Genomic DNA, 65937 nt, shown 5'->3' with positions numbered 1-65937 from the left:
GCCTAAAGCAGGTAGGGGGGTGTAATGATGCTGGTTCTGGCGGGACCCAACTGAGAGTGCTAATTCAGGACAAATTGCTTCAAGGAGGGCAGTTACAGCCCAAAAGGCTGGGGTTTTTCCACCTCTAAGGTAAACCAAACCAGCCAAAGAGAGTAGACTTTGGTCTCACCCCGCTGGCTAACCCACAAGTCACACAAGCAATTCCCTTAGACACTCCAGTTTCCCAGTATCACCACCAGTGCCATGCCTTAAGGGGATAAATGGTTATGAAAACCCATACCCCAGTAAAAAAAAAAAAAAAAAAAAAAAAAAAAAAGATTCTCTCGATCCCAAAGGACCAAGCCTCAGACCCAGGTCAATATACAAATCAGATCTTACCCACAAATCACGCTGTTGCCAATCCTTTAGAATCTAAAGGTTTATTCTTAAAAGGGAAAAAGATGCAAGTGAGAGCTAGAATTGGTTAAATGGAATCAATAACATACAGTAATGGCAAAGTTCTTGGTTCAGGCTTGTAGCAGAGATGGAATAAACTGCAAGTTCAAATCAAGTCTCTGGAGTACATCCACAGCTGGGATGGGTCATCCATCCTTTGTTCAATGCTTCAATGTAGTAAAGTTCCTCCAGAGGTAAGAAGCAGGATTGAAGACAAGATGGGGGAGCTGCAGCAGCTTTTTATATTCTCTTGCCATGTGGTCTTTCTTTTTTTGTTCCAAAGACAAGCTGTCCATCACATGGCATGGAAAAACTCATAGATATTAAGGTCAGAAGGGACCATTATGATCATCTAGTCTGACCTCCTGCATAATGCAGGCTACAGAATCTCACCCACACACTCCTGCAATAAACCTCTCACTTACGTCTGAGCTATTGAAGTCCTCAAATCATGGTTTAAAGACTTCAGGTGCAGAGAATCCTCCAGCAAGTGACCCGTGCCCCATACTACAGGGGAAGGCAAAAAACCCCTAGGGCCTCTTCCAATCTGCCCTAGAGGAAAATTCCTTCCTGACCCCAAATATGGTGATCAGCTGAACCCTAAGCATGTGGGCAAGATTCAGCAGCCAGATACCCAGGAAAGAATTCTCTGTAGTAACTCAGATCCCACCCCATCTAACATCCCATCACAGGCCACTGGCTATTTACCATGAATATTTAAAGATCAATTAATTGCCAAAATCATGTTATCCCATCATACTATCTCCTACATACACTTATCGAGTTTAATCTTGAAGCCAGATAGGTCTTTTGCCCCCACTGCTTCCCTTGGAAGGCTGTTCCAGATCTTCACTCCTCTGATGATTAGAAACCTTTGTCTAATTTCAAGTCTAAACTTCCCGATGGCCAGTTTATATCCATTTGTTCTTGTGTCCACATTGGTACTGAGCTTAAATAATTCCTCTCCCTCTCCGGTATTTATCCCTCTGATATATTTATAGAGAGTAATCATATCTCCCCTCAGCCTTCTTTTGGTTAGGCTAAACAAGCCAAGCTCCTTGAGTCTCCTTTCATAAGACAGGCTTTCATTCCTTGGATCATCCTAGTAGCCCTTCTCTGTACCTGTTCCAGTTTGAATTCATCCTTCTTAAACATGGGAGACCAAAACTGCACACACTATTCCAGATGAGGTCTCACCAGTGCCTTGTATAATGATACTAACACCTTCTTATCTCTACTGGAAATACCTCACCTGATGCATCCCGAGACCACATTAGCTTTTTTCACGGCCATATCACATTGGCGGCTCATAGTCATCCTGTGATCAACCAATACTCCAAGGTCCTTCCCCTCCTCCATTACTTCTAATTGATGCGTCCCCAGCTTATAACTAAAATTCTTATTATTAATCCTCAAATGCATGACCTTACACTTCTCACTATTGAATTTCATCCTATTACTATTACTCCAGTTTACAAGGTCATCCAGATCCTTCTGTATGATATCCCGGTCCTTCTCTAAATTGGCAATACCTCCCAGCTTTGTATCATCTGCAAACTTTAGTAGCACACTCCCACTTTTTGTGCCAAGGTCAGTAATAAAAAGATTAAATAAGATTGGTCCCAAAACCGATCCCTGAGGAACTCCACTGGTAACCTCCAGCCTGACAGTTCACCTTTCAGTATGACCTCAGAGTTCTGTCCATAGCCATGTCCCTGTATGCCTTGCTGAGTTGCAAGGCGTGCCTGCCTTCTCTCAATGGGTCAGTTGTATGGCTGATGGTCCTTAATGGGCCATCAAGCAGGCTAGGCAGAGCTGACACCAACTTGTCTGGGGTGTCACCCAGAAGAATAGCATAAGTTTAAAATACAGACAGTATAAAGCCAATATTCATAACTTCAACTACAAAAATGATACACACATATAGACAGCATAATCATAACCCGCAAACCATAACCTTGTCTTAGACACCTCATGTGACCCCTTTTACACAAGATTTGATGCCACTACAGGACCTTGGTTGCAACCATGTTCTATATGGTCCCAATTCAAGTCAATAATGTGACAGAGGGTTGCAGAGGGGCAGCCCAAGGTTAGGTAAAGGCAGCAGGTCCAAACCCTCCTTGCCGATGATGAGTGGTACAGTCTGCCCCGGTGTGCGAGGGCTAGATGAGGACTGGCAGTAGCCGCTGGGGCAAGGTGGGGATAAAGAGTGGGGATTCCCTGGGGCAGGGAGACTGTAGAGGGCAGAACCCCAAGGAAGAGGCACAGGGGTCCGGGAGGGACACGGGGGCCTGAGACAAGCAGGACACTGGCCTGCAGAGGGCGCTCTGGAGGCTGGAGAGCTAATTCCCAGGATAACCAGCTGGAGGCACTGCACCAGTGAGTCTCGCATCACTACAGGGTCCATCAGCTATTGGTGCCAGTTCCTCGCTTCAGATCTGTAGTTCTCAAACTGTGGTCCGTGAGCTCCATGCAGATGGTCCGCGGATAGTTCCCTCTAAGGTGCATGCCTGGGTGGCCGCATTCAAGAGAATGAAGGGCCACTCACCTAATTAGTGGAGCCATGCAGATGTGGCTCCACTAATTAGGTGCCTGGACCCTGGAGAATGCACATGTAAGGTGAAGTGGTGGCCTTGCAGGGGAATGGGGGTAGGTGGGAACAGGCAGTGCAGTGAGAAAAGGGGGTGGGGGGAATTTGGGATGCGCAGGGCTGCGGTTGCCAGAGAAAGAGGCAACTTTCCCCAGCTCAAGGGCTGCGGCTGCGGGGGAGAGACAGCCCTCCTTCCCAGCCCCAGCTCAGGGTCTGCAGCGGTGGGGGAGAGAGGGCACATCCGTCTCATTAGAAAGGTATTAAAATATGAGTTGTGTGCTTTTATTTGTAGAACAAAAAATGTTAATTATTATTACTTTTTTTTATATAGCGCTTTTATATAAAGCGCTTTACAATAGTTAGCTAATGGTACAAACAACATTTGGAAGGATCATTAAGTGGTCCGCCGAGACCCTCAGCAATTTTCAAGTGGTCCACAAAAACAATAGATCCACTGCTTTAGATAGTTCTATCTCTAGTTGGATGTTTCCTGCCCCCTTTTTAGAAAATGCTTCTCACTTATCTTACAGATACAGTTCTTTTAATTATAGGTACAGGAGCCATATAATACCTTTTAAGAACTTTCACTCCCTCTGGGCCAGAAATCTGATTTAGAAAGAAAGAAAATCAAAAAAGAAAATGGATGTGTTGAATGAAATGAGGAGTAAGCAAATATTATAAATGGTGGAAAGTACATTTTTATATATATATTTCAGTTTTGGTCAAAATTGCTATAAGAAACAGGTTTATAAAAAATACTTTTAACCCAACACTGTTCCTTTTCTGTTTTGAGACTTACAGTGTATTTACACTGGAAATCTCTTCATTTTTAAACTTTCCTCAGAAACATCACAATTTCTTAATGTGAAAATTTTTTGACATGACAAACTAAAATGGAAACGTCAAACTTGGAAGAAAAAGATGAACTCTCTGATCACCACAAGATGGTGCTGTGCAGTGTTGTTTGAATCACGTTTACCATACCATCCATCTGATTATTATAGCTTTATAAAGTAAGATCTTAGAAGGCTAAGATTGGTGGAACAGATCAGCAAGCTCTTTTCTTCTAAGTTTAACAGTTTAATTTAGGCAGCACCACTAGGAGCTTTGTAATAGGGCTAGTTCTCAGTAGCTGGCTCTATGCCTCCCCCCACAGCCAATACCATAGAACAGGGGTGGCCAACCTGTGGCTCCAGAGCCACAGGCGGCTCTTCAGAAGTTAATATGTGGCTCTTCGTATAGGCACCAATTCCGGGGCTGGAGCTACAGGTGCCAACTTTCCAATGGGCCACGGGGTGCTCACTGCTCAACCCCTGGCTCTGCCACAGGATGCCCCCACTCCACCCCTTCCTGCCCCCTCCCCTGAGACTGCCATGCCCTCGCTCCTCCACCTCTCCCCCACTGAGCCTCCTGCGCCACAAAACAGCTGATCGGGAGGTGCGGGGAGGGAGGGAGAGAGAGGTGCTGATCAGCAGAGCTGCTGGGGCGGGGGTTGGGCAACTGATTGGGGGGGGCTGCTGATGTATTACTGTGGCTCTTTGGCAATGTATGTTGGTAAGTTCTGGCTCCTTCTCAGGCTCAGGTTGGCCACCCCTGCCATAGGGCTATCCGAGGCGGGAAGGGAGGAGGAAAGGCTATAGCACTTTTGTGCTCCAGCATTCCCTGGCTGATAAAATAACTCTTCGGGGCCATCAGCTGCTGATGCAAATTAAAGCACTCCTTAGGGAAGTTATACTAGTCTTTAGTAGCCTCAGGGACCAAGGGAACATAAAGGTGACGCACTGCCACCTTTGCCCTGTTCCTCGGGCAGATCCAAAGATCAGATCCATCGTTTCTTATTGCACTGATTCTTTATGTGCCCAAGTGCATGCATACTTCCCCACCACAGACCTTTCTCACTTTCTCTTTGACCTTTTCTACACCAAGCTTTTCCTTATAATCTCACACTGTTGCTGCAAGCTCCAATGCAGGCCTACAGCTACCAACGTAACAGCTACCCTCTTGGCCCTCCATATGTGTATACAACTGGGGAACCTATAGAGCTAAAAGCATGAATTGCCACAGTTTTAGCTAAAGCTGTGTAGCAACTCTTCTTCTGTGGATCAGCGCAGAGGGGGACCTTTAACTCTCCCTCCCCCCTTGTGGGTTACAATAGGTGGGAGCAGTGGTGTAGACAAGGTGTGAGTGGCCCTTGATATTTTAACTATCATGTTAACTTGATATGGTGATTAAAAAGTTCGCAAGCTGATTTATACTAGTGCTCCCATCCCGCTGCTGCTAACACTGGTGGACTTGCACTGGAGCTACTGCAATGGCAGGAAATTTTTTTTTAAAGCCTTAGTGTAGACACAGCAATAAACTATTATTTGTTTTGCAGTAGAACTGGAAGCCCTTAAGGCTTATCAGATGCTGAGGGCCCATTGTGCTAGGCACTGTACACACATTACAAAAAGATAATCCCTGCTCTGAAGAGCTTAAGATCTAAGTGGCATAGGCACACTTTTCCTCTGATCTAGCATCATCTAGTCATTAGCATTTAGTCTGACTGCACAGTCACCAGGAAGAAGTGATGCATCCGATGAAGTGAGCTGTAGCTCACGAAAGCTTATGCTCAGATAAATTTGTTAGTCTCTAAGGTGCCACAAGTACTCCTTTTCTTTTTGCAAATACAGACTAACACAGCTGCTACTCTGAAAACAGTCACCAGGGTAATAGGTTCCTGGCTACCCTATGTTAGAAAAGCCAGGTAGTGATAAGGCTGTAGAATATCTCATACATGACAACTACCCCTGCTCTTTAGCAAAATGGTTATGTCAAGTTTTTTTAAAAAACCCAGGTGCCTAAAATTTAGGCACATAAATAAGTGACCTGATTTTAAAAAACAACTTCAGTGGGAATTATTGGATGCTCAAGCCACTTATGGTGCAAATCAGGCCACTTAGGCCCTCATTCAACACACATTTACATGCAGGCTTAACTTTACTATTGTGAGTACTATGCATGTTTGCAGTATCTGGGCCTTATTCTTGCAAAGAGTCCTGCATAGTTGGGCTCCGCTCCTGCACCCATATGGACCACCACTGAAGTAAATGGGGTTTTGTATCACTGTAAAGAGCGGCCTACATGGATATAGTTTTGGGTTTGAGGCCTTAGATGCCTAAATATGAGTTTAGGAGCCTAGCTTTATTCCCCTGTTTTGAGAATCTTGGTGTTGGCATATTCCCACTCTTGCCTTGCCAGAAGGCTCTCCTATCTGAGAGTAGCTTATTTAAGTTCAAAAGCCCATCCATATTTTCCTATTTCTGGCTGGCAGATATGTGTACATCATGCAAAATGCAGAAAGAAAACATAAGCTACTCCCCCTCCATTTTTGGTAAGTGGTGGGTAGCAGGGCCAGCTGCACATCATGTTGCTATGGGAGCAGCACAGTATTTGCTGGAAGGGAACCCAGTTTGCACGCAAGTCCCCGAGTGATCTGGGGGAAAAGCCACCCTAGGGTGGGTCAATGTTGCTCTCAACTATTTTGCTGCGTGTATATGGACGGATTGCACGGTCCTCCCTTCAGGTCTCTATCTCAGCAGTAAATTCCCAGCCAGCCGATGCAGCAAGGAGGTGCAGGAGGTGGGGTGAAGCTCCAGACGCCAGGCCTGGAAAACCACGTGCTGCCTGGATCCCAGCCAGCTCAGCGAAGCGGAGGCAGCCAGAGGAGGGAGGCAAGAGGCTGCTGATTGTGCTCAGACCTTGTCTCCCCCACTTGGCAGGCTGAAGTTGATCAGGAGCAGGACCCGGCTGCCCCGGAGGTGGGAGCCAGAGCCCCGGGCGGGAAGAGGCGGCGCCATGGTAAAACAGCCCAGCTGAGCGGCCCCGGCCAGCTTCCCGTTGCTGCACCCGCCTTCCTGGGAGCGGCCGGCAGCAGTGGGGAGTGTGGCGGTCCCGTCCCAACTTCCAACACTGAGTCTCCCCTGGCCCAGGGCAGCACTGAACTGGGCCTGTGAAGTTGGACAACGCCCCCATGGCAAGGCTCCACTCTGCCAAACTCAGGCTCCGAAGTCAGCCGCAGCACCCTTGTCCTTTGTAAGAGGAGGGCGGCTCCAAAGTACCACCTGGGCTTGGGGCAACTTGGTTTTGGATCCAGATCTGAACTGCATGGCCCAGAGCCTTTCTCTGTTTATAGTCTGTGTTTTAGTTGTATGGCAAGCATTCAAAAATCATGTCAGGCTTCTAAAATTATGAGATTGGCTTAAAATCACACACACACACTATTTTTTTCTCTCTCTCTCTCACTTCTTTTTAGTTGTCACCTGGTTTCTGAACCTTTAGGGTACTCTTGGCTTACAGTTTCTTTCAAGCCTTTCTCTGCAACTGTGTACGAGGGCTAGCCTAGAAATTATTTCACCGGAGGCAGAGATTCTCACATAATCACTTGATTCCAGGAGCTGGGTCTTTAGAAGAACACCACATATTGCAAGACTCATGATAAAATTAGCAAAAATTGGCAACATGGACATCAGCTGCAAAGCTGGATCTGTGTTCTGCTGTGTCACTGACTTGCTGTTGGGCAAAATCGCGTAACCCTGCTGTGCTTTAGTTCCCCATCTGCAAAATGAGGACAATAATACTCCCCTGCCTCACCGGGCTTTGTGAGCTTTAAGGCTCTAGTCCTGGAAATGCTTAAGCCTGTTTATAATTTTTGAGATCCTTGGATGGAAGGCACTATAGATATGCAAAATATTGTTAACTGGTAGTCTGTGTAAGCCTAAAATTATTAGTGTGTGTAAATTGTATGTTTTGTATGTGAACAAATGTTCTATAACTGATTCAGTTTTATTTTCAGTGGGGAAAAATATGAGCATGCTACATAAACAAAATACTCCTAGTTCCTCTGTGCAGTTGGTTATTTCAATTCCTGCTGTGGAGGCAGATTTTATTCCCAGCATCTTTTTGAGCAATTCTGGTCCAGGGGAAATCTAGACTTAGAATGAGAGGTGGGATGGTCAGAAATAAAGTCCTGTATATGTATACTGAAAGGGTATGTCTACGTTGCAGTGGGGAGTGAGTCTCCCAGCCCAGGTAGCCAGACTCCTGCAAGTGGGGCTCCAGCTAGCGTGTTAAAAATAGCAGTATGGGAGTTGTGACTTGGCTCTCTGGCCTGGAGGTTGGGTGGGCTTGAACGACTCCACTGGCAGTGTACAGACTGCTATTTTTAGCTCTCTTGTTCCAGCCCCACTAGCTCTAGTCTGCTTACCTGGACGGGGAGGTTCGCTTCCACCTGCAGTGTAGACATACCCTGAAGGCAGCGTTTCCCAAACTTGGAATGCCCTTGTTCAGGGAAAGCCCCTGGCGGGCCTGGCAGGTTTGTTTACCTGCCCCATCCGCAGGTTCAGCCTATTGCGGTTCGCTGGGCCCGGCCAATGGGGGCTGCGGGAAGCAGCGCGGGCTGAGGGACGTCCCTCTGCCTGCACCGCTTCCCGCAGCCCCCATTGGCCGGGCCCAGCGAACCGCAGCCAGTGGGAGCCGCAATCGGCCAAACCTGTGGACGTGGCAGGTAAACAAACCGGCCTGGCCCGCCAGGGGCTTTCCCTGAACAAGCAGTGTCCTAAGTTTGGGAAACACTGCCTTAGGGTTTGCTCTAAATGCTAGGTAAAACAGTTTACAATATACAAACACAATGAAAACAAGTGAATGGCAGAAGTTGTCTGCTTTATAAAAGTAGTGCTGGCGGTTTTACCTAGTTACAAAGGTTTAGGGGGCGTTATTAATATGCTAGCATTCATATTTATATAAAAGCTCAGGCCCAGATCCTGGAAGCTGATCCATGCGGGCAGACCCTGGCACCTGCATGGAACCCTATTGAATTCATGAAGGTGCATGGGTCTATCAGATTGGATTAGCTTGCAGGAGTAAGGCTTTAATTTGTATAGATTAATAGACTTTTGATTGTTTTCTATAACATGAAAATCTGCATTCTTACCTGCCCAGACCTGGTGCTTCTCCAGGTTAGTCATTAACTTCTAATAGGGTTCACAAAACACTGCAGATCTGTCAGTGACAGTCACCAATACTAACTAAAAGTATTATTGCTATAGTATGGGACATCAATTTTGTTTTTGGATGTGTCTCCATCATGACACAAACGCTGTTGGCCAGAGTGCTTAGGAAAGGACACAATAATAATGACTGACACTTGTTCAGGTGTAAAGCCTTCCATTGAAAGGGCTCAAAGCATGCCATAACATTTACAGTATGGCTTGCAAGTTGGCCACATCTGAGGGCAGACCTTGGATTGGAGAGAGAGAGAGATCTATATCTATCCATCTAGATGTAAAATCAATACACCTGACACTGAAATCAGCCTCCTGTGTTATGGAAGGTGGCAGCTGTCTAACTACATACAGTACTTCACAACTAAAAGAGAAGGCCACCTACCCAGTAGAATAAAAGCTTTAGACATCTATTCATTCTAACAGATATTTAAATACTAATCCTTCTATGGTAGGTAATGAAACGTTTGAAATGTATTGGTTCAAGGTGAAGTCACGGATGGTAACTTCTTTAACCCACTGTCCCTCCTCCAACATTTTGTACCTAGCCTGGATAGTATTTCAGTAGTGTGTAATTCAATTTATTCACCTAAATTTGGGTTATTTCTGATTATGCACTGTATGTATCTTATGAGTTTAAAAACAAACTTTGTATTTGTGGATAATCTAAGCACTATACCCAGATGTGCAGACACTCATTTCTTAACCTCTGTTACATAATTTTTTTTAACATTGGCTTTAATAAAAAATTTAAATCTGATGCCAATGAAGTGTGAATAAGCTTGTAAAAGGTCCTTGAGACAACCTGGCACACTCCTCATTCTCACCTGCACTGAAAGGCAAATCATTTCACTTTTATGGCATAGTCCAGGTTTTAATAGCTTGAGTAATTGCACTGAGTTTGCTGCTAAACTGACGATGTGTGCATGCCTATTGAAATATGTAATGGCTTCTCAAATAACCCACAAGATTTCATTCCTCTTTGTGAAAAGAAGATGCTGAGGTGAAAATGTATGCAGCATTGGTTGCTTAGTTACCAAATAACTGTCTTTTTTTTAAAGTATATGGGTTAAAGAAGAAGACCAGAAATGAAAACATGAGCAAGAGTGAAAGCATGAGAATGAGAAAAGAAAATATTTTCTTATGTTTCTGTTTCAGGGCATGAAAATGTCTTCCACCAAAGTGGGCTTTCGTCTGGCTGCCTGTTTACTAAACATTTCAGAAGCCAGAAAAAAAAAGATATTGTTGAGAAAATAGCTAAAGTTGCTCTTTATGATGATAATCATAAGAGCAACAAATAGAATAAGTTGGAATGGGAACATTTCAATATGATGTTTATTAAATTGTATGCTCTGTTATCCTGAAGATAAATTACAAAAGTTTAACTTTTTTTGGTGATATTGTGACTTTATGGTCTTTTTCCTTTTTTGCTGCTTGGCTCTTTTTTCCTAATATTTTCCCAGCATGTTATACTTCTGCAGGGGGTACCAAACAAATAATCTATACTGGTGGTTCTCAACCAATTCTGTATTCTGACCCAGAGTTACAAGAGAAAAAAGAGTACTTGTGGCAAAATAGATTTCCACTCCACACGGCTAAATTCAGTGCCTTGCATAATGACAGGTTTCAGAGTAGCAGCCGTGTTAGTCCCTATTCGCAAAAAGAAAAGGAGTACTTGCCACAAGTACTCCTTTTCTTTTTGCAAATACAGACTAACACGGCTGCTACTCTGAAAAGAGAAAAAGGGAACACATGAAACTGGTTTGTGACCTTCACTCCCCAGCTTGAGAACCCATGACCTTATGTGGCCTGTTGTCATACAACATCCATTAATACAGATACTTTTTGCCGATGGCCTCGTGGTGGATTAGTAATATGCTGTGGTTTTTATAGCCCCTACCAAGGAAGGGTCTCAGAGTGCTTACACACTTGAGTGAACCACATACTTCCTGTGGGATAGGTGGGTAGTATTATCCTTGTTTTAGGGGGCGGGAGAGACTAAGACTCAGAGACAGGTTAAGTGATTTACTCCCAGTCATGCATTGAGTCAATGGCAGAGTCACAAATAGATCTCCTGAGCTTTACCTCAACACTATCCTTCCTCCCTAAGACTGGTGCTTGGGAAAACTGGCGGTGTAGGGAGTGGGGAGAATTGACCTGGGGATGTTGTGTGGGAGTTTTATTGGTACTATCTGCATTGGTGATGGGATATCAGGGTGTGATATCAATTGAGGGATGATACCTGAGCCACGAGTTGTCAGGAAGTGTGGGGGAGACAAGGCCCTACACCCCCCATTCCTGAGATTCACCATGACTCTCAGCCAGCCAGTAAAACAGAAGGTTTATTAGATGACAGGAACACAGACCAAAACAGGGCTTGCAGGTACAGACAACAGGACCCCCTCCATCAGGTCCATATTAGGGGGCCGGGAGCTTGGACTGAAATCCCTCCTGCAGTCTCCTCCAGCAATACCCCCTGGCTCCTCCTCCAGCCTTTATCCAGTTTCTGGGTAGAAGGTGTCACCTGGCCCCAACCCCCTCCTGGCTCAGGTCACATGGTCAGGTATTGTCCCTCAAGTGAAGTCACACCCTGATATCCCATCACCAAAGCAGACAGTACCAGTAAAACTCCCACACAACATCCCCACTCCCTACGCCATCACATCTCTCCCTCCTTTGAGACTGAACTGAGCGGGTTCACTCTAACCAGTGACCTGGGGAAGTTCAGGCCCCCCTCTCCGGGACAATGCATCAGCTATCATGCTGGCACTCCCCTTCACATGGGCCACATTCATATCATAATCTTGCAGAAGCAGGCTCCACCTCAGGAGCTTGAAATTGTCTCCTTTCATCTGATGTAGCCAGGTCAGGGGGGAGTGATCGGTGTACACAGTGAAGTGTCGGCCAAAGAGATATGGCTGGAGTTTCCTAAGGGTCCACACCATTGCCAGCTATTCCTTCTTGATGGCCGCATAGTTCTGCTCCGGGGTAACAACTTCTTGCTCAAGTACACGAAGGGTGTCTCTCTCCGTTTTCATCAACCTGCATTAACACCACACCCAGCCCTGTGTCTGAGGCATCGGTGAACACCATAAAGGGCTTGTCAAAGTCTGGGTTTACCAGAACTGGGCCACTGACCAGAGCTTCCTTCAGCGCACAGAGAGCCCTTTGGCACTGCTCAGTCCACACCACCTTCTCTGGCTTCCCCTTCTTGCACAGCTCAGAGATGGGGGGTGGCTATGGAGCTAAAGCGGGGCACAAATCTTCAATAATACCCCACCATCCCAATAAAGGCCTGGACCTGCTTACCCCTCACCTTAGCTAGTTCTGGCTTTAGGCAGCCGCTCCCCACCCGGTGGTCCAGATAAGATACTTGAGCCAGCCCCACTTTGTACTTCTCAGCTTTTATGGTCAGCCCAGCCTCCTGGAGTGGGTCCAGCACTTGTTTAACCTGGGACACATGGTCCTCCCAGGTCTGGCTAAAGACACAGATGTCATCAATGTAAGCCACGGCAAAACTCTCCATCCCCCTCAGTAGCTGATCCACCAGGTGCTGGAAGGTGGCCAGTGCCCCCTTGAGGCTGAAAGGCAGGGTCAGGAACTCAGAGCCCCAAATGGGTGATAAAGGCTGATTTCAGCTGGGCATCTGCATCCAGTGGCACTTGACAGTAGCCCTTTGTAAGATCCATGGTGATAAGGTAGCGAGCCCCCCACCCCAGCTTGTCTAGGAGCTCATCAGGCCTGGGCATAGGGTAGGCATCAGATACAGTGATGGCATTAAGTTTCCGATAATCCACACAGAACTAGATCGAGCCGCTGGATCCATCTTATCGATGGATCGATAAGAACCATCACCTGGTCTCCGGTGGCAGAGGTGCAGGCCCGCATCGTGCGGTCATACCAGACCTTCTGTTTCCTCCGGGCTGGCCAGATTCTTCTTGGCCAGGCCCATGAGCTCAGCAAGTCTTTCTCGGAAGGTCAAGACATACTCCGCCACGGATTCTCCATTGGGAGTGGCCTTGCCCTCCCATTCATCTCTCATCAGATCCAGGGGCCCCCTTACCCTTCTTTCATGTAACAGTTCAAAAGGCGAAAACCCGATAGACTCCTGGGGCACCTCCCTGTACGCGAACAGCAGGTAAGGTAAATACTTGTCTTAGTCCTGCAGGTGCTGGTTCATAAAGGTTTTCAGCATCATCTTTAGAGTTCCATTGAACCTCTCAACCAGCCCATTGGACTGGGGGTGATATGCTGAGGCCCAGGTGTGCCGGACCCCACATTTCTCCCACAAGCACCAGAGCAGGGCTCACATAAAGTTGGATCCTTGGTCTGTCAAGACTTCCTTGGGGAACCCCACTCGGCTGAAAATGGTCAGCAGTGCATTTGCCATGGTGTCTGCTTCAATGGAAGACAAGGCCACTGCCTTGGGGTAGCGGGTAGCAAAATCTATCACCAGGAGAATATATTTCTTCCCCGATCAGGTTCTCTTGCTAAAAGGTGGTCCACAGCCACCTTCTGGAAAGGCTCCTCTATAATGGGCAAAGGTCTCAAAACTGCTTTCCCCTTGTCCCGGGCCTTCCCCACCCTCTGGCAGGGATCACAGTATCTGCAATACTGTTGGACAGTAGTAAAGACTCCAGGCCAGTAAAAGTTCTGTAGCAGCCTCTGCTGGGTACGCCAGATTCCCTGGTGCCCTGAGAGAGGGATGTCATGGGCCAGGTACAGGAGTTTGCATTGATACTTCTGGGGGACCACCAGCTGCCTCCGGATCCCCCACGACTCCACTTCCCCTGGGGAAGCCCATTCTCAGTACAGGAATCCTTTCTCCCACAGGAACCTCTCTTGGCAACCTCTCCCCGTGGTCTGTGCCATGCTGAAGCCAGCCAGGTCCTTTAGCTTCTGCAAGGAGGGATCTTTCTGCAACTCAGCCTGGTACTCAGCAGCTGGGGAAGGGACAGGGACCTGCTTCCTCTCGCAGGCTAGGTCTGAAGCCGCATCCCCTCTGAGTCTTGCCCCTGAGCACTCCCTTCCCACCAGGGTATGGTCCTGCGCCTCTGGTGAGATACCCTCCCTGATGTCAGGGCATAGTGCCCCTTGCTGGCTCTGGCTATGGGTCACGACCAGGGTGTTCTGGGGGTTGCTTGGCCAGTCCTCTAGGTCATCCCCTGTCATAAATATAAAGGGAAGGGTAAACACCTTTAAAATCCCTCCTGGCCAGAGGAAAAACCCTTTCACCTATAAAGGGTTAAGAAGCTAGGATAACCTCGCTGGCACCTGACCAAAATGACCAATGAGGAGACAAGATACTTTCAAAGCTGGAGAGGGGGAAAAACAAAGGCTCTCTCTGTCTGGGTAATGCTTTTGCCGGGAACAGAAAAGGAATGGAGTCTTAGAACTTAGTAAGTAATCCAGCTTGATATGCGTTAGATTCTGTTTTGTTTAAATGGCTGATAAAATAAGCTGTGCTGAATGGAATGTATATTCCTGTTTTTGTGTCTTTTTGTAACTTAAGGTTTTGCCTAGAGGGATTCTCTATGTTTTGAATCTGATTACCCTGTAAGGTATTTACCATCCTGATTTTACAGAGGTGATTCTTTTACTTTTTCTTCAATTAAAATTCTTCTTTTAAGAACCAGATTGCTTTTTCATTGTTCTTAAGATCCAAGAGTTTGGGTCTGTGTTCACCTATGCAAATTGGTGAGGATTTTTATCAAGCCTTCCCCAGGAAAGTGGGTGTAGGGTTTGGGGAGGATTTTGGGGGGAATGAAGTTTCCAAGCGGGCTCTTTCCCTGTTATATATTTGTTAGATGCTTGGTGGTGGCAGCAATAAAGTCCAAGGGCAAAAAGTAAAATAGTTTGTACCTTGGGGAAGTTTTAACCTAAGCTGGTAAAAATAAGCTTAGGGGGTTTTCATGCAGGTCCCCACATCTGTACCCTAGAGTTCAGAGTGGGGAAGGAACCTTGACACCCGCCATCAACACCTCAGTGGGCAAATGATGGTGCACCCCCACATCCTTGGGGCCCTCCTTGGCCCCCCATTTCAGATGTACCCTCGCCACGGGCACCTTGAATGGGCTCCCGCTCACACCCATCAGGGTCAAGTAGGTATTGGGTACCACCCGATCTGGGGCCACCACCTCAGGCTGGGTCAGCGTCACCTCAGCACTCATGTCCCAGTACCCCCTGACCTTCCTCCCATCCACTCTAGGGGAACAAGGCATTCGCTCTGCAGGGACAGCCCCACACCCACCCTGTAAACTGAGAACCTTGGATCCGGAGCATCCAGCCCCCCAGAGGAGCTGGTTTGGGAAACTCCTCCCTCCTGAGCAGTTGGTAAGCTGCTAACCCCCACTGCCTGGGAAGCCTGCCACTCCTCTGGCTGGGTCCCTACCCAGTTAAACCTGTGTGGGTTCGGTCTGCTCAGTCTGTCCTTGAGCTTGGGGCACTGGGTCCATATGTGGCCTCTCTGGCCACAGAAATAACAAGTCACATTCCATTGGTTCCCTTGATCCGGGCGGTTGGTCCCAATGCTGGTTGTTGCCCTTGGGAGGGTGTTCTCCACATTCCCCCTTTGGGGAATCCCAGGGTGACTCTCTGCATCATAGTGGGCCTATTCCTTTGGGCCTCCTCCTGTCCACCCCCGACAGGCGGTCCACGAGCTCATCAGCCAGCTGCCCTGCACATCACTGGTCCTCTGGCTTTTTGTCCCCCAACCACAGCCTCAGGTCAGATAGACAATCTTCATACAGATGCTCCAGTACAATCAGTTTAGTCCTCCTCAGTCTGGGCCCCATCTTCCCTCTTGTAGACATATCCCTGCATTCAGAGGATCTGTTCCAGATATGTGACCTCAGGAGTTTTACGCAGACTCCAGAACTTTTTCCGGTACGCCTCAGGAGTCTTCCCAAACTCATGTAACAGAGCCTTTTTGAACAGTTCATAGTCCCCTGCCTCCATCCCTTCCATTTGGCTGTACTGCCCCATGGCTTTGTGGTCCAGTAAGGGGGTGAGAAACCGGAGCCTGTCAGCAGGGTCAACCCTGTGCAACTCACAGGCCTTCTCAAAGGCAATCAGGAATTCATCTATGTCCTCCCCTTCCTTACACTGGGACAGGATTCACTTATCAAAGCTCCATGCAGTCCTGGGTCCCCCCTTACTCACCACAGCAGGGGCCTCTCGGTTCCTCAGCCTTGCCAACTCCAGTTCATGCTGACACTGTTTCTCCTTCTCCTCCAGTTCATGCTGACGCTTCTTTTCATGATCCTCTTGCTGCTTTTCCTGTTCTTCCCACTCCTCCTGCAGTTCCTGCTGCCTCAGCTCCAGCTCTTTCAGTTTTAACTCCCTCTCCCATTCCAGCTGCCTCAGCTCCAGCGATGGGGAGCTCTGCAGGGAGGATCCCCTGCTGGCCACAGGGGTCAGGGTGCTCTCAGTGTTTGCTGGGCTCCTTCCAGCCCCTCCCCTAGCCATAGGTAGGAAGGGTCTCGAGATGCCCTCGGCAGCAGTCTGATCCCTCCCAGCTGGGACAGACACCACTGCTGGGACAGACCCCAGTGCCCGCCCTTCATCTGCAGGGCTGCTTCCTTCAGAGACAGGGAGGAGAAGAGCCCAGTGTCTTTTAATGCAGTCGTCTGCTTTTCGTTAATGTTTTCTGCCATTTTGCTTTTGCATCTCTCAACTGTTCTGACAGAGACAGGCAGTTTTTTTATTCTAGATACAGTCATATCTAATAATCTATCGATTATTTGGCAAATCATTGAACAGAACCTCCGAACTGCTGAGAAAAACTTCTTTTATATATTCCCCATCTGTAAACGGCTTTCCGTTTTTTGCAATGCAGTATGCAATCTTGTAACTTCCTTCTGTAGCTTGATTTTTATTTACACTTACGCATTTTAAAACACTGCTTTGCTTCTCTTTTCCTGCTACTGGCTTTTTGATCGATTCAGTCTTGTTTGCTCTATCAAGAAAGGTTTTCTCATGCTCTGTTTCAAAATGTTGTCGAACACTTGATGTGCAACATACAACACTTTCACAACAGAAAGTGCTAACAGCACAGTCCTTCTTTTGAATAAATCCAAATGTGTCTGTCCAAGAAGGCTAAAATGAATGGACGTCTAACTTTGCTTTCTTAGGAGCTGACATTTTGTCAAATGTACCCCTCAACTCACAGTGGAAAAAAAAATCGCGACAGATGGCACGCACAACGTCAAACACAGTGCACTGTTCCACATGGCCTGATATAAGCGCAAATCAGGATTTAAAAATATCCCAGTGGCACTGGAACAATTTTTAAGGTGGGGGTGCTGAGCTGCGCCACCTCTTGCCCCTGTCTGCACCCCTCACTGCCCCAGGCTGGGGCCAGTGGGCCACAGCTGGGGGCGGCTGCAGAGCACCGGGCCGAGGCCAGGAGCAGAGCCCCAGGCCAGTGGTGGGGATGCCAGGCCAGGAGCAGAGCTCCCTGGACTGATGGCTGGGACCGGCAGTGGGCTGGAACCCCCAGTGGGAACAGTGGCCAGGACCCCGGCTGCCAGGGGGCCGGCAGCCAGGACCCCAGGCTGGCAGCAGAGCCCCGAGGCCGATGGCCAGGACCCGGGCAGTGTGAGTACCACTGAAAATCAACTTGTGTGCTGCCTTTGGCATGCGTGCCATAGGTTGCTGACCCCTGGTATAATGTATGAGAAAATGTGAGTGCACTGATATGACACACAGGATCACAACACAGACTGACTTACAAGCAGAAGGATATAAATAGATAAGACAGAGGTGCTATAGTTGTTACCTAAACACAAAATCTTACACAAGGTAAAGAACCTCCACAGGCTATGGCAAAGGTGATTCCAAGTCGCAGGAACGATGTTTTTCATGCTCATACTCACAGAGTAAAACATGCTCTTCAGTCTAGATTTGTTTTCATTTCAGGTCAAAGAAAAACACCAAAGAAAGGGCTTAACCCTAAGAGGCACTGTGATGATGCTGCCTGTGGTCTATGGTACCTCAGTGGTTACTCAGAAGTCCAAATAATGCAGTTCCCTTAAAGTGCCCGGCCTCAGGCCTCCATCCAGACACACATGTCAAACATATGATGATAAATTCTGAAAATCTTATTTCATCATATAAAAGAAAAGGTTCTCCTGACCCTAAAGGACCAAGCCCCAGACCCAGGTCAAATAATAACTTAGATCTTTCCCCAAATACATGCTTATAGTCAATTCTTATTAACTAAAATAAAATTTATTAAAAAAGAAAAGAGAGGTAGAGTGTTGGTTAAAAGATCAATATACAGACAGACTTGAGTTCAATTCTTGAGGTTCAGATACAGACCAGAGCTGAGCTTGTAATTGCCAAAAATATTTTTAGAATTAGTCCATGGGTTATAGTCCAGTGTCCATATTCAGGGTGACTCCAGTCAGTGACTGGGGATCTCAATCTTTATGGCTCAGAGTTTCCCCTTCTTGAAACCCAAAGCAGATCTGAGATGAAAAAGGATCCTGTCACAAGGTTTTTATACATTTCTTGCAGCCTTTTGGCCTGAGAAAACAATAGGCTTAACTTCCCTTCTTCTAAACATCATGGCAATTAGCACAGGATAATTTATCCATTAAACAGTTCAGATACAGGTATCACAACCTTCAAAGATTTCAGAGTAGCAGCCGTGTTAGTCTGTATTTGCAAAAAGAAAAGGAATACTTGTGGCACCTTAGAGACTAACAAATTTATTTGAGCATAAGCTGTCGTGAGCTACAGCTCACTTCATCGGATGCATTAGGTGGAAAATACAGTGGGGAGATTTATATACACACACAGAGAACATGAAACAATGGGTTTATCATACACACTGTAAGGAGAGTGATCACTTAAGATGAGCCATCACCAGCAGCGGGGGGGGGGGGGGGGGGGGGGCGGGGCGGGCTGGGGAAGGAGGAAAACCTTTCATGGTGACAAGCAAGGTAGGGTATTTCCAGCAGTTAACAAGAACATCTGAGGAACAGTGGGCGGGGGGGGGGGGGAGAAATAACATGGGGAAATAGTTTTACTTTGTGTAATGACTCATCCATTCCCAGTTTCTATTCAAGCCTAAATTAATTGTATCCAGTTTGCAAATTAATTCCAATTCAGCAGTCTCTCCTTGGAGTACTATTTCACTCAAAAAGAAAAGGAGTACTTGTGGCACCTTAGAGACTAACAAATTTATTAGAGCATAAGCTTTCGTGAGTTACAGCTCACTTCATCGGATGCATTTTCGATGAAGTGAGCTGTAACTCACAAAAGCTTATGCTCTAATAAATTTGTTAGTCTCTAAGGTACCACAAGTACTCCTTTTCTTTTTGTGAATACAGACTAACACAGCTGCTACTCTGAAACCTGTTATTTCACTCAAGTATATGTTAATATTCCTTTTTTGATCTTTGAATCAAAGCTTCAGAGTAGCAGCCGTGTTAGTCTGTATTTGCAAAAAGAAAAGGAGTACTTGTGGCACCTTAGAAACTAACAAATTTATTAGAGCATAAGCTTTCGTGAGCTACAGCTCACTTATAGCCATAGACAAGACTTGTTTGCTTACATCACAAGACTTGAGCAAACATCTACTCTTCTATCTCTAACAATGCAGGTTTGCATTTCAAAGCTCTATTCATTTATATATCTTTTTAACCAGTCTTTAAAGTTCGGCCATAGGTCAGGTCAGTCTGTGAGTTAATTAACTCTTTCTGGCCCTCTTACCTTTCAATGAGATATTATATTACACTCCTAATGTCACAGGAATTAACCGCTTCCTGCAAGGTACTGAGCACCCTGAACTCCCACTGAACTAGTGGGTGCTCAGCACTTGTCAGAATTAGGCCCAAAGACTGAATAAATAGACATTTTCCATGACAGAGAAAACACAGTGGCTGTAACATGCTGTGTCTTAAGGACAAGATGGCAGCTGTATTAGGCAGGGAGAAAATCTACTTTTAAAAGTGTAGTATTTAGAAAACAGCCTTTAATTTACATTGCTACCTGTAGATAGAATAGTGAGACATAATAGGCAAGATTCTGCCACCCCTACTCACACTGAGTAATACCTCACTCTACTAACACAGATTTCAATGGGGCTTGCTTGTGGAGTATTGGACTAGTCAACATAAGGGTGACAGAATCTAGCCCAACATGAGAACAATGGGTCAGATCGCCAGCTCATGGAATGCAGCCTGGCACCATTGGCTGGCCCAGTATCATTAGAAGAAAACAGATAACCCAGAGTAGAAGTCAGTTCCAATGATTGGTGTAGGAGGATAGAGCCAGAGCCAGACAATAAAATTCATATATATATATATGGAGAGAGAGATCAAAACTCAGAGATCATCAGGAGCTCTGAGATGATAATAGAGAGCCCCTGACAAAGCCAGCCCCGATTACAGAATGGACCCCATCTGAAAGAAATTAGGTGATTCCAGGTTTAACTACTGAGTGGGCCCAGCTGAGGAAGGGCTGGAGGCAAGAGAATGCAGGGAGTTAAAAAGTGCCTGCAGGGTCTTGTGTGAGCACCTAGGGAACAGATTGGGAGACCTAGAAGGGAAGTAAAGAGGTGAGGAAGGAAATGGTGTAGGGGAAACTGCAATATGGGTAGAAGATTTGATGTAGCTGTGCAGTACAGGGCCCTGAGCTGTAACCCAGAATTGAGGTGGGGACTGGATTCCCCTACCAGCCCCAAGGAAGTGGTGTACAAGGGTAGCTGAGCCCAGTGAGGGGGCTGCAGGCTGAATGAGAACCTTGCTGAAGAAGAACTGTGGAGAAAGTAGAAGCTTTTTATTTCTATTAAGATAGCTCTGAATGTTAGTGTGGATAGCTGACCCTGGAAGGAATGGGCTAAAGACTGGGCCCTGGTTGGAGGGATGGGTTTTCTGAAAGAAACCACCCCAGCCCCAGAGTGACTGTTGACAAGGGCTGCTACCCCACAAGGACACTGATGCTATGCCTGGCCATGAGGAAGTGCATAGTGGTGAGGAAACCCTGTTACAATGCTTTTTCTTACATTACTTTAACTGCAGTGTGTCTGAAACCACTACATTTTTGTAGTTTTCCTTGTCTACTCTCTCTCTTTTTTTTTTTTTTTTCCTACACCTCATGGCAAGCACTGTATCTCAGCTCTAGTTTACATCCAGCTGATGATAGCACCTTTGGCAAACAATAAATGATTGACTGACTGTCCTTGGCCACTTTTATATTGCATGAGTACATGTGCTGCCAGACCCCTATCTACAGAGGGCAAAAAGAAAAGGAGTACTTGTGGCACCTTAGAGACTAACAAATTTATGTGAGCATAAGCTTTTGTGAGCTACAGCTCACTTCATTGGATGCATTAGGTGGAAAATACAGTGGGGAGATTTATATACACACAGAGAGCATGATGTTCTTGTTAACTGTTGGAAATGGCCTACCTTGCTTGTCACCATGAAGGGTTTTCCTCCTTCTCCTCCCCCCCCCCCCGCAGCTGGTGATGGCTCATCTTAACTGATCACTCTCCTTACAGTGTGTATGATAAAACCCATTGTTTCATGTTCTCTGTGTGTATATAAATCTCCCCACTGTATTTTCCACCTAATGCATCCGATGAAGTGAGCTGTAGCTCACGAAAGCTTATGCTCTAATAAATTTGTTAGTCTCTAAGGTGCCACAAGTACTCCTTTTCTTTTTACGGATACAGACTAACACAGCTGCTACTCTGAAACCTATCTACAGAAGGGATTCTTTCAGCAGCAAATTAACATGAAGCGATTTACTTTGTCCATATTGGATACAAGGTTAAGGGGGTGGGGGAGAATCACTCCAGGTTGCACTTGCTTTTGAAATTTTTACTTCCATAAGTCCTTCGGAAGACATTTCATACAAAATGAAATCAAAGATTGCCTACTTGGAACTTCTTTTTTGGATGGGATAAGTATTGTGGGTAAGTCAAATAATTGTGCTGCTAAGATTTGAATTGACTTAGCTCCTGGCCTAGCCCAAATTTGGTTGTGGGGGTTTTTGTTTTTTTATTCTACATAGATTGTACTGCCTTGGAACAATAAATAAACTCCAAACTAGAAAAAGCCCATTCCGTGCATTAAGGGCTGGCTTCCTCTCTTTTACTTTCACTGAGCAGTACTTTCATTCCATAAGTCATCCCACTGAAATCAGGGGGAACTTTACTAATAAGATACTAAAAGTGTGTGCTGCAGCAGAATTGATCCCTTGTTGCCATGTTTTCAAGAGCTCAGTTCCCATTTGGGTGCTTTAGTGAAGTGGCCAGACCTTTCAAAGTGCTCCATGCCTGCCAGCTCCCACCATTCTAGCCTTTTGAAAATCTGATGCTAAATGTTTGTCAGTGCCCTAATTATGTTCTTCAAAGGCAGAAGCAATATGGGATCTTTTATGGTAGAGTAGTTGAGACATTGTAGCTCAGGATAATAGAACAGATTTGATACTGCAATTCAGCTAATTAAAATGATTGTAGTCCCTTGCTGAATGACATTTCCCAGGATTATTTCAACTTTTCCTCTTCCCAGGTATAAATGCCAAGCCCTGGAAAGTCTTGCTAGAGGGTCTTAAACAGCATAGTGTAGAGACTATCCAACCAGGTACACATGTATGTCGAAATGACTCTGTTTCATTAGCCTTGATGTAGCTACTCCCTCCAAAAACTGTGTAATTTAAATTTTCCTGTACTTATAGGCTTTATTAAATACTCCTTTTTTACCAGCTCACTACCTGTCTCAGGTCATGACCTGCATGGTTCAGGATTGCTTGTGTGCTTGTTACACTCAAGATGCTGGACAGCAAAAAGAAGTGCGGGGTGGGGTGAAGCAGAACATATTTATACAGACATCGTTCATTCGTATACATGCATGTGCCTATTCCATGCACCCAGGAACCTGAGATCACCTGACTCATTTGCTCCCTGGCATAGCAAGCTGTGATTCCCTAAACAAGAAAATAAATCCAAATAAAGGATCACATCCCCCTGCAGTTTAAGTCACAAAATAGACACACTAGGTAATTGTGCAGCTGGTGCCGTGTCCAACTGATGCAGAGTATGTATCCACCCTAGCCATGAGTAAAACATCCATCACCATAGTAATTTATATAGTGGCTAACACCATTATTTTTTTAAAAAATTGTTCATTCTGTATAGAAAATGAGCCCTATGGGATGTATTTATGGAATGGGACACATTTTGCAGTTTGCCCCATTGACCTCTCTTGGGGGCAGGCCTTCAAGGATGTTACAGTATTTTATTTCGTCAAATATATGGGCTCTTCCTGATCTCCAGCAGAGGGATGCTCCACAGGCAAGGGCTCTCAGCTCTGGAGGGAAGTGTAACTTGAGCAGTGAATGTTGTTTTTCCCTCCAAGCTCTGTCAGGCATATTCCCTGTGCGGATTGGTGTATTCTTGAAGGCTTGCACAGAGCCCCTGTTCTAGCTCACATTATTGGGGCTTTATGGATTAGGGCTAGGATCTCAAAGCAAATCCTGCACTGGGGAGACAGTGCAGTGCATTGAATATGGCCTAATAAGCTGTTGCCAAGGTGATGCTGTCAGGAGTTTTTCCAGCGTGCTGGACCAGTTGAAGCTTCATCTAGATTGGGCTGATTGAGGAAGTAGAGTGGAAGGTAATGGCATGTATTGCTGCAGCCAGGGCTTCATCTGGGATGGGCAGGGGGTTGTTTCCTGCATCTGTTGTGCATACCTCAAAGTACAAAACAAATCTGTTTCTTTACCCATTGTTTTCCCCTCAATTTAACATACCCATGATAACTTGTTGTAGGGAGTTAGGACAACTCACCTTGATGGTGTTCCATCTCGGCATGTGAATATTTTATTTATAAAGTGGATATTATTGTTACTGACCTTCTGGGAAGGACTAATGGACAGGCAGTAGATACCGAAGAGGTGGAGCCAATATTTCAAAGTCAATAAATAAATTACCTATCTGCTTTAGAAGTAGGTTTTAGTTTCCTATTTGAGTGCTAGCTAACAGATCTTTTAGGGCCAAACCTTGTTATTTACACAAAGTCTTATGCAAATCCAGAAACTACATGTAACTCACCAATTTGCTAGGCAACTAAATCTGCCTAAAAATGTTGAGGAAGCCTTTAAGGAGGTCTGTTAAACACTTGTCCTGGAGAGTCATACAAGAAAGGTAGAAATGTAAAAGTTTGCTTCTCCAATGTCCATGTCCAGCATATGTACATGTGTCTTTACGATGACAGTTAAAGGACTGGGTGAATCTGCTTTAAATAGCAAAATCTGCTGGAAAGAGGGATGGTGTCCCTAGCCTCTGTTTGCCCGAAGATGGGAATGGGCGATGGGGTGGATCACATGATTGCCTGTTCTCTTCATTCCCTCTGAGGCACCTGGCATTGGCCACTGTTGGAAGACAGGGTACTGGGCTAGATGGACCTTTGGTCTGACCCAGTATGGCCATTCTTATGTTGAATAAGTGTCATAAAGATGTGTTCTGCTATTGAGGATCTAATTGTCCCAGAAGAAATGTAACATTTTCATGGTCTCTCAGTGTGCCGGCGCCCAACTCTGGCGCCAAGGGTTTCGCTACATAGTTTATCTCATTCTGCTGCTTGATGACCTTAAAGGGCTCGTCCCAGGCAGCCTGTAGCTTGCGCTTTCTTATGGGAATAAGAACAGTCACCTGGCCCCCGATAACATAGGAGTGGGCACATGCTGAGCGGTTGTACCAGACTTTTTGCTTCCCTTGGGCCCTGGCTAAATTCTCCCTGGCCAAGTCCATGGGCTCAGCGAGCTTTCCCCAGGAAGTCAGTACATACTCCACTACATACTGATTTTTTTTTTCCCCCATCGGGGGAGGCCTTCCCCTCCCATTCGTCCCTGAACAAGTCCAGAGGTCCCCTCGCTCTCCTCCCATACAGCAACTCGAAAGGAGAGAACACAGATGAATCCTGAGGCACATCCTGGGACACGAACAGCAGCGGGTGTAAATACTTGTCCCAGTACGTGGGTGCTGGTTCATAAAGGTTTTCAGCATCATCTTTGGGGTCCCATTGAACCTCTTCACCAGCCCATTGGATTGAAGGTATACACTGAGCCCAGGTGTGTCGGACCCAATGCTTTTCCCACAAGCACTGGAGCAGGGTAGACATGAAATTGGAGCCCTGGTCTGTAAGGACTTCCTTGGGGAACCCCACTTTGCTGAAAACAGTCAGCAGTGCATCTGCCACAGTGTCTGCCTCAAGAGAGGACAAGGCCATCCCCTTGGGATAGGGAGTAGCGAAATCTACAACCACCAGAATGTGTTTTTTTGTTTGTTTGTTTGTTTGGTTTTTTTTTCTTCTTCCCTGTCCAAGTTGCCTTGCTGAGGGGGTCCCACTATGTCTGCAGCCACCTTCTGGAAAGGCTCCTCTATGATGGGCAGGGGCCTCAAAGCTGCTTTCCCCTTGTCCTGGGCCTTCCCCACCTTCTGGCAGGGGTCACAGGATCTGCAGTACTGCTGGACAGCATCAAAGATCCTGGGCCAGTAAAAGTTCTGTAGCAGCCTCTGCCTAGTGCACCGGATTCCCTGGTGTCCTGAGAGAGGGACACCATGGGCCAGGTACAGTAGCCTGAGGCAGTACTTCTGGGAGACCACTAGCTGTCTCCTGATTCCACCCACGGTTCCACTTCCCCTTGGGGAGCCCATTCCCAGTACTGGAATCCCTTCTCCCACAGGAATCTTTCCCGGCAGCCTTCCCCCAGGGGTTTTGCCCTGCTGTGGCCAGCAAGTTCCCTTAGCTTCTCTAAGAAGGGATCCTTCCCCAGCTCAGCCTGGAATTCAGCAGCTGGGGAAGGGATGGGGACCTGCTCCCTCTCAGTGGCTGAGTCCAAGGCCGCAGCCCCGCCAAGTCCTGTCCCCAGTGACTGCTTTCCCGCCAGGGTAGGGTCCTGCACCCGCAGCAGGACACTGCCCCGGTGTCATGGCAGAATACCCTTCCCTGGCTCTGGCTACGCGTGATGATTAGGGCACTCTAGGGGCCACCCAGCCAATCCGCCAGGTCACTCTCCATCAGCACCTCACTTGGCAACTGATGGTGTACCCCCACATCTTTGGGCCCCTCCTTGGCCCCACATTTCAGATGTAACCTTGCCATGGGTACCTTAAATGGGGGCCCGCACATGCCCGTCAGGGTTAGGTAGGTGTTGGGCACCACCCAGTTTGGGGGCCACCACCTTGGGCCGGGCCGGCATCCCCTCAACACCTGTGTCCTAGTGACCTGCTTCCCATCCACCTCCAGGGGAATGAGGCACTCATTCCTCAGGGGCCACCCCACACCCACCCTGTAGACTGAGAACTTTGAATTCAGAGCATCAAGCCTCCCCAAGGAGCTGGCCTGGGAGACTCTTCCCTCTTGGGCCATTGCTAAACTGCCAGACCCACCTGCCTGGGGAGCCAGCCCCTCCTCTGGCTGGGCTCCCACCCAGTTAACTCTTGGAGGGCTCAGTTTGCTCATCCTGTCCCTGAGCTTATGGCACCAGTCCCATCTGCAGCCCCCCTACCCACAGTAATTACACTTCAGGTCCCGTTGGTCCGCTGGGGCCGGTCGGTCAGCTCTGGTATTGGCTGTGTCTCTCGGGAGGGATTTATCCAAGACTCTCTTCAGGGAAGCCTCTGTGTGACCCCCCCCCTTCTGCACTGATGTGGGCCTGTCCCCCTGGGATTCCATTCCATGTCCTGACCTGCTAGCTACAAACTCATCAGCCAGCAGCCCTGCACGGCACAGGTCCTTTGGCCTCTTGTCTACAAACCCCATCCTCGGGTCAGGGGGACAGAGTTCATATAGTCGCCCCAGCCCCATTAGTTCAATCACGTCCTCCTTGGTCTGGGCCCCGGCCCCATTCACCCACTTGTTGGTGTTTTTCCCCCATCAGTGTGACCAGTTTCAGATGGGTCATCCCCTGGGTCTTCTGCACGCTCCAGAACCTTTTCCTGTATGCCTCTGGAGTCAGCTCAAACTTGCGCAGCAGGGCTTGTTTGAACAGTTCATAGTCACCTGCTTCCACCTCATCCATCTGGCTGAACATCTCTATGGCTTTGGGACCCAGTAAGGGGGTCAGATGCCAAAGCCTGTCTGCAGGATCAACTTGGTGCACATTGCAAGCCTTCTCAAAGACCGTGAGGAAGACATCTATATCATTGCCTTCCTTAAACTGAGGCAGCACTCGTATATCTGAGTTCCCTATGGGCTTAGCCACCCTGGGCCCATCCACATTCACCACGGTAGGGGTCTCTCTGCTTCTCAGCTCCACCATTGCCAGTTCATGCTGCCTCTGTCTCTCACAGTCCTGCTGTTCCTTCTCACAGTCCTCCAGCTCTTTCAGTTTCAGTCCCTTTTCCAACTCCAACCATCTTAGCTCCACCAACGGGACACTCAGTGGGAACAGATCCCCTGCTGGTCAGGTAGGTGGATCCTGGGGCTGCCTGGCTGATTTCATCCCCTCCCACCAGTTATGTGACGAAAGTGGGGTTTTATTCATGTTGTGTTGCATGTGACTCTTACTGCCCTATACTAATACTGTGTGTACCTTGGGATCCAGCAGCAGGCTGGCCCCCCGATGGCTGCAAGTTTTGGAAAGATGTTGTGAGAAGTGAAGGGGGCGAGGAGGTAGCTCCCTTTCTTGGACACCCTGGCAGCCATCTTTGTAGCTGTTCTCTACTTACTTGGCTTACCTGTAAAGGTTTAAAATGTCTCCCTGCATTGCATAGATCAAAGGAAGTGAGTGCGCACTGGGCTTGAACTTTTTAAAATTGAGGAAAAAACTCTCCCTCTGTGGTTTGTCTCTTGTGGGAGGGATAGCTCAGTGGTTTGAGCATTGGCCTACTAAAGCCAGGGTTGTGAGTTCAATACTTGAGGGGGCCATTTAGGGATCTGGGGCAAAAATTGGGGATTTTTCCTGTTTTGCACAGGGGATGACCTCCTCAGGTCCCTTCCAACCTTGGTATTCTATGATTCTCCCCTCTGGAGAGGCGGACAGGGCTGCAGCTCTGCCACAGGTCCCAGCTGGGGAGCCAGCCCCTGGTCCCTCCCCCGCAGCCTCAGCTCGCTGTGCTGCTTGCACTCTGGGTGTTGATCTCCTGCTGGGCAGCGCGGCTGCGAGAGCCACTGGGTGTAGCGTATTAAACTGCTCCCCGTAGGAACGTGGTATTTAACGGAGCACCACGGCTGGCATGTGTAAGTAGCATGTTCCTACAGGGAGCAATTTAATACACTACCCCTGTGTACGGAAGGCTGTGCCTCCCCAAACAGCCTGGCCTCTACCCCCCTCAGAAGCCCTGACCTATCCAACACCCCCTGCTCCTTGTCCCCTGACTGCCCCCTCAGGGGTCGGCCCCACCCCAACTGCACCCCCCAATCCAAGCTCCCCTGACTGCCCCACCCCCTATCCACCCCTCTGCCCAGTCCCCTGGGACTCCCACGCCTATCCAACCGCCTCCTGCCCAGGAAGGCATCCAGTCTGTGATAGAAGCTTATTGAAACTTCTGAGGGTGAAGTTTTATCTGTATTCAGTTTTCTTACTGTACTAGGCTTAGACTTGCGTGTTTTATTTTATTTTGCTTGGCAAGTTACTTGGAATCACTTAAATCCTACTTTTTTGTATTTAATCACTTTTTACTAATTGATTAACCCGGAGTATGTTAATACCTAGAGGGAGAGGGGGGAAGCTGTGTATACCTTTCTCTGTGTTATAGAGGGCAAACAATTTGAGTTTATCCTGTATAAGCTTTTATACAGGATAAAATGGATTTATTTGGGGTTTGGACCCCATTGGGAGCTGGGCATCTGAGTGTTGGACACAGGACCACTTCTTAAGCTGTTTTCAGGTAAACCTGCAAGTTATGGGACGTAGCTCAGACCTGGGTCTGGGTTTGTAGCAGGCTAGCATGTCTGGCTCGAACCAGACAGGGCACTGAAGTCCCAAACTGCCAGGGAAAACAGGCTCAGAGGCAGGCTCAGCACAACAGTTGGCAGTTCCCAAAGGGGGTTTCTGTGATCCAACCCGTCACAGGTACATCCTAGATGGGAAACCCAAAACTGTAATCGAGGCAGGGGAGGTCAGAGCCAAATGGGTGGAGGTGCTGGAGAAGAAGAAAGCTAGTAGCAGCCAGTGGAGATATCAGAATGTCAACCCAGGATGACACCCCACCAACAGCCAGAGGCTCAAGTGATGGTGCAACCCTTTAAGACCAACTCTTTTAACTTGCCTACAACCAAGTTGCCTGTCCAGTACAAAGGTTGGTCAGGAATATGGACTTTTTCTGTCTATGATGATTATCCAGTTCCCATGCTGCTGGGAAAAGACTTAGCCAACCATGTGAGGCTAACAAAAAGGGGTGGGGATGGTCACCCGTAGTCAGGCTAAACAGGCTGTGACGTTATGAGGTAATGTAATATCTCATTGAAAGGTGACAGGGCCAGAAAGAGTTAATTAACTCACAGAAAGAAAAGGAGTACCCGTGGCACCTTAGAGACTAACAAATTTATTAGAGCATAAGCTTTCGTGAGCTACAGCTCATTTCATCGGATGCATCTAAGCTTATGCTCTAATAAATTTGTTAGTCTCTAAGGTGCCACGGGTACTCCTTTTCTTTTTGCGAATACAGACTAACACGGCTGCTACTCTGAAACTTAACTCACAGACTGACCTGACCCATGGCCGAACTTTAAAGACTGGTTAGGAAGATAAGTAAATGAATAGAGCTTTGAAATGCAAGCCTGCATCCTTAGAGGAAGAAGGGTAGATGTTCCTTCAGGTCTTGTGATGTATACAAACAAGCCTTGTCTATTACTATAGCTTTGATTCAAAGATCAACAAAGGTGTATTAACATTTAGGAGCCAGAGGGGTAGCCATGTTTGCTGCTTTTACAGATCCAGACTAGGAGTCCTGTGGCAGGACTAATAGACTAACAGACATATTGGAGCATAAGCTTTCGTGTGTGAATACCCACTTTGTCAGATCCGTGTCGTGGAAATTTCCAGAGGCAGGTACAAATATGCAAGCAAGAATCAGGCTAGGGATTTTGTACTTGTGCAAGTCTCTTCATGAGATTGATATTATTGTCTATATGCCTTTTTGAAGATTGTGGTAACCTGTATCTAAACTGCTTAATGGATAAATTACTCAGTGCTAATTGCCATGATGTTTAGGAGAGGGAAAGTTAAGCCTATTGTTTTCTCAGGCCAAAAGGCTGATGGAAATGTATAAAACCCCAGGGACACAATCCTTCTTCATTTCAGATCTGCTTTGGGTTTCAAGAAGGGGAAACGCTGAGCCATAAGGATTGAGATCCCCAGTCATTGACTGGAGTCGCCCTGAATGTGGACATTGGACTATAATCTCTGGACTATTTCTAAAAAGACATTTGGCAACTACAAACTTGTCTCTGCTATGTATCTGAACCTCAAGGAATTCAAGTGTGTATGGATATTGATCTTTCAACCAACTCTCTCTCTTCTTGTTTAATTTTAGTTTGGTTAACAAGAATTGACTTAAGCATGTATTTTGGGTAAGATCTAAGTTATAATTGGACCTGAGTGTGCGGCTGATCCTTTGGGATTGGAAGAACCTTTTCCTTTATATGATGAGATTTTCAGTAATCGTATATCTGACGTGTGTCTGGATAGAGGCCTGAGGCCAGGCACTTTAAGGGAACTGCATTATTTGGACTTCTGAGTAACTAGGGAGGTAATACAGAAGCTGTTTTGTGCTGGCTTGGTAAATCTAAGTATTGGAATATCCACCAGCTTTTGGGTTTGTCTGCCTGGTTCTGTTTGCAGTTCACCCTAATTGAGTGACCTCAACTGGCTCCCACGGGCAGCATTGTCACACAGGCCTCCATACCTAACTCCATTCCTTAGCCTCCTACCAGGGCCCAGTCTGTGTCCCCAGATACCACAGGCCCGGGGACCCAGCCAGAGGTGGTGGAACCAGACCCCAGACCACAGTCTATGACAGCGGTTGTATATCCAGTTCCTGGGACCCAGCCAGAACCAGTCCAAGGATCAGAATGGGCAGAGCAGTCAGCATCAGAGCCCGTGCTTACAACCCCACCAGAGTCAGGGGAGCCAGCACCAAGAGGCACCACGGAGCCTGCACCTGCAGCAGCAGCTAAACTGGCATAAGAGGCTCAACCGGAGCCTGAAATACCACCAAGTGCAACAGCGGAGAGTGGTTCACAGTCAACGGAGACACCCCCATCACCTGCATTGCTTCCAGGGAGACCAAGCCCAAGTCCATAACCCAAAAGGAACTAATGTCTCCAGCATCAAGGGAGCAGTTCCAGGCAGAGCAGGAAGCGGACGAGAGCCTCAGGGCGCTTGGACGGCAGCCTGGAGTAACCCACCACCTCTCAGCTCTTCTAATAGGTCCAGGTTTGTCGTAGAAGGAGGACTCTTACACAAGGAGACCCTTTCTGGTGGGCACAAGGAGGACTGGCATCCTCTGAAACAGTTGGTAGTTCCAACTAAGAATAGGGAAAAGCTCTTGAGCTTAGCCCACGATCACCCTAGTGGCCATGCTGGGGTGAACAGGACCAAAGATCATTTAGGGAAGTCATTCCACTGGGAGGGAATTCAGCAAGGACATTTCTACCTATGTCTGGTATTGTGAGGTGTGCCAAAGGGTGGGAAAGCCCAAGATCAGGTCAAGGCCCCTCTTCAGCCACTCCCCATAATTTGGGGGTTGCATTTCAGCAAGTAGCTGTGGATGTTCTGGATCCTTTCTCTAACAAGACACCCAGAGGAAAGCTGTACATACTGACTTTCATGACCACAAGGCCAGGGCTGGCACCATCTATGTTGTGCTGGCTGTCTGCAAAGAGGTGAATTTCACCTTTGAGAAGAAATGTACCCATAGTTTGTTGGAGGAATGTGTGCCATTGAGAGGGTAAACTTTAGTACAGTCAAAGAACTTTCTCTGGAGTCAGCTGCATTGCATTGCCTCCTAGCATCTTTGCTAATCAGATGCTTTTGTTGGGAACATGAACAAACAATCTAGAATACGATGTTTTCATTTTCTTGGTCTGAGGAAAATACATATATATTTGTTTTAATCAAACCATTTATAGTAAAGCAGTTTGGTTTAACCGATGTCTGATTATAGACAGCATTAGCCCCACAGCAAAGTAACCAATGTATTAATTCTTAATGATTACTTGTTTATATAGCAGCCAGAACACAGCATGGCGCTTTTCAAAGACTTTAAAAAGATATGCTCCCTGTCCCAAAGAATTTACTGTCTACATATAGGCATATTAATCATGCCACTCCATTGCACTGCTTTTTAACCTTTTTTTTGGGGGGGGGTATTCTCTTTCAAACTGTTTTCTGATCTCTGTGCATTTAAATACTAGCTTGCATTTTGGAAGAAGATTAGAGTATCTGTGAAAACACCTGTTAAATGCTGAAGAAAACTCCTTAGGAGTTATGCAGCTGTAAGGTTTTTTTTTGCTGTTAATGCAGAGAAAATGCCAATTCTGGCTCATCATTTTCAGAAACAGCAACACTTAAAGTTACCTGGCTCTGTGATTAAGTGAGTGTACAAAGAAATATGCGGCTGATGGATGGCTAGGTTTTGACTCATAGTTTTATTAGCTTATTAGTGGCAACAGCTCAAATGGAATTATAGCTATTATACTCCATTACAAATATCAGACAATTTGCTTCTGCTGAAATTCATGCTGACAGCTCTGTTTGCCAGCCATCTTCTTCCCTCCCCCCCGTGGACGTTCAGGAAAGAATGTTTTTTATTCTTTCAGCAATTTACTCAGTTGAATAGGATGAAAATGAGACTAAAAGCTTTTCAGATGGAAAAAACATGAATTTATTTTTCACATCAGGAGCAATGTTGAAAAACTACTAAAATAGCAGGGTCTGATCTCATTTCTGGTTTTCTTTCACCATAGGAAAAATAGGCGTGAGATTATGACATTTACAGTGTTAATTGTTAAGAAAAAAGATTTTTGTGGGCTTTTTTGTAATTTTTTCCAATTAAACAAACTTGCGTGAAATAGCTTCAAGGTGACTGATGTAAATCAACATAAGTCAGGAAATTCAATTAAAGCTGTTCTAAAGGACTCCCACTGATTTCACTGGGCTTTGGATCAGGCCCTTTAGGCTAAAATTCTAGGCTGATGCTTAGCCCATAACCACTTTGATATTCTATGGTTTGTCTGGCAGTGGTAATGTGGATCTGACTCATAAAATACTTGCATCTGTTTCTCTATCCCTCTGATTCTGGCCTTGTGCCTGAATGTTATAATCACCACGGGGCCAGATTCTGCCTTCTCATGCACATCTGCAGCTACCATTAGCTTTGAGAGCTGCAACCACAAAGATGAGGTCAGAATTTGGCCTCCTACCATGTCTTTGCACCATGGTTTTCTGTAATTTATACCAGGATCCTCTCTGCTGTAGCCTTTCATTCTCAAAAGTGTGTTGGGACATAGTTGCTATGAAGATGCTACACAAAATAAGGACCTAATCCTGCAAACAGTTTTCTAGCACAGCATGTTAGTGGCCTCAGTGGGACTCTGACTGTGTTAGTGCTGTTTGTAAGGTAGGGGGCTAAAGTAGAATTGGATTCAAATGCAGTACAGCTATAGAGTATGGTCCTGATCCTGCAGAGTGCTTTCTGTGGGACACTGATCCCACAATTCCCATTAGTGTCCCCCCCCCCAGCATTTGATGTCAGTCAGGAAGTATTCAGGAGGAGGCATCGAGGGACTGGCAGAATCAGGCCCGGGAAGCTCACTCCTGCACCCCTAGTCATACAAGTAGTCCTGTTGAAGTCAATGGACTATGTGCATGAGGAACAACCTCTTTGCAGATTGGAACTCCTGAAGGTTTCAATACACATCATGAATACGCTAAATAAAGAGACATAATAATTTAGGCCCCTATTCATCAAAGTATGTTTAAGTCTGTCCCTCTTTAGCAAAGCACTTAGACCTAGATGCAAAGACAATGGGATGTCTAAATACCTTTCAGAGTAGCAGCTGTCTCAGTCTGTATCCGTAAAAAGAAAAGGGGTACTTGTGGCACCTTAGAGACAAATTTATTAGAGATCAGCTTTTGTGAGCTACAGTTCACTTCATCAGATGCATTTTGTGGAAAATATAGTGGGGAGATTTTATATACATAGAGAACATGAAACAATGGGTGTTACCATACAGACTGTAACAAGTTTTGAGGAGGTGGGTCCTAAAAACTTAAGTGATTGGTGAATTGGGGTCTTAAACATCTGCCATTTGTGTATGAAAAGTCTGAAATCTCTTGTTTTTCCTCCCACAGGACAAACATTCTCAAGCCACAGTACTCAATATATTTTCTGATAATGATTTCCACAGATCAGTCATAATCATAGCAGCTCCCATTGATATGTTAGGTAAGAGGATCTGTTATGATGATTACATATTTTTACACTTCAAAAATCCTCTTGCTTTCTGTTAACTTTCAGCTTTGACTGACTGGGGAAAGGCAGGGCTCATCTCTGGTTTCCTGCCCTTTGTAACTACCTGGAGGCTTCCTGGATAAGTTGGGAGTTCAAGCTGAACATTCTGTGAGTAGCAAGCCTCAAACGCACCATTTTTTTAAATGGGAAATGCCTAGTGATGGTATAACTAAAAGTGGTATATATTTCTAAAGTTGCTTGAGACTGATGCTTTCTTAAAGCTATATAATGCCATTTCTTTTAAAACAGAATTCCCTAGTCGTTTACTTGTTAGCATGATCGGACTCTTATTTATTTAGCAATTTGGTAAAGTTCACAGTGATATAGTACACTAATCTTTACACCATCACCAGGCAGAATTTCCTTTTATTTCAAAAAAGGATGTGTTTTTGTGCTTGTTACTTTTTTATTTTAATTACTCATACATCACAACAAGCTTAACTCTGACCCCAATGAATACAGTTCTTCCATTAGTAATCTCAGAATATAAACACAGCACAATGCCCTTCTGAAAAAGAAACATAGAATAATATATGTTCTCAATGTCCCATGTTGATCAATTTCTAATGCTAGTTCACATAAGTTAACTATAAATTATATTATATACTTTTTAATGAAACCACATATACAATATAATTCTAAAGAAAATAGCAATTGTAAATATTTTTTTTCCAAAAATGTGTTGTATAAATACATCAATTGATAGTTCCCATTTAACAGTTTCCTTAACAAGAAAATGCTTCTGGGTTTTTATTTTGCATAGATAAGATTATTTTGAGGAGAATACATTTCTTTCTTTGCCCACATAATATACACATTCTGGCCAATATTAGATTTATCCTCTTACCTATAAATTTTCTCCATTTAAGTGCTATGTTTTATTAATAAATGTGATAAGTAAGTACATTGTTGTCACACAGTACCCTTAATGTGTTGTTTAATTTTGTTTTTAAACATGATGGAGAAATAAAATAAGACTCCATTTTTCCCCCTTAAAAAGGCGCTATCCAGATATTTGACATGTAATTGAAAACAATGTGTTTGAGTAGAAAACAGAATGAGAATATCAAGAGCCAGCAAATATTACACATTTTTAGCATTCAGTGCTTCAGTAAAATAAACTGTTATCGAGTTTGGTGTGAAACCAAAGATAGCAGGATACAAAATTAATTGCCTTGTGATGAGATTTTTATTTCATTTCAAATGTGTTTTAGTCCACTTCAGTGTTTCATACACAGCTTTCTTGGGGAAGGCACGTTTCTAAGTTACAGGACCTTGAAATTTCGTCAACACCTCTTCTAAGATCAGCAGGGGAAATGACGATATTAATGTGCAAAGTGAATTAGATTATCTGCCCCACTTTAGTCCTGGAGCAAGAAGCTGTGTAATTTTAACTTTCCTGTCTCTCGTTTGGTTTCAAATTAGTTGTGTTTTCAAATAGAATCCCTTCCTGTGATTCAGAACAGAAGTATCCTTCTGACTAACCCTCTGTGCTTTATTCAGGTTTGACTGATCCCTAATTGCCTATTTTGCATTTGTTAGGCAACTATGTCATTGCTGCCTGCACTGCGGCTTTACAGTGAATTGATATGGCTATCCAGGAAGAAATCCATCCTTGCCTTGGAGCAGTGGACCTAGTTCCTATCTAGCCTCTTTTGGATGTAGGCTTGGAGGAATGTGGAAAAGTGGCTCAAAGTAAGTGGAAGTTCTAGTCCCAATTCTGCTGTTGGGATTGATGAAGAGCAAGGATGATATTGTTCCTTAAATTCTGTCTCTGGCCTCATCTAGAGTAGGGTTTAAAGGTATGTGTTTCAACTTCCCCTAGGCTTTAACATGACCAGTTTACACCACTTTAAATTCTAGCATGTGCATTAAACATTTGCTTAAGTGCTTTCCTGAACTGGGACCTGAACCAAAATGGGGTTAGATAAATTTGGCTTTCACAGCCATGCAATTCCATGCTGGGTGTCAAAGCCATGACCTCTTGTGGTCAGTAATACTTCCCATGATATTCTTTGCATTAGACAGAGTAGCTTGCTTGCAAAGCACTTTTGGGACTCTTTAGGGTGGAAAATATTCTGTTCCACTCAGGTTCTTGTACTGTCTCTCATCACTCTAATATCTGAGCTCCTTTCTGAAATACACTGAACAATATTATTTGCATTCATCATATGTGATTTGTCATATGACGTTATGCTGGTGACTTGACAGTGGTCCTTCTCCTGCAGCAGTTTCAGTCCCTGAAGGCCTGGGGATCAAGGTGTTTTCAACCGAGACTCAAACTCTTCCTTTTTTCAGAGTAGCAGCCGTGTTAGTCTGTATTCGCAAAAAGAAAAGGAGTACTTGTGGCACCTTAGAGACTAACAAATTTATTAGAGCATAAGCTTTCGTGAGCTACAGCTCACTTCATCGGATGCATTTGGTGGAAAAAACAGAGGAGAGATTTATATACACACACACAGAGAACATGAAACAATGGGTTTATCATACACACTGTAAGGAGAGTGATCACTTAAGATAAGCCATCACCAACAGCAGGGGGGGGAAGGAGGAAAACCTTTCATGGTGACAAGCAGGTACGCTAATTCCAGCCGTTAACAAGAATATCAGAGGAACAGTGGGGGGTGGGGTGGGAGGGAGAAATACCATGGGGAAATAGTTTTACTTTGTGTAATGACTCATCCATTCCCAGTCTCTATTCAAGCCTAAGTTAATTGTATCCAGTTTGCAAATTAATTCCAATTCAGCAGTCTCTCGTTGGAGTCTGTTTTTGAAGCTTTTTTGTTGAAGGATAGCCACTCTTAGGTCTGTAATCGAGTGACCAGAGAGATTAAAGTGTTCTCCAACTGGTTTTTAAATGTTATAATTCTTGACGTCTGATTTGTGTCCATTCATTCTTTTACGTAGAGACTGTCCAGTTTGGCCAATGTACATGGCAGAGGGGCATTGCTGGCACATGATGGCATATATCACATTGGTAGATGCGCAGGTGAACGAGCCTCTGATAGTGTGGCTGATGTGATTAGGCCCTATGATGGTGTCCCCTGAATAGATATGTGGACAGAGTTGGCATCGGGCTTTGTTGCAAGGATAGGTTCCTGGGTTGGTGGTAATTGTTGTGAGGTGTGTGGTTGCTGGTGAGTATTTGCTTCAGATTGGGGGGCTGTCTGTAAGCAAGGACTGGTCTGTCTCCCAAGATCTGTGAGAGTGATGGGTCATCCTTCAGGATAGGTTGTAGATCCTTGATGATGCGTTGGAGAGGTTTTAGTTGGGGGCTGAAGGTGATGGCTAGTGGCGTTCTGTTATTTTCTTTGTTGAGCCTGTCCTGTAGTAGGTGACTTCTGGGTACTCTTCTGGCTCTGTCAATCTGTTTCTTCACTTCAGCAGGTGGGTATTGTAGTTGTAGGGATGCATGATAGAGATCTTGTAGGTGTTTGTCTCTGTCTGAGGGGATGGAGCAAATGCGGTTATATCGTAGCGCTTGGCTGTAGACAATGGATCGAGTGGTATGATCTGGATGAAAGCTAGAGGCATGTAGGTAGGAATAGCGGTCAGTAGGTTTCCGATATAGGGTGGTGTTTATGTGACCATCGCTTATTAGCACCGTAGTGTCCAGGAAGTGGATCTCTTGTGTGGACTGGTCCAGGCTGAGGTTGATGGTGGGATGGAAATTGTTGAAATCATGGTGGAATTCCTCAAGAGCTTCTTTTCCATGGGTCCAGATGATGAAGATGTCATCAATGTAGCGCAAGTAGAGTAGGGGCATTAGGGGACGAGAGCTGAGGAAGCGTTGTTCTAAGTCAGCCATAAAAATGTTGGCATACTGTGGGGCCATGCGGGTACCCATCGCAGTGCCGCTGATTTGAAGGTATACATTGTCACCAAATGTGAAATAGTTATGGGTGAGGACAAAGTCACAAAGTTCAGCCACCAGGTTAGCCGTGACATTATCGGGGATACTGTTCCTGACGGCTTTGTGTGGAATGTTGGTGTAGAGGGCTTCTACATCCATAGTGGCTAGGATGGTGTTTTTAGGAAGATCACCAATGGACTGTAGTTTCCTCAGGAAGTCAGTGGTGTCTCGAAGATAGCTGGGAGTGCTGGTAACGAAGGGTCTGAGGAGGGAGTCTACATAGCCAGACAATCCTGCTGTCAGGGTGCCAATGCCTGAGATGATGGGGCGTCCAGGATTTCCAGGTTTATGGATCTTGGGTAGCAGATAGAATACCCTAGGTCCTGGCTCCAGGGGTGTGTCTGTGCGGATTTGTTCTTGTGCTTTTTCAGGGAGTTTCTTGAGCAAATGCTGTAGTTTCTTTTGGTAACTCTCAGTGGGATCAGAGGGTAATGGCTTGTAGAAAGTGGTGTTGGAGAGCTGCCTAGTAGCCTCTTGTTCATACTCTGACCTATTCATGATGACGACAGCACCTCCTTTGTCAGCCTTTTTGATTATGATGTCAGAGTTGTTTCTGAGGCTGTGGATGGCACTGTGTTCTGCATGGCTGAGGTTATGGGGTAAGCGATGCTGCTTTTCCACAATTTCAGCTCGTGCACGTCGGCGGAAGCAGTCTATGTAGAAATCCAGGCTGCTGTTTCGACCTTCAGGAGGAGTCCACCCAGAATCCTTCTTTTTGTAGTGTTGGCAGGAAGGTCTCTGTGGGTTAATATGTTGGTCAGAGGTGTGTTGGAAATATTCCTTGAGTCTGAGACGTCGAAAATAGGATTCTAGGTCACCACAGAACTGTATCATGTTCGTGGGGGTGGAGGGGCAAAAGGAGAGGCCCCGAGATAGGACAGATTCTTCCGCTGGGCTAAGAGTATAGTTGGATAGATTAACAATATTGCTGGGTGGGTTACGGGAACCATTGTTGTGGCCCCTTGTGGCATATAGTAGTTTAGATAGCTTAGTGTCCTTTTTCTTTTGTAGAGAATCAAAGTGTGTTTTGTAAATGGCTTGTCTAGTTTTTGTAAAGTCCAGCCACGAGGAAGTTTGTGTGGAAGGTTGGTTCTTTATGAGAGTATCCAGTTTTGAGAGCTCATTCTTAATCTTTCCCTGTTGGCTGTAGAGGATGTTGATCAGGTGGTTCCGCAGTTTCCTTGAGAGTGTGTGGCACAAGCTGTCAGCATAGTCTGTGTGGTATGTAGATTGTAATGGATTTTTTACCTTCAGTCCTTTCGGTATGATGTCCATCTGTTTGCATTTGGAGAGGAAGATGATGTCTGTCTGTATCTGTGCGAGTTTTTTCATGAAGTTGACAGATTTCCACTCTATACGGCTAAATTCAGTGCCTTGCATAATCACAGGTTTCAGAGTAGCAGCCATGTTAGTCTGTATTCGCAAAAAGAAAAGGAGTACTTGTGGCACCTTAGAGACTAACAAATTTATTAGAGCATAAGCTTTCGTGAGCTACAGCTCACTTCATCGGATGCACTTGGTGGAAAAAACAGAGGAGAGATTTATATACACACACACACAGAGAACATGAACAATGGGTTTATCATACACACTGTAAGGAGAGTGATCACTTAAGATAAGCCATCACCAACAGCAGGGGGGGGGAAGGAGGAAAACCTTTCATGGTGACAAGCAGGTAGGCTAATTCCAGCCGTTAACAAGAATATCAGAAAAAGAAAAGGAGTACTTGTGGCACCTTAGAGACTAACAAATTTATTAGAGCATAAGCTTTCGTGAGCTACAGCTCACTTCATCGGATGCATTTGGTGGTTTTTTTTTCCACCAAATGCATCCGATGAAGTGAGCTGTAGCTCACGAAAGCTTATGCTCTAATAATTTGTTAGTCTCTAAGGTGCCACAAGTACTCCTTTTCTTTTTGCGAATACAGACTAACACGGCTGCTACTCTGAAACCTAAGAATATCAGAGGAACAGTGGGGGGTGGGGTGGGAGGGAGAAATACCATGGGAAATAGTTTACTTTGTGTAATGACTCATCCATTCCCAGTCTCTATTCAAGCCTAAGTTAATTGTATCCAGTTTGCAAATTAATTCCAATTCAGCAGTCTCTCGTTGGAGTCTGTTTTTGAAGCTTTTTTGTTGAAGTATAGCCACTCTTAGGTCTGTGATCGAGTGACCAGAGAGATTGAAGTGTTCTCCAACTGGTTTTTGAATGTTATAATTCTTGACGTCTGATTTGTGTCCATTCATTCTTTTACGTAGAGACTGTCCAGTTTGGCCAATGTACATGGCTGAGGGGCATTGCTGGCACATGATGGCATATATCACATTGGTAGATGCGCAGGTGAACGAGCCTCTGATAGTGTGGCTGATGTGATTAGGCCCTATGATGGTATCCCCTGATAGATATGTGGACAGAGTTGACAACGGGCTTTGTTGCAAGGATAGGTTCCTGGGTTAGTGGTTCTGTTGTGTGGTGTGTGGTTGCTGGTGAGTATTTGCTTCAGATTGGGGGGCTGTCTGTAAGCAAGGACTGGTCTGTCCTCCCAAGATCTGAGAGAGCGATGGCTCGTCCTTCAGGATAGGTTGTAGATCCTTGATGATGCGTTGGAGGGGTTTTAGTTGGGGGCTGAAGGTGATGGCTAGTGGCGTTCTGTTGTTTTCTTTGTTGGGCCTGTCCTGTAGTAGGTGACTTCTGGGTACTCTTCTGGCTCTGTCAATCTGTTCTTCACTTCAGCAGGTGGGTACTGTAGTTGTAGGAATGCATGATAGAGATCTTGTAGGTGTTTGTCTCTGTCTGAGGGATGGAGCAAATGCGGTTATATCGTAGCGCTTGGCTGTAGACAATGGATCGAGTGGTTAATCTGGATGAAAGCTAGAGGCATGTAGGTAGTAGCGTCAGTAGGTTTCCGATATAGGGTGGTGTTTAGTGACCATCGCTTCCTGCTGTTGTGATGGCTTATCTTAAGTGATCACTCTCCTTACAGTGTGTATGATAAACCCATTGTTCATGTTCTCTGTGTGTGTGTATATAAATCTCTCCTCTGTTTTTTCCACAATGCATCCGATGAAGTGAGCTGTAGCTCACGAAAGCTTATGCTCTAATAAATTTGTTAGTCTCTAAGGTGCCACAAGTACTCCTTTTCTTTTTGCAACTCTTCCTTGTGTGTCACGGCTAGAGTGGACACTTCAGATAGAGCTGGTTTCTGACCTGAGAGAAACAAGCTGAGGGAATGTCAAGTGACTTTGCAGCACAAGATGCACATTTGTGCAAGTAGAGCATATACAATCAATGTAAGTGGATTCCAAACTGCAGACTTTATGCACTTTTTTATTCTTCTAAAATCCAATGAAAAATCCAAATGTAACCACTGTGTTGTCCGTGTGGTAACGCTATAGGGAAAACTTTTGTGATAGCAATATAAGCATATTTAAATACTATCACACAAGCCTTTCATTTTACTTTAAGCTATCCTTGATAGTCACTGAATGCATAATCTAAATCCAAAGTTAAAACAGAACCACCATAAAAGCTATAATTTGAAGTGAAACAAATAATCCTGAGTAGATGCCTTCAGACCCTTGGACAAAAATTAAACAGTGTGCATGGCCCCTTCAGGGCACTGTGAACTGGAGACCTTTAAGCCGGTGTTAGGAAGTCTCTTAGGTTAGAGATTCTAATCTTTATGCTACCATTGCTGCTTATGGCCTTGTAGACTATGGAAATATAGTATAGGATCAGAGTGGCACTAGAATGTTGGGTCATCATAATGCCATTCAGTATGGATAGGATGTGGACTCTGATCCTTCCATTGTCATATTTGGTTTTACTGCATTGGCTTCATTCAATTAAAGCAAATCTAATAGTTTTGCTGTAAAGTTAAGCATGGTGTTGTGCTTTTTTTAAAAAAATTCTACAGACGTCGCTGAGATTTTGACCCTTCGTGTCCCAGGATGCAGTATGTTTCTTTTTAGGCAAGCTGTTCAGCCTGAGAAACAGTCTCTTCAGAGAAGAAACAGCTAGGTGGTTTAAAAGGCGAGATTTCAAGTCAATGGAAGTTAAACCTGATAGAGCTGTGCCTTCCCAAAGATATGGCCTAACAGGTAGGAGCTGCACTGATTAAGAATCTGATATGGTTTAAAAACACTCACAGTAGGACAGGTCTGAAGCCCATTGCAGTCAGTGGAATGACTCTTTCTTCAATGGGGCTTTGGATCAGGCCCTGTAAAGGGCCAAATCCTGAAGCCTTTTACTCTGTCCATAGTCAGGAGAAATTCCATTGACCTCTGTACCTGAGTAAGGACCTCAGGATTTGCCCTATAATATTTATTGAGAAAATATTAGCAGCCGATTTAAACATGGAGGGAAAAATCCTCATAATTTTATGAGAACCTGAATGAGGGAATTGGTTTAAAAAAATCCTCTGATTGTGAGGAGAGTGTTATAGGAAAGATTGTCGTAAGAATGAGAGGAAGCTTATTTAAAGCTGTTGAACAGTTTTGTGGCACGCTTAAAATGGAGCAGAACCCTCCCTTATATTTAGGAGACATCACTTTCCATCTTTACTAGTAAATTCACTTGGAACTGAGAGATGAAGATGACTGGTATTTATCACTGCTTTCTCAGCCAGCAGCTCTCTGAGAAAATCGAGAGAGACTTCCCTAAGCATTTGAATTCCTCTTCCCTGCTACTTTTCCTGATGGTCATTTAGAAATATGCAGATAACTTTGGCTAAATCATCAACTTTTTTAATTTGTATGGAAGTTTGCCCATTGATCATTCTGCCGCTAACTCTTTAAGGAGACACATCAGAGTAGTCAACTATATTGTTACCTAGAAGCAATACAAACAGTCAGTATTACAAGGCAGAAATTATTTAAAAGTCAAACATAAGGGCTGTATTTTTCATACTAAAATGTATCTGTATGCAAGTTTTGTGTGTATCAGATTTAATTTATTGGGTTATGTGTCTTCAGCTAAAAAGTGAGGAGGATAAGAACAACAATTCCCCTTCTGGGATATGAAATCCTCCATAAAAAGGGCACCTAGGAAACTGAATTTTGTGCGTGTGTACAGGATGTTGGTTTTTGTTGGGGTTTAGAAAGGAACCTAAAGGAGTTAGGTGCTCAAGTCCCATTGAAAATCCCACCCTAGGTCTATGCCTACAAAATACTGATTTGTATTATGATTATTTGTAAAGCACCAGTGCTTGATATATTCAGGGAAATTGCTGAATTTCCCCATTGATGCCATGATTCAGCAAGGTACATAAGCATGTGCAGAACTTCTAAGTATGTGAGGAGCCCTATTGACTTCAATGGGATTACTCACCTCCTTAAACATGTACTTAGGAACATGCTTAAGTACCTTGCTGAATCAGGCCCTAAGATTCTGATCCTGTAAGCACTTAAACTTTGACTCTATAAAAAGAAGAGAGCACAAGGCCAGAAGGGGGACTAGCTCATCTAGTCTGACCTCCTGTATATCAGTCTGCAAAGAGCACCCACACAACTAAACCTAACAACTGAAATGAGATCAAAGTTTTATTGCCCACGGGAGATTAGACTATTATGTGCTACAGGCAGAGAATGGGAGGGAGCAAGGTGCACCAGTGTCCAACACCCCTGCAATGGCAGGGAAATGATTAAGTTAGAGAGATCCAGATAATTTTGGCAAGTGTCCTGCACCCAATGGCTTCAGAGGAAGGCAAAAAACCCCTAAGGTGACTGCCAGTCTGACCTGGGAGAAAATTCTTTTCCAACCCCACACAGGATGATCAGTTAGACCCTGAACATGTGAGCAAGAACCAGCCTGCCAAGCACCTGAGAGAGAGAATGCTTGGTGATGATACCGTAAAGCCCTGGTTCACCCCATCCAATGTCCCATTTCCAGCTGTGTGGCCTTCAGAGGAAGGAGTTTAAAAAACCCCCCAAACATATCCAGACTTCATGGGGGGTTGGGGGGGGAGAGGTAATCCCTTCCTGATCCCGGTAGGTGTCTGGCTGAAACCCTAAAGCATGAAGTAGTCCCATTGAGACTGTTCACATGTGTAAAGTTGAATATATGCATAAGTGTTTGTAGGATTGGGGGCCAAGATGGGATTTGTATAGGTAGTAATAACAGTGGAGAGCTGGGTGAGGAGTGTTGACAATGCTCTTTTTCTAACTTGAATCGCTGCTGTGAATGTCACTTGTATGGTATGTTTCCCCCATTAAGCCCCACTATATTTTTTTCTCCACAATTTAAATGATTAAAATATAAAATCAGTGACATCTGTCCATCTCCTACAGTGAAAAGTACAATAACACATTAGTCCACATCCCCACAATGTAGGACAAAAGCTAGTAAAGAAGCAGGTTTCAGTTTCAAGTTTCCAAGATTTTTACAAACAAAAGTAGATGGTAAGAGATGACTTTAGAAATAATTGGCAATGCCCCTCCTTTTGTGAATGTTTATTGTTTATTAACCAATAATCCCTAGCTCTTGTATAGAGCTTTTAATGAATAGCTCTCAAAGTGCTTTACAGAGGCAGTCTGCATCATTATTCCCATTTTTAGATGGGGAAACTGATGTACAGGTTGGTGAAGTGACTTGCCAAAGATCAGGTGAAGATCTATTGATGACTTTCAGGTCTATAAATAAGTACCATATTAAAAAAATAACCACCAAACCTTTATGCAGTCATTTAAACACTGAAGCCTGGTATGTTGACAGTAAATTGTGTGTGTGCTTTTGTAAAATGATCAGAGTTGCTCCACTCCAGATAGTCAATCACTGATTTATTAGGAATCAGGAGTGCTGCATCTGACCAACCTCCAAGTGGTGGCCTCACCCCTATGAGTTGCACATGATCCATGTTGATTAAATGGATAGACTCATCACCCTACTCATCCTGAACTCTGACAGTAAATTCCCAGTTGTGGATAATTGTGCAAAAGAAGACTTCATTGTTGCTGCTTTAGTTAATCTCGATAAAGAATTAAAGTGCAAGTTGGGAGAGCACTCCCAAACTCCCTGTAAGGGAGAGAGCGCATAGAGCTTGATCCTGCTCTTGCTGAAATCAGTGGAAAAAAATATAGGAAATGTATAAGCATTGGCCACACTTCCTGTCCTGTTCGCAGTGCTGGGTTCTGAGCTCTTGAATGAACTGAGATGGAAGGACATCACGGGCACTGCTGTGCACATGACCACGCCACCTATCCTATATTGCTTCTGAAATTCCATCCCTAGAATTGCCACAATATATAACTTCTATGATTATCTAGGGCAGTGGACATGTGTGCTTATCCTTTCGGAGTTCATCAGCCTGATACAGATTTATCAAACTCGCACTTGTGTGATGACCTAGAAACTCTACCTGAATAAAGCCTTTCACAATTCTTGCTTACAGAATGTATTGTAGGAGAGCTCTGAGCACATGCATGCAGGTCAGGACTAGAGCAGGGTGAAGAATACCTGTTTGGGTTTGCTGGCAACTCTGAAAAATTTTAAAGCCTAGTTTCTGGTCAAACTAAAACTTTTTTTTTTTTTTAAATTGGCAAATTGAAAAGTTGGGGGAAATTCATGTTGGGTCAAACAAAACATGTTTTGAGAATTTTTTTAAATACAAATTTGAAGGAAATTTCAAAAGTTTTTATTTTAAAACATCATGAACAATTCACCCCAAATTCACCGCCAATGAAAACACCCCAAATTTGCAAAATCTGCCTTTTTCCGCCATCCCTGACAATTTCCCCCCCAGCTCTAGTCAGAACAGAAGGAGCACCAGAGTTGTTCCCAGAGCTCAGAACTAGCAGGTTTGGCTTTACTTTTGCCTCCCGAGTTTTACTTTTGAATTTGGCACCTGAACAAATTCCAAAATCTGTTTCATTTGAGCTCTGCCTACATGCTGGACTAACGCACTGTCTGGGGATGTGGGTTCTAAAGCACAGACATACTGTACATTAATTAGTCCAAGTAGATCCTGCCGGTTCACACTAAATGTTCTCTACTTGCACTTTATCATAGTTTGAATGCTGTATGAAACAGAAACTAACTACGCTAAAGCATAGTAGGGAACATTTAGCGCACACAAACAGGTTCTACAAGGACTAATTAACATGCAACGCATTAATGGGCTTTTGTAATCATACCCCTGTTGCAATACACGTTACCCCTACAAGATAGGCAAACAGTTGGGGTCAAGTCAAGGAACATCAAGTGAGATGCAGTAGCATACAGCAGACCAGGTTCACCTGAAGCTGTGCTGAAACCAGAACTACGTCCATTTCATCTGCTTTGGGGCATCACACCAAAGTTTTGCTCTGCTGTGCTTCAAATCTGTCTTTGGTTCCGCTCCCTTTGCATGCCAGTACCTAGTGTGTTCCAGCTCATTTTGTCTTTAGAGTTGATCACAGAACAAACCGACTAGGCTGCTTTTTAGCCAGAGAAGAGAGGAAAGAGCTCAGTGCTGTTTTGTGGGGTTTTATTTTTGTTCAGGCTGACAGTGAAGCAGTAAGATTAATCTCCATACTAACGTCCCAATGCTGGCAGGATGCTATGCCTAAATGACTGCCAAAAACCCACACGCAGCAGGAAGATGACAGGGTGGATATTTTCCATCCACCCAAATCCTGGCTCCCCCAAAACCCTGCTGAGCAGCTGCTCCACAGGCCATCCATGATAGGAGCCAGCACAGGGATCAGGGAGTGTGGTCTGCATATCTTTGCAAACATGCCATGGACCCTTCCTCTGTCTCATCTCTCCCCAGCCTACAGATTATTCACTTGTGATTCTAGCAAGAAATAACTCGTATTGGAATCCAGTCACTGACACGCTTTAATGTTCTAGTTCAGCTGTCTTTTGTCTAGTGGATGCCCTTCAAAAACCACTGGCGCAGAGATCGCCTGCATGTGTGTGCACTGCAGACAAGTCAAATTTTGGTAGATCTGGCTATGGCCATATATAACGTGAGCAAACCCTCCAAAATGTCCCTTACAATGCTGCCAAATACTTCCTTCTGGAGCACACAAAGTTGCTATTTCACTGTGGGCTTCTCCACAGCATCCCGGGTGTATGGTGGCCTATTGGGGATTCAGTCCTTTACTTAAGGTTTAATCTAGATTTCTTGAACCAAAGTTCCCTGATGCATAAGGCCTGTGCATGAAACCAACTGGGTGTCCCTGCCCACTTACTACCAATTTATTTAATTTGAAAAACATCCTGGGAAAATAAGGAGAACCATTACTGAGTTATCTACTCTCCTCAGATAAAATAAAGCTCTTTGTATACTTCTGGGGGAAAAGAGCACTCTCAGTGCCTTTGACTTTATTGAGAGTGACAGTGTTTGGATCCTGTTTAAGAAAAGTTATGATATGTGAATAATTTTCTGAGAAAAATACATGTTCTATGATCACTGCTTTTTATTTTTCTAATGGACTTTTCACCATTGTTTTGTTTTGAATACCATTTTAATTTTTGTTGCTCCAGACATGAGCCTGCCACAAGGATCTTTAACCAGACATTAATATCATAGTTCAGTCATTTCTGCTAGTGCCCAAACACAATATTGCATTTGTGTATGGGGGGGGGGGAAATACATATCTGATCTTAATTAAAGTGCATTGTTTTCTCTGTGCTTAAAACAATCTGGCATAAAGAGTTTACATCACTATCGGTTAACTGTAGAGTTCTTTGTGGTATCACCAGCTGCACATACACGATTCAGAACTTTTAAAAAAACGGCAAAATTGTCAGACATTAGGCTTTGTATATTTCCCTGATACATAAGTAGAGCAGGGAGAGATTTGTAATGAATAATTTATCTGAATTTGGCCTTGTTTGTTTGTTTTGCAGATTGGTCATAACCAGGCTGATTGTTTTGGCCTGCATTTGAATCTAGGATAGGGCACTGGATTGAGCATTGGGAGAGCTGGCTTCTGATAGCCTTGACCACTGACCTGCTGTATAACCTTTGGCAGGACAATTGATTTCTCTGTGTGCCTCTTTCTTCTTCCACCATTAGTCTGTTTAGATTGACAGCCCTTTGGGTCAGAGACTATCCTGTATCTGTGTACTGCTCCTAGAAGAGTGAGGCCCCCATCTCGTTGGGCTCTCTAAGCATGACTGTAATACAAATAAATCATTCAAACTTTATTTATGTTGGGGGGGGGGAATGCAGTCCTCGGATTGCTCATGAATTGTTGAAAGCAACCATTAATATGATTCTTCAGGCTGTAACAGCTCACCTTAGTCACATGGCAAGTTTTGTTCCTTTTTGAATGACATATACATATATAAAGTGGACTGAACCTTTGCATAAATAAATATTAACATAAATATTTGTGATATTTGCTTCTTTCAAACACATTCACTCCTAGAGATTGAGGAAAACAAAGATCCCAAATGCCAACAGTTGTTCGAGCATTGGTCTGCTAAACCCACGGTTGTGAATTCAATCCTTGAGGGGGCCATTTAGGGATCTGGGGCAAAAATTGGGGATTGTTCCTGCTTGAGCAGGGGGTTGGACTAGATGACCTCCTGAGGTCTCTTCCAACCCTGGTATTCTATGAAAATGAATTCCATTACCTTTAGAGGCGTTAGGCCCGATATACTTTAGTGCCACTGAGGCTGATCTACACCTAAAAATTGTATCGATCTAGCTGCGTCACTTAGGGCGATGAAAATTTTGCATCCTGTATGATGTAGTTAGCTCAATGTAACCTCCACCCTGGACAAAGCTAGGTCACCAGAAGAATTCTTCCAGTGACCTAGCTACCGCCTTTCAGAGAGGTGGGTTTCCTACATCAATGGGGGAAAAAATCCCTTCTGTCAATATAGGAAGCCTCTACGCTGTAGTGGCACAGCTGCAATGCCGTAGCTGTGTCACTGTAGTGTAGACATACCCTGAGAGCAGAATTAGGCCTACTGTGTGCTAAATGCCTCAGGGAATTGGCATTGGCTAAATGCCTTGGGGTTGCTCTGGGAATGATTGGGGAAAAATTCTGGGTAATCCAAGCACCAGAACATACACTATATAAATATCAACTAAACATAGTCAAGATCTACACAAGTGCCATTCAGGCATATAGTGCCTGGTCATTCGGACATGTAAAGTAAATGCCAAGGATGTTTGTTGCATGATATTTGAAAATTGCAGTAAATGTGAAGTAGAACAAAATAAAATTCTAGTCTGCTGCAAAAGTTGAAAAGAAAGGAGTGGAACAGAGGTGTCAAGTGGATGAATGCAAACTTATTCATCATGTTAAAAGCCATTTTTAGGGTATTTATAATTTTTGCTTTAAATTAGTATGCTATTTTAATTTGTTGAATTGGTGCTTCATTATTTGTCATCTATTTAACCAGCAAAATGCATCTGAATGATCTGTTTGTAGTGTAGTCTTACGTTTTGTTTTGTTTTGTTTTTACGCTCAATTTAGCAAGGTTGCTCGAGGCACAAGGGGCTTAAATGGGAGGCATGGTCATCGGGGGTTCCCAGGTCCTACACAGTATCTAAAATCACACGGCTGTGTGACACACAAATTGCCCTTATCCAAAGTCACACACACTGACTCTTGATCTGATCTGAGAATTGACGCAAGTAGGATCTTGCATTCTAGTCTTGTGCTGTAATATACACTGAAGTACAAGTGTGCGTATGGTGGGATGATGGGGAAAAGTAAAATGTTAGGTTCAGCTGATATTCATCTTATTTTTCCCATGGATGGTGCTTTGCTCTTGTTCTCAGGTGTGATACAAGTTTGGAGACAGCCCAAAGATTCTTGTTCCCTGGGCCAGCAGGGACTATTGGGAGAGCATCTTCCTATTGCTTGGGGCAAGGAAAGGTAGGTAGGTGTGTGTGTGAGTTAGTTTCCATATCCCTTAGCAGATATCTGATTGTGCCCTCGTCTACACAATGAGTTTAGGTCAAATTTAGTAGTGTTGGATCGATTTAACCCTGCACCCATCCACACAATGAAGCCATTTTTGTCAGCTTAATGGGCTCTTAAAATCGATTTCTGTACTCATCACCAAAGGGGATTAGTGCTGAAATCAACATCACCAGGTCAAATTTGGGTTAGTGTGGATGCAATCCATGGTATTGGCCTCTGGGAGCTATCCCAGAGTGCACCATTGTGACCGTGCTGGCCAGCACTTTCAAATCAGATGCACTAGCCAGGTACACAGGAAAAGCACCGCAAACTTTTGAATTTCATTTCCTGTTTGGCCAGCATGGCAAGCTCATCAGCAGAGGTGACCATGCAGTCCCAGAATAGCAAAAGAGCTCTAGCATGGACCGAACAGGAGGTACTGGATCTGATCGCTGTATGGGGAGATGAATCCATGCTATCAGAACTCCATTCCAAAAGATGAAATGCCAAAATATTTGAAGAAAATCTCCAAGGGCATGAAGGACAAAGGCTATCACAGGGACCTGCAGCAGTGCCACATGAAACTTAAGAAGCTGAGGTAAGCCTACCAAAGAGACAAACACCCAGTCAAGATCAGAGCCACAGACATGCTGCTTCTATGATGAGCTGCATGCCATTCTAGGAGGTGCCCCTACTACTGCCCCACCCCTGTACGTGGACTCCTGCAAGGGAGTCTCACGCACATAGGGATGAGGGTTTTGGGGACACAGAAGATGATAGCACACACAGGCAAGCAGTGAAACTGTTCTCACCTACAGCCAGGAACTGTTTATCACCCTTGAGATGGTACCCTTCCAACCCAGGCTCCCAGACCTTGAAGGCAGAGAAGGCACCTCTGGTAAATGTTCCTTTGTAAATATAATACACAGTTTAAAAACAAGTGGTGTTTAATGATTGATTTGCCCTGAAGACTTGGGATGCATTCGCAGCCAGTATAGTACTGGAAAAATCTGTTAATGTGTCTGGGGATGTAGCAGAAATCCTCCAGGGACATCACAGTGAAGCTCTCCTGGAGGTACTCCCAAAGACTTTGCAAAAGGTTTCTGGTGAGGGCAGCCTTACTGCATCCTCCATGGTAGGACACTATGCGCCAGTAGCGCATAATTTGGAATCATTGCATAAGAGAGCATGGCAGCATGTGGTCTCGGTGTTTGCTGGCATTCAAGCAACATCTGTTCTTTATCTCAGTTATCCTCAGTGATATCATTCATGGTCACCTGGTTGAAATAGGGGAATTTTATTAAGGGAACATTCAGAGGTGGCCGTTCCTGTTGGGCTGTTTACCTGTGGCTGAAAAGAAATCCTCTCCGCAGTTAGCCACATGGTGGGGGGAGGGGTGAAGCAATCATCCCAGAAAATTGGGTGTGGGAGTTTAGTTGGGTTTGTGCTGCATGTTAACCTGAAAACATCAGCCCTTCTTTTAAATGGCCAATGTGTCTTTTTTTTTCAATTTTACTCTCCCTTTTTTCCTCCCGCAGCTGCAAATGTTTCAATGCTGCCACTAGCATCTCTGTCCCAGAAGCTAGCACAGGTAAGAAGGTGAAAAAAATGCACTCATGATATGGTCTCTGAGCTCATGCAGTCTACCCAAACTGAAAGAACCCAGCAGAATGCTTGTAGGCAGATATGGCAGAGTCCAGGAAAGCACAAAATGAACACAAGGAGAGGTGGCAGAAGCAACAGGAGAGGTGGCAGGATGCAGAGGAAAGGTGATGGCAGCATGATGAGAGGAGGCAGGATACAATGCTTAGGCTACTGGAGGATCAAACTGATATGCTCCAGCATATGGTTGAGGTGCAGGAAAGGCACAGACTGCCACTGCAGCCCCTGTGTAACCAACTGCCCTTCTCCTCAAGTTCCATAGCCACCGCCTCACCCAGATCCCCAAGAACGTGGGGCAGGGGAGTGGCTCCAGGTACCCAACCACTCCACCCCAGAGGACTGCCCAAACAACAGAAGGCTGGCATTCAATAAGTTTTGAAGTGCAGTGTGGTCTTGTGCTTCCCTCCTCCCTGACCCCTCCCAGGCTACCTTGGCAGTTATCCCCCTATTTGTGTGATGAATTAATAAAGAATGCATGAATGTGAAACAATGATTTTATTACCTCTGCAAGTGGTGATTGAATGGGGGAGGGGGAGTATGGTTGGCTTACAGGGGAGTAGAGTGAACCAAGGGGATGGGTTTTCATCAAGGAGAAACAAACCAGACTGTCACACTATATAGCCTGGTTAGCCATGTGTAATGATGCTGGTTCTGAAGGGACCCAACTGAGAGTGCCAATTCAGGACAAATTACTTAAAGCAGGGCAGTTACAGCCCAAGGCTGGGGTTTTTCCACCTCTAAAGCAAACCAAACCAGACAGAGAACACTCTGATCTCACCCCGCTGGCTAACCCCAAGTCACACAAGCAATTCCCTTTAGACACTCCAGTTTCCCAGTATCACCACTAGTGCCACTAGTTATGGGGACAGAGGGTTATGAAAACCCATACCCCAGTAAAAGATTCTCACAATCCCAAAGGACCAAGCCCCAGACCCAGGTCAATATACAAGTTAGGTCTTGCCCACAAATCATGCTGTTGCCAATCCTTTAGAATCTAAAGGTTTATTCATAAAAGGAAGAAGATATAGATGAGAGCTAGAATTGGTTAAATGGAATCAATTACATACAGTGATGGCAAAGTTCTTGGTTCAAGCTTGCAGCAGTGATAGAATAAACTGCAGGTTCAAATCAAGTCTCTGGAGTACATCCCATCCCAGTTTGTGGTCTTTCAGTCCTTGGTTCAAAGCTTCGGTGCAGCCAAGTTCCTCCAGAGGTATGAAGCAGGATTGAAGACAAGATGGAGGAGCTGCAGCAGCTTTTTATATTCTCTTGCCATGTGGTCTTTGTCTTAAAGACAAGCTGTCCCTCACATGGCATAGAAAAACCTCAGAGTTCTGTCCATAGGCATGTCTCTGCATACCTTGCTGAGTCACAAGGTGTGTCTGCCTTCTCTCAATAGGTCAATTATATAGCTGATGGTCTTTAATGGGCCATCAAGCAGGCTAGGGAGAGCCAAGACCAACTTGTCTGGGGTGTCACCCAGAAGCATAGCATAAGTTTGAAATACAGACAGTATAGAGCCAATATTCATAACTTTAACTACAAAAATGATACACACATATAGACAGCATAATCATAACCAGCAAACCATAACCTTGTCTGAGACAGCTTATTTGACCCTCTTTATACAAGATTTGGAGCCACTACAAGATCTTGATTGCAACCATGTTCTATATGGTCCCAGTTCAAGTCAATAATGTGACACCATGAAACTGATTTTCAAAGCTTCTCTGATGCGCAGCGCACCCTGCTGTGCTCTTTTAACTGCCCTGGTGTCTGGTTGCACGTAATCAGTGGCCAGGCAATTTGCCTCAACTTCCCACCGTGCCATAAATGTCTTCCCCCTTACTCTCTCAGATATTGTGGAGCACACAGCAAGCAGTAATAACAATGGAAATATTGGTTTCACTGAGGTCTAACTGAGTCAGTAAACTGCTCCAGTGTGCTTTTAAATATCCAAATGCACATTTTACCACCATTCTGCACTTGCTCAGCCTATAGTTGAACAGCTCCTGACTATTGTCCAGGGTGCCTGTGTATGGCTTCATCAGCCATGGCATTAAGGGGAGGCTGGGTCCCCAAGGATAACTATAGGCATTTCAACATCCCCAACGGTTATTTTCTGGTGAGGAAAGTAAGTCCCTTGCTGCAGCTGTTCATACAAACCAGAGTTCCTGAAGATGTGAGCGTCATGTACCTTTCCCAACCATCCCACGTTGATGTTGGTGAAACGTCCCTTGTGATCCACCAGTGCTTGCAGAACCATTGAAAAGTACCACTTTTGGTTTATGTACTGGCTGCTTTGGTGCTCTGGTGTCAAGATAGGGATATGGGTTCCGTCTATTGCCCCACCACAGTTAGAGAATCCCATTGCAGCAAAGCCATCCACTATGACCTGCACATTTCTCAGAGTCACTAACCTTGATAGTAGCAACTCAATGATTGCGTTGGCTACTTGGATCACAGCAGCCCCCACAGTAGATTTGCCCACTCCAAATTGATTCCCGACTGACTGGTAGCTGTCTGGCGTTGCAAGCTTCCAGAGGGCTATCTACATTAACTTGTGAACTGTGAGGGCTGCTCTCATCTTGGTATTCCTGCGCTTCAGGGCAGGGGAAAGTTTTGCAGCCACTGGGAATCATTCCAGACCTGCAACACTATGTGGTCCCTATGTGCAACACTATGTGCTTGTTTCACGGGCCCAGAATCTGCATTCCATGGCATGAGCCTGCCCGATTGCCACCAGGATGGCCAAATTGCCGGGGCCCATGCTTTGAGAAAAGTCTGTGTCCATGTCCTCATCACTCTTGTCACCACGCTGCCATTGCCTCCTTGCCTGCTTTTGCAGGTTCTGGTTCTGCATATACTGCATGATAATGTGTAAGGTGTTTACAATGCTCATAACTGCCTTGGTGATCTGAGCCAGCTCCATGCTTGCCATGGTATGGCGTCTGCAAGAGAGCAGAGTTGCAGGGGAAGCAATAGTTGGATGACCAATTTTGCAGACCTACTGCACCGTCTGCTGCCAGGACACAACAGCTGAGTGGGATGCACACTTGCCGTGGTGTGGCGAGAGAAGAGCAGCCAAGCAGTGTTGCAGCAGAAGCGGCCCTGCAAGACCACCAGGAGAGCAGAGTACCAGCAGAAGCAGTGGATGACAACGGTCATATAGAGGACCTGCAAAGTGGATTCATAGCATCAGGAGAGCAGAGTGGCAGTGGAAGTGGTGGATGACGACGACAGTTAGCAGTCCTACTGCACCATCTGCTCAAAGTAGTATGGCGCCCACACGGAAAACAAGTGTGAAACGATTGTCTGCCGTTGCTTTCACGGAGGGAGGGGCGACTGACGACATGTACCCAAAACCACCCGCGACAATGTTTTGGCCCCATCAGGCATTGGGAGCTTAACCCAGAACTCTAATGCGTGGCAGAGGCTACGGGAACTGTGGGATAGCTACCCACAGTGCAACGCTCTGAAAGTTGATGCTAGCCTCGGTACTGTGGACGCACTCCGCCGACTTACTGCGCTTAGTGCATTAGCGTGGGGACACACACAATCGATTGTATAAAATTGTTTTCTAAAAAATCGACTTCTATAAATTTGACCTAATTTTGTAGTGTAGACATACCCTTAAGAATAGGTTGCCTGCTTCTCCAGTCAGTAGTTAAGCATGGATTCCAGAACAACTGTGGGGGATAACACTGGGACCCTGAAACAATATTAGTCTCTAAGGTGCCACAAGTACTCCTTTTCTTTTTGCGAATACAGACTAACACGGCTGCTACTCTGAAACATACCAATAAAATAAAAACCAGTAGGAACTTATTAAAGGGGAAAAGGCAAAATACCACATTTATTGTGTATACAGAAAGAATCATAGTAAGCAATTAGTTATAGCTATAACATTCCATTCAATTTCATATTTATTCACACATTCATTCATACACACACACACAAGTTCTGCAAGGTTGTTGTTATAGTTACCAGCCTTAGAGTTGCTCATGCCAAGCCACTGGCCAGGTGGCCTGGACACATAAGGAGGGAGCAGGGCCTTGTCAGATGCACATCTGATGCTCCTGGAAGTTGGTTTGCAGAATTAGACCCCAAAGTTCTCACTTTCTAGAGTCCATTTTTATAGGAATTTCTTCCTATGCCAGTCTATGGGAATTGCTTCATCATGCTGTTACTGAATCAATCAGCAGATGGCACATTCCTGATGGCTCCGTGCTGCCAATTGTTATCTTGTTCTTTGGTTCTCCCATTCTTGAGGCTGTTGGGTGGATTCCAATCTGCCCTCCGGGGGTCCTCTGGTTATTTCCACTTGATGCCTTCTTCAGCCAATGGACACTGGATTCTTAGGCTGGCATCTCCCTGATCATTCAGTTATTATCCACACCAAGCATCCATCCACATACATCCTCTATCTCTATTTTAATCATAATTGTTAACAAAGCGAGATGAATACAACAAAAGGGCGGGGAGTCTCTGGGTGCTGTTTCTATTGTTACAGAGTATTGCTTTGAGTCTCTCTCTGTGTGAGTAGTTGTTGTTACAAACAATTGCTTTGAGAACAGACTCTGTCTTAGAATGTACTAACACAATTTGCAGCTTGCAAGTTTCACACATAGAGGGAGAGAAACAGTACCAAAAACCAAGAGACCTCTTAATTAGTAGTACCCTGGAATTTAAACTATGGGGAATCAAACTCCTTTGTGATTTTAATATAGAACTTCTTTAATATGATCCAACAAGGGCCCTGATCCTGCAAGGAGCTCTGTGCAATTAGGCCACATACTTCCACAGAGTCCCATTGACTTCATGTGGGGGCAGGGTTCCACTTGTGCAGAATTCCTTGCAGGGTTCTAAGAGTCTAGGCCAAATCACTGTCACTTAAATGCTGCAGGTAACAGTAGGGAAGAAAGGTTTCTTATTTAAAATAAGTCTGTGTTTAACTCTGAACACCAAAGTGTGGGATTGCAGTAAACCTTACAGTGGCTGGGCTACAGCACATAGCAGGTGATATGGAGATGCAAGTTCAGCCCTCCATTGGACTCAGTGGAGTTGCACACGCTTATTCCCAAGGGTGAGATCCTTGCCCCATTGTAGGCAATAGGAGTTTGCTTCTGACTTCAATGGGACCAGAATTTCAACTGTTATGTGCAATTGTCTATGATGCTGATAAATTGTTCTATTATTAAGAGTTTCTGTTTACTTTCCCATTTGAGTGGCTGGCTCTCTCTGACTCACGTCTTTAATGTTAATGCCACAGATCGTTTTGGTCTTGCTTTTTTCACTCTATTAATCATTTTATTATTTTTTTTACTTGCAGCCTCTATTGTGCTGGGAAAAACTCAGCCTGGCTATGGAAGCGTCCTGAGCACCCAGCTTGGCATTAACTCCATGACTAAGCTTTAAACTGGTGGTCAGGGTACAGTAACATGGCAAGGCTGGGGACAGAAGGCCCAGTCAGAATCTGGGAGAATGTACAATAGACTCTACAGAATTAGCCACTTAAAACTCAGAAGGTTTTTGAGCATGCAGAGAGCGTGCAATAAAGTGTCTGTTACAGGACTAGGTTGTACCTCCAGGTGGGAGTTTTCTGTTTGTTGGTGTAAAACCGTTATGTCTTAGTCCATCTCTTTGTAGCCAATGTGCTCTAAAAAACCACAGCAGTTGAACTGGGAAGAGGAAAACTGGCTGGTGTAAAGACTGTTCTTTGTTTCTGGTGACACAACTGATTTCCTCCCTCAGCCCCCCGTGCTGACTGAGCGCTTGGCTCTTGCATGGTACTGACCCCTGTCCCCAATCCAGCAAAGCACTTCAGCATTTGCTTAACTTTAAGTATCTGAGCATTGATTTAAGTATTGATTGCAATCATTTGAGCTCTCTCCTGCTCAGTCATCTGTCTCACTACTTCCAGAATACAATTATGTTTTATTAAAAATTTCTTTTATCTTAAAAAAACCCCAAACCCTGTTACCTAGTCCTACTGCAATACAGTGTCTTTTAAAGACTCCTTAATGATACTGGGGTGCTTGATTTCTTCATAATAATCAATCTCTTTTCTCTTTTGTAACTTATTTCATGAGCAAGGTTGCTTGGTATTCATAAAAGCAAGAGGTGTATAGCTTCTTTGTAGTTGCTAAATTATAACTAGAACCCTCATGGGTTCTATAAAGTTTTATAAAAAAGAAGTCAATACAATTCTCTAAAATTTAGTAGGATTCTAAAGAAATTACTTTTTAAAAAACTATAGTATTTACAAGACGATATATTTTTATAGGAGTAAAAACTATCCTGTAAAAGTTACTAGCAGGAACGTAACATTCTCTATCAAATTCTATAGGTTGGTTTAAAAAAAATGCAGAAAGGATATCTTTCCTGTTAAATTCATAAGTGGTGAAAAATCATTTTTGGGAAGCCCAGACAACAATTCTGTGGCTACAACCTTAATATAAATATTTACTGTACAATATAATTGAAATATGAATCTGTCATTACAGAAGAGACTAGAATATTTAGGACTGTATTTTCCTCTCCTATAAATTGGCATGCTTCCATTAGCTTTAATGGAGTGATGATAATTTATACTAGCTGAGGATTTGGCCCACATTGTACAGTACAAAGGTATAGGACCAAATCCTGAAATCCATATTCTGTTTAAACTTTGTTATTACTCAGATATATTCCTGTGGGAGCCTAATGAACAAAACACAAACGTTAGATTTCTCCTGACAAATGCGTAGGTTAAGATTCTCAAAATTGACTAATGATTATGGGTACCTCCAATTTTGGATGCTTAATGAAAGAGACTATAAAGGGGTTTGATTTTGAGAGATTTCTCAGTAGCTACCCTTTGAAAATCAGATCCCTTCATGATGTAACAAACTCAGCAGCCATAAGTTGAGGCATCCAAAAGTCACTTTTGAAAATCTTGGTCATAGACTATCATATAATTAATTGTCTTCTTAAACCTGTGGAAGTGAACTCTGAATTCACTTGGTGCTTGTTTACTTTTCTCAAAGCAAATGAATTCATTCCCTAAACCTCAGGAGAGAGAGAAATCATATTTGTCGGGAAGGCATACCTTCAAAAGTGGTGTTCAGCTTTGCATGTTCAGTGGTTGTCAGCTTCAAGTGTTGTGTAATGGTTTTCAGATGGAGGATGTGACAAGATAACCCAAAGCAACATAGACTGATATCCGTTTGTTGACAGCTTTGGTTGAAGTGGGTGAAAAATAACATTATATACAGAACAGCTAATGAGAGAAACTTTGAAGGTGGTCATGATGGTTAGCATTCATGTGATCTCAATAATTTAAAGCACCCTGATCTCTAGAGCTGGTGCTGTCGATACTATCTTGTGTTAGACTTCCTCATTCTGGTACAAAATATGCACTGTATTAGATAGTGAGGTTCCTTTAGCAGATATGAAACAGAATTGATTGGGTGAGGTGTTTCTTTCTGCATGCTGCAATTTCAGTGCATTCTCATTCAAACTCTTGATAACAAGGTCATCATAATTTGATTGTGAAACAGCCCTAAATTTTACCTTCTTATTGCCAAAGAAATATAAGAGCAGAAATGCACTATTTGGATCAAACTTTCAAAGGGTCTTTATTTGGGATACAGACCGTAAATGATTTGCATGTATGCATGTTTGAATGTACCAATCCTGTGAATGCCCAAAATAGAGGGCACTTGAAATAAGTTCAGATCTCTGTTGAAAAGTGCCAGATCCATATGGACATGCATATATTCAGCAGCGTCCTTCATTTGCACTGAAAATGACTCTCTCTCAAAAAATTTTGGAGTATGGGGGGTTTAGGACCTTTCAAATAGAGCTGGGTGACAATTTTCAAATAGTTTATTCACCAAAAGATGCAGTTTGGGATCTACCAAACTGCTCATAAATTCAACATAAATTCAGTGAATAGTTTCAGTCAAAATTATTTTTCGGGCTGGATTCGCAAAGGGACTTAGGTGCCATTCACAAAATGGTGATGTTGTCACCTCCCCGCTTACACTGTATAGTTCAGTGATTAGAGCACTCACCTGGGATCTGGGATGTTCAAGTCCCCAGTCTGCTTGATTTGGAGCAGAGGTTTGAATGTGGGTCTCCCACACTGCAGGAAAGTGCCCTAACCACTGGGTGATGTGGTATTCCGGGGTTAGGCCCTTCTCTCAATCTCTCCTGCTGAAGCTGTTCTACTTTATATAAATCGATATTCATTCATTGGGCCAGAACAAGAGAGCAAGAATGATTCTATAGCCTGATGGTCAGGGCACTCACCAAGGAGGGATGGCAACTGGTTCCAGTTCCTGCTCCAGTGAAAATTGGAGATGGGAGAACAACAGCACCTCCTCCTGTGATGGTTTTGTGAATGGCGTTTCCAAATTTCCTTCACTTCTAATTAAAAAAGCAGTTAAATACCCCAGCATGAAATGTTTGTGTTGCATCAGGTCAAATGAAACCCTAAGTTTGATCCCAAACAAAAACATGAAAAACATTTTGTTTTTCTCAGAAAACTGAAAAACTTTCATTTTGTGTTGATCTGAAATGAAATTTTTTTTGGTTTGGCTAGTGAACTGAAACATCAGTGATTTACACCACTCTGTTCTCAAATGCTGCTGCATGAAAATAAAAAGAACAGTGTACAAGAATCACAGATGGCAAAGATAATTTGGAGCAAGCAATTTTTGCTTTTCCTTCTGTTCCCACATTGTGAGCAGTCTACAACTTTTTCTAGCTTATTAATTATTCAGAATTATTCACCAAGTAACTTTTGGGGTTTCATTCCCAGTCTATAGGTCGCACACAAGCAGTTAATTGCATGTATCTGATCAATCAAAATTTGAGCTGTTTATTTCTGATTGGACATGTAGATTACATAGCATATTTCAGTTTCCTAATTGGATAATCTTTACTCTTAAAAAATGAGGTTTTCAGGGCAAATATTTGGTTCTAAAATTCTCACTGTGTAAAGATTCCCCAATACTCACTTAGAATTTAGTTATCATAAACATTCCTTCCAATAAACCTGATTGCTAGAATAACTGCAGGAAGTGGACACAAGTGAATGTGTTTAAAAATTCAAAGGGGTGTGTGTGTGTAAATATTTCAGTACTTTCCTAGTTCTGCTTCTATCCATCTGAATCTGAAATAATGTAGCAATTAGTGAGATGGGCCAGATCCTGCTTTTTGTTCCAGTGTAAATGTAGAATAACCCCACTGGGTTCAATGGGATTACTCTGGATTTACACTGGAATAATTTATAGCAGGTCTACCAACTTCTTTTCAAAGATACTGCTTAAGGAATTATAGTGAAGTTATTTGTACAGTATTGTAAGTTTAAGAAATTCCACTAGAAACTAGCAGTTTTTCCTACCCTAAGGATTTGAAACCAGGGCCCAATCCTGAAACCTTTATTTATGCAAGTAGTCTGTCTTTATATATGTGAGTAGTCTCATTGTCCTAGAACTAACTTTCTATCTCTCTCCTATGCCTAAAGCTTTAAAATGCTTTTTTTTTCCCCCATTAAAACTCAAATTTACCAGGTCACTACTTCATAATGCAGGCTAGTGCTCAAGATCTCCTAGGTATTTTGAAAAACAAGCAAACTAAAAAATGACTGAGTGATAATAGTCACAAATGCTTTGTTCATGTGCAACTCATGTACAGCAGCCGATTTTCAAAATTGTGCAACGCTGCTTGCTGTTTCAAGCTCAAGCTTTTACCAAACACACAAATATCATTCATATTTTGAGCAGATTTAAGGTAAATTTCTCTTTGCTCCGTCCCACTGACTATTTATTGCATGTCATTACATGTGCAGAACTTGCTCTGACATCAGTGGAATAAGTATAGAGAACTCATCAGAAATCTGCAGCTGGACAGGAGAGGAGGATTTTGCTTTCACCGTGTACTGTATGGTTCTTTCTACAGAAGTATTAACAGAACAAATTATAGTGAGTCTTTATTTAAAAGTAAAGTCCTGTCTCCTCTGCATGGACATCAGAGATTTCCTGGTGCTTTGAGAGTCAGGGTTTCTCTGGCAACTTGGCCAAAATATCACTGTTGTGCAGCATGCTGTGTGTTGGTGGGCTGCAGTCCTCCACCCCAGAGGTGGCTACATTGTTCTTCATGTATATAGTCCAGAGAAGTGCTGAGTGCCCTCAAATCCCATTGACATCAGTTGGAGTTACGAGCACTTAACACATTAGTAAAGCACTTTAGGCTGCTGCGGGATGAAAGGCACCATGTAAATATTGTTAGTTCTATGGATGCTTGAAAGCCACCACAGTTTTACCAGGCTACACTCTGTGAACTCTGAAGGATTGTTATAATTTACTGGGTTAAAAAAAAAGCAGCTTGATTTATATGCTGCACCCTATCTTCTGGGTCAAATGCATATATAATAATTTTCTAAATGAGTACAAGCACCAAAACATATATTTGTGATATACTGGAGGAGCCACTGCAGTGCCCTGGCTGAAAAAGGGCTAAATATGGCTTTAACCAGATAAACAGCATGCTTTCTTAAAATGCCTTAATTCATATTTACACAAGCTTAAATGCATATTTACACAAGCCTAAATTTATAGTTGTCTCACAAAATGAAATGCCTTGTACTTAATTTTTTGTGTGCTGGGAAAACTGAGTCAGATTAAATGTAGCCTACATCTTATTTAACCGGCGGGGATTTGGTGCTCAAAGATTAAACCGAAGATGCATGATTGAGGCTGAGGTTTTTGAGCATGTGTGGGGGTTGGCGGGGTTCCTCACTACATGGTGACCCTCTCTTTGGCCTCTGCGAGCTGGGCACAGCAGCTGCTCCTGGAGTGTGTCCCCTCTGCCAGGGTGGGTGTGAGAGAATAAGAGATTTGTATAAGAATTTCTCTTTCCCAGACTGACTCCCACAGGCTCAGTATCCTGTCTTCACCATTGTGCTCTTCCCCCCCCCCCCCGCCCCCACAGTGCTGTGAGATGTTAGCCACACATGGTTTTAACCTGGACTTTGAATTTCCAGACTTATCAGTCCATATTTCTAACATGAACTGAATTTTTGAAGGGAGGTGTGATGGGGTGTTCTCCCCACACTGGCCCTGCCAGAGCTGACTTGGACCAGGTGGGTCCAATCACCTAATTAGGCTGCAAAGGGGGAAGCTTTAGGCTGGAGGCAGCTAATTAGAGAGAAGCTCACCTGCGAGAGACAGCCGGGACTTCTATAAAAGACAAGAAAATGGAAACCCCTGGGATAGCAGGGAGAAGGCTGCAGTCGCTCCCTGGGAGATGGGAGGAGTGTTTTGGGGGGTTGCCGAGAAAGTTGCCTAAAGTTCCTCCCTGGGAGGAGGGAGTGGGAAAGGTCAGGAGGTATGGAAGAAGCTCAGGGAAAGGTAGCAAGGTGCAGGGAATGGATCTTGGTGCTGTGTAAAGAGTCCCTGAGCTGGAACCTGAGGCAGAGGGTGGGTCTGGGTTCCCCTGGCACTGTGAGGCAGTGAAGCAGATGACTGCCTGAGATTGCTGGAGAGTAGAAACCTTGATGCAGGCACCACCCACCCCGGAAACCATGCTAGCGACCTGGCTGGAGGGCTGAGTCACGGAGAAGACAGCTGCCATTCCTCGGAGCAAGAGGGGGCTGCAGAAGAGAAACTGATGGGGTGTAACCTGTGGAAGGGGTGTTGGACTGATTGAGCTAATCCCCAGAACTGCCAGGAGGTGGTGCCATCCAGTGATAAGTAAAGCACCCTGTCACAGTAGGGCCCAATCCTGCATTGTCCACACCCCTGTGTCTTAGTTTCCTCAGCAGAGGTTATTTGTGCATCACAGAATCTTGTGACTCAGTATTTGGATTCTCTGAGTTTTGCAGCCATGTCTATTGTGTTGACAGCTCATGCTGCAGAATGAAGGAGAAAAAGGTCTAAAAAGCACAAGGCACAACCCTGGTCTCAGTGAAATAATGCGGTATTTGGTGTTGACTATGACAGGAGCAGGACCAGATCACCAGGGAGTATAGAAAGGTGAAGGAGGTCGGAACAAGACAGTGTGCCCCTCTTTGCTCTTAATTGTAACTTCACTAGTCGCCCGGTTGAGCCATGTCCTATCAGCAGTGCAAGAGTGTGGTTTGACACAGCGAAAGGAATGACAATTACATTCATTTTCTCCATCTTGGTTCCTTTAATCTTCTACACCCTGTGGGGAGAGGCAGGGCTGGCCTGAATCACAGAAACAAAAACATTTTTCCAAAGAGGCGATACTGCAAACAGGAAAAACAAATATAAACAGCTTATTTCATTCCTGGATAGAGGCAATGGTGTTTCTTGTACTTAGTGACTCAATTATGGTAAAATGTGCATCTCTATGGCCTAGCTGACATTGGGTTTGGCCCTGAATCCTGTGCACTGAATCCCGTGTGCAATCTATGAACTGCGGTTGATGTTTGCTAGGGTTCAGAGTGAGGTGGGCAGGAACAACAGAATCCCTCTACTCTGGCTATGCAGCTGTTCTTCAGTGGTAGCCTGAGGTCTCTAGTAGCCCCAGGTAGCTGCTGTGTGGCTACCAGAGCTGCTTGTGTATTCAGTCCAGTGCCAAGGATCAGCACCAAATCTATTCACCACGTAGGGTCTACGTAAGCCCCCTTGGAACTTAAACAGTGCATAGACCACACTCCCTCAGCAGAGGGCAGAGTTAAATACCTAATGCATAAAAGTGGAAAGAATTTATGCACACTGTGGGCCTGATTTGGATCTTACTTTAGTGCAACTCCACAGACTTTAACAGTTACACCTGATTCACACTGGTGTAAATGAGAGCAGAATGAGGCCTCCTATTGTTCTCCAAGTGCTGTATCTCAGTGAAACACGGAGCCTTGCAAACGCGTCCATCAAAAATCTGTTCCCCTTCATCCTAGCCCTGGAGGGGACTGTGTGGATGATGCCATCTGGGAAATGTCACAGTGGATAAAAATAAATATACTTTATTGTTTAACACTGAAAGCCAGTTTTGGCGTCTTCCACTAGCCACATCTTTTAGAAGCATAATTGTAATGGGGTTCTTTGCTTTGCTAGACTGAGTGATGCACTTCATGGTTTTGGTGTCAGAAGGATAACCGTCGGGAGGGGAGCCAGCCTGCTGGGCTGATAGCTTTTCTATTTCCCTTTCTGCTCTAATTGTTTACCCATTTTCCAGTCCACTTTGGGAAAAAATGGTAAAGAAAATTTAGTTTTACCATTGCCATAGTAGGTTTTTTAATGAACTCCTTCCATTCCCAGTTAAAATATGATGAAGAGTTTCCTCAATTTATTTACATATGAAGCCTATTAGGGCAGTGGAGTTAGATTCAGACAATATGCCACAGTCAGGAGAGAGCATCCAGCCATAGACAGTCTCATCAAGTCTGTATTGACTTCTTGATTTCAGATTTAGAAAGTTTATACATCAAGGGCCTGATTTTTCATTCAGTCACACTAGTTATACCCTCTTGTAGCTTCATAGACTTCACTGGAGTTACTCCTCTTTTACACTGGGGTAAATCAGAGGAGAATCAGGCCCTGGGTTATCAAACTTGAGCAAATTAAAATACTGGGTTTCTCTCCTTCATTATGATCACGGCTTGTGTTTTCTTTCTCAGAGCTTACTAGTGCTAAGAATTGATAGGACTAACACACAGTGACCTGTTATCTCTGTTTCAGCATAAAACCTTGCCCAGTACCCCTAAGTTAGCATTTCTCAAATGCAGCAACTGTGGCTTTTCTTGTGGCTGCAGCCTCCTGGGTGGTGATTCTGGGTGGGGAGGGGAGCTGTGGCCCCCTCCCCCAGGGCTGCCAGTAGTGGTTGGGCTGTGCCCACTGGAGAGACAAAAGCTGGAGGAGCAGACAGCCAGTGAGTTCCGCACCTTCCCAGGGCCGGGCGGGTGGCAGGCTCCAGCCACGGGGCTTCAGGCTCTGTTCCCTGGCTGTACAGTGG

At 44.6% G+C, this 65937-nt stretch overlaps 1 protein-coding gene across 1 annotated transcript; it reads left to right on the top strand.

The window, feature by feature from the left end:
* Positions 1 to 10138: 10138 nt before the first annotated feature.
* Positions 10139 to 36165, top strand: FTCDNL1 (formiminotransferase cyclodeaminase N-terminal like). Its single transcript, XM_038422327.2, has 4 exons — positions 10139 to 10313; positions 27146 to 27185; positions 34387 to 34480; positions 36089 to 36165. The coding sequence occupies exons 1-4, from the start codon at positions 10213 to 10215 to the stop codon at positions 36127 to 36129; spliced, it is 276 nt and encodes a 91-aa protein (XP_038278255.2). The 5' UTR covers positions 10139 to 10212; the 3' UTR covers positions 36130 to 36165.
* The last annotated feature ends 29772 nt before the right edge of the window (positions 36166 to 65937 follow it).

The sequence above is a fragment of the Dermochelys coriacea genome, chromosome 11 (assembly GCF_009764565.3).
Source record: "Dermochelys coriacea isolate rDerCor1 chromosome 11, rDerCor1.pri.v4, whole genome shotgun sequence".
Lineage (NCBI taxonomy): Eukaryota > Metazoa > Chordata > Testudines > Dermochelyidae > Dermochelys > Dermochelys coriacea.
This window is presented reverse-complemented; position numbering and strand designations above follow the sequence as displayed.

Excerpts from the sequence above, each read along its gene's own strand:
- FTCDNL1 (XM_038422327.2), top strand. The coding sequence starts at position 10,213 with ATGTTTCTGTTTCAGGGCATGAAAATGTCTTCCACCAAAGTGGGCTTT. Across the intron at positions 10,314-27,145 it reads GCCAGAAAAAAAAAGATATT|GGGGTCAGATGCCAAAGCCT; the intron begins GTTGAGAAAATA and ends GGACCCAGTAAG. Across the intron at positions 34,481-36,088 it reads AGCTCCCATTGATATGTTAG|GCAACTATGTCATTGCTGCC; the intron begins GTAAGAGGATCT and ends TGCATTTGTTAG.